Below are 72,089 nucleotides of genomic sequence, written 5' to 3'. Positions count from 1 at the left end.
CAAGCTGGAAGGAACCCAAAAGGATCATCAAGCTGCCAGAGCTATCTCTACAAAATTTCCTGATAGAGGTATCTCTAAAATTCATTCTCAGAGAAAGTCAGACCTCAGGCTTGCCTAGTTCCAGTAATATTAAACATACCTTAAGAGTGTGGGAATATACATACCTGTAAGTATATCACATCTAAATAGACACATGCGCCCCATTCTGATCCTTTGGAAGCTAAAATCTTCAATAGGTACAAGACACTACAGAGTTCAGAAGATCTAGGAAGGTCCTGACAGGGAGCTTTTCTAGCAGATTGTCTGAAATATTTGTGGAAGCTCCTCTGTAGAGGTCACACTGTCATATCCTAGGTTAAGGTGTTTGGGGCAGGATAGATTTTATATAGTTTAGATAAAATTTATATAAACTTTTTATATCTTCATCTGCTGTTCTTCTAAGTTATTGTTCATTAAAAAAAAATAATAATAATAAAAATAAATTTCTTTAGTAAAGTCCAATATAACATATACTAACAGTCTACTTTTCTGAGAAAACAGTTCCCAGCATCAAAGCCATTTAGCTTCATTAATGGGGAGGAGAAATAGCTCTCCATGGAGTATTAAAACCTTCAATTCCTCTTCTTGCAAAACTAAAATAAATGCAAAAAAAAAAAAAAAAAAAAAAAAAAAGAATGGCAGATGTTTGCAAAAATTTGAGCTCTAAACCATTTAGACTTATATTGTACTAAGAATGAAGAATATTACAGAACTCTCAGGCTATATAAAGATGAATTTTATCACATAGGAGTTCAATCTAGCTTCAAATTTACAGTATTCTCTGTAAAAGAATTGTAACATTTTCTCTTATTTTCTCTGTGTAAATAGCAAATTAGAACCCTCCTCTCTGCTTCTGGCATTAAGCATTGCCACACATCTGATGACAAATAATGAAAAAGACGTGTATCCAAGGTGACTGGCTGCAAGTGTCTGTAAATGGAGGCAGAATAAAACAGATGAATTATTTCCCTAAACAGAAGAAAAAAATGCAAATAATTTAGCAAAACTTGCTGGCTGTCAAATTCTGTGAAGTCTATTGTAGGTTCATGAGAGTGTTTAGCATACAGAAAGCGTAAAATTGAGTGATAGAGAGAGAGCGGGTATGCACACATAAAAGTGACAGATGACAGAATTTACTGGGCTTGGTAAATCACTTTTATAATTGATATAGCTTTTTTATTAATTTTTAAAGCTGTGTATTTATGCCAAAATGAATTGTCTAGGTGTTAAAATTTGTGTTTCATACTTCATTGTTACGAAATGGGAACAGGAAGAGCCAATTCAATAAAGTGAGATTTCTAATGCTATACCTCCCAGGCTTCATTTCCCATGGATGTTAGGGAATGGGACATCTTGCAGTAAAAACAAATGTTCTCAAGGTGTTTTTTATCTTTACTGTTATGTTCCGAATGCTGTTAGATTGTTCCAGGAAAGATACATTTAGTCAAAGGTCATTGAAAAAGCACAAAATAATAAAACCTCCACATTTGTGAAAATCCTCACTGCATAAAATCCTGCTTTGAGACTTACCCGTCAGTGAAATCTTTCTAGAGGAGATACTAAATGATGTTAAGCCTTGAGCTGTTTTTTGGCCCTGTAGTGGGCTTGTTTTTTGTTTTTTGTTTGTTTGTTTGTTGTTTGTTGTTTTTGTTGTTGTTGTTGTTGTTGTTTTGTGGGTTTTTTTTTCAGTATTATTTTTGGGCATTCTGTCAAAAAATGGAGATCTTCAGAGACAGAAAACATCTAATGTACATTTACTATTTCCACTGATTTAACTGTATTAGAACTGTGATTTTTATGTATATATATGTATGCAAAAAAATAATCGTGTTTTCTTGCACCATAGTTGCATCTTTTTACCTTTTATTCCCCCCAGTTTTCATATAGTCACAAAATGCTTTAGATCTGAAATGATGGCTACCTATATCTTGAAATGGGTCAAAAGAGACACTGTCAAAGTGTGTAGCTATGGCCAGTAGGTGACTAAGAGTTTAAACTGATATAAGCCTCTGCAGAGATTCAATATACTATGCCAAGGTTCATTTTATTGACATAGTTTAGCTTTTTAAATGCATCTACCAAAGACAGAGCATGCCCATGTGAGGTGGGGACAAGTGGCTCGAGAGATGTGGAGATGGCAATGAAAACACTCTTACTTACATGACTCTTTGAAGCAGACAATTCTGATTTAATAATATATGGCAGCCTCTGTGGAAAAGTGAAGTCTCTTTTCATAAACATTACTAGCATGAGCAGCACTCCCCTGTGCTTAGGTATGAAGTATATTATCTTGAAGAACACAATGAACATTTTAGTCAATATAGCGTAACTTTTATCAATCAGAAAAGGTGTCCCCTTCTGTGCTCCAAAGATACGGAGAAAATTTCTAATCCTCAGTCATAGTGAACAGCAGCAGAATTATCATGATCCTACTGCCTGTCTTTGACATTGCTGCTTGTAGGTTGAAAAAGCAAAATGTTTGTTTCAAGAAAGACCAGAATTACTGTCTTGATTTTCAGATGATCAAGTCCCTGTGACTTTTGCCTTCTGTCCTGCTGGATTTGAAGGCAAAGTTAGTTCATTAATACTTGCAAGCTTCTGGCCAGATGAAAGATCCAGGGACAGAATTAAAATCTTTATATGAAGAGAAAGTTTGCTAATGGAAATAAAGAAAATTTCCACTAGAAAAATTTTTTTCATCTCTGTGTAGACCCCAGGACTCATCTAGCTTTTGTCTGTGTGTTGCAGTCATTCTGCTGATATGTTATCCTTTCATCTGAACCTCCCAGCAATGATCCCATTCAATACAGTTAGTGACAGAAACAGTTTTGCCCACTGACCTCTGGTCAGTTCACACAGATACAGACTCCATGTCCTCATTATACCATTATGGATAGCCCCTTCAGTCCAGCATGATGTCCCTTCAGTCCATGTGACATCAAGGATTTCATAATATGCACGTGACTACTGTATCAGAAACTGTTCTGCAAAGACTCAGTACTCCTCTTATAATACATTTTATTTTCCTTTTCTTTGCTCATTTCTTCTAACTCTCACATCATTCCAGGAAATGATCATTTGTGCAGAAAAAATAAATAATTAAATCAATCAATCAATCAATCAATCAATCTTCAGAACCCCTTTTATTCCTGCTTTCATACATAAATCAGTAATTCCATTCTCTGAAGATGCCAGTCAGTATTAACCTCGCTAACCCAGTTTACTCATTTAAAAAGTTAGAAGCTGATTGTCAAGGACTAAAACAAATCCAGGCTTTTAAAAGTGAGATTAAAATTAAAAATAATATTAATATAGTAGAACATGTAAATGCTGACATATGTATTTCTCTTTTTTATTTTTTAATTTTTCCATGGCCTGTGTTTTCATTTGGAAATCTCAGTACTGATAAAAGTCACCTGGACAAAACCTGCTTAGGAAAATCCATCTCATGGAAGCTTGGATAAGAGCAGAAACTCATTATACATGGCTATATCTATTCAGTAAAAATACCATCCCAATTCTTTGGAAAATACCAGCTCAGCACCCCAGAAATCTTTTTCTCCATTTCAAGATCAGTCATGGAAGAGGGCACCTGAACTGGAAACCCTGCAATCCTTGGTCCTTGGTTAATCCATGTAACTGATTTATCTCAGAGCTGTGAACCTTACATCACAGTGTGGAAAAAACAGCAAAGTTTCCATGGAAACCCTGTCTTAATTCAGCAAAGTTCATCAAACCTAACAAGATTCAGAGGAAACATTACAGGGCTGATGAGTTGGTATTTTCCCTCAAACTTCCTGGTAGAAGCACTAGAAATCTACTTAGAGGTCTTTCTGGTATATGTAGGCCTCCTTTAAGAGTTCAGCAGAATCTTTTGCAAAACAGAAAGATGAGGTGAATTGCTCACATAAATATTGAGGTTTAACTCCACTTGTGCCTGCCAAGGCTCTGTGCCTTCTCAGCACAGTGGCCTGTTATCCTGGATGGCAATGCCAAGTACAGTTTTTTATTTAGCTCTTCCAGCAATACTGTCTTATGCTGAAACCTGTTTTTCTGTTCTTAAATATCACCACCACATTGCTGTGATTACTGGAGATGAAAGTTTATCCTGCAGGTTTATTGTGCCATGAGAAAGCAAATTACTGATTAACACATCCGTCTCTCATTTTCAATACCCTTAAATCATTCTTTCGCTGACTTCCTGATGTTCATCTTCTTGGCATCTTGCTAAAGCTGAAAGCCATCAGAAATTTAAAAAGATGCCACTTTTCCTAAAGACCGGGAGCTGGAAGCTGATACTGTAGTTCAAAGAACATGAAGAGAGGAAGTAAGTCTGCAGAAACAACTTCACCACCTGGAGCCAAACGGGAACATCTGGAAAGGACTGTCAAATGCAGCCTTTTCGCTTACCAGTTCAGAGCCAAGCGTGACATCCGGATGACAAATGCAGAGAGATGCTGAGGAAAGAAAGTAAGTACTGAGGTAAAGGTCATAAAATGCTGAGACAGACACAGAGATTAAAAATAGACCTTCAATAGTAGAAGTGCATAATTACATCATTTCAATTTTTTTTTTTTTTTAATTTTTAATTTTTTTTTTTTGTAGGGGGGATTGTTTGCTTGTTTGTCTGTTTTTTTTTTTCAGGTTGTATTGAGTGTCCATGTCCGAGCTATGGTAGCAGGGAAGATGCAGGGGCAGCCCCCATGAGAAGAGACCAGGAGTTCCCCCACATCAAACTGTGCCAGTTCCATATGGACTGGTGCTGGCTAAAGCTAAGCCAAGGAGTGATGCTGGTGGCACTTCTATGATAACATATTTAAGAAAGAGTAAAACAACTGCATGGCATCTGTGAAAGATGTGAGTGAGAAAAATGTGTGAAAAAAACGCTGCAGTCACCAAGGTCAGTGAAGAAGGAGGGGGAAGAGGTGCTCCAGGCACAGGGGCAGAGATGTCCCTGCAAATCATGCAGAAGACCATGTTAAAGCTGCCTGTGCCCCTGCAACCCATGGAGGACCACATTAGAGCAGATATGCACTCTGCGGAGCACCCCATACCTACATATAGGTGTACATAGATATATAGATATACCATACATACATAGCAGATGGTTGTGCTTGTGGAGGACCCACAGTGGAGTAGTATTTTGGCAGGAACTGATGCTCAAGGTGGACCCACACTCAAGCAGTCTATTCCCGATGGACTGCACCCCATGGATAGGATCCATGCTGCAGCAACTCTTGAGAAACTACAACCTGTGGGAGGGACCCCACGATGGGGCAGGACAGCAACATGAGGAGGAAGGAGCAGGATGGATGAAGTGCTGTGAACTGGCCCATTTCCCTTCCCTCTGTGCCGCTTCAGGTGGAGAGGGGACAAAAGAGTCAAAAACAAAGTAGTGAAGTTGAGCCTGGGAAGAAGAAGGAATATGAGGGAAAGCTGATTTCAGTTTTGTTTCTGTTTCTTAATGTACTATTCTAATTGGCAATTAATTAAATTTGTCTTCCCCGAGACAAGTTTATGTTGCCCGTGACAGTAACTGGTGACTGATCTCCCTCTCTTTATCCTAATCTGTGCTCTCTATTGACTTCTTTTCCCCCCTTGTCCTGCTGAGGAGGAGTGTGAAAGCAGCCTGGTGGGTACCAGGCAGCTGGCCAAGGTCAACCCACTGCATGGGTGATAATTGCATCCCTCTTTGCTCAGTGAGCTGAATCTATTCTAACACTTCCATGTGTTAGAGAGGTAGGTTTTGGTGGAGATGTAAAAAATGTGTTAGTAGAGATATTTAGTAACTTGTCCAAGGCCTTATGCAAAGCTTCAGATGCCAATGAGACCTCCCTTTCTCTCTCCTCTCATCTTCCTGCACCATCCTGAGTTAAATCAGTTCAAATTTACAAAGGAAGGTGTAATGCAGTGTGAGAAGAAATTAAATAATAATGATAATAATGATAATGATGATAATAATAGTAATAATAATAAAGCATCCAGCATAATTGAACAGTCAAGGAAATTCAGGTAGAGGGGAATAAGATTAAGTCATATGTAAGAAAGACTTATTACAAACTTTTGTTGGTCAAAGCAGAAGAACAAAAGTGTTAATTCAAAATTATATGAATCCCTCTGGACTTCTTCAATAGTCAGGACTTACTGATAGTACAGAAAGAAAAATATTTCCAATCCCATAAAGCAACCCAAATGAGAAACTCAAATTGTGATAATGAACTTGACCAATGCTACAAATCATAGAAAAATAGAAAATTAAGCTGGAAATAACCTTGACAGGTCATCTAACCTTCTAGCCTGTCCCATGACCCATCCAGTATCTAAAATGATTCATCCAACATGATTAAATCACTGTAATAATTTGCTTTCCTGTCTAGCAAATTCATTTGCTCTGAATCTAGAAGATGCTATCATTGCAAATAAATGTCCAAAAAAACCTTCCTCCAGATGGTCAAAGTAAATAGTTATTTTTGTTTGTTTCTTTTTCACAGTATTTAATCTAGTCCTAGTACTTAGCTGAAAAAGTAATTTTTCTAGGAGTGTTCATCACTTTGACTGTAATCAGATTCCTTGTCCTAGCAGTTGTGTTACTAATTATATGACTTTGACTGGTTTTAGGTGGTCCTTCTTGTTCTCTGAATTTCTGGTGAAGGCACTGAAGTATCACTGCTGGAAACAGCAGCCCTTCTTATGGAGTTCAACACTTTTGAAGATGATTAAGGATAGTTCAGCATGGGGGAGTGAGATGCTTTGTTGAGTTTGTTCAGATACTCTCTGGAACCTGAAAATGTGCCCTTCCCTGCCCCATGACAAGTTTTCATGATCTTCAGAAGCTCCTGGTTCTTGTATGAAGCAGTGACAGGTACAGCAAAATGAACTGGGACCAGAGGAACCCTGGTGTACCCCAGTCTTTGAGTTGCTAGACTGGAGATAATTTTCCTGATATAATAAAAGGATTAGTAGAACTATAAAAAGGATTTTTGTATCACAACAAGAATAACAACTGAGGGACCTCTTGGCTGGTGAAGGCCTCATCTGGCAAGTCTACCAAATATTTGGATTTTGCCATTCAAAGCTATCACAAGCACCAAACTATCTGTTCATGCATTACACTGTGTCCCAGATAATCAACTCTTCTCCTTGAGCATACAACCAGATTGCTGTATAAAGTGGAAGGAATCGACTTTTTATTGCCAACTTCATTTTTTTTTCCATGCCATAATCCCCATATTTCCAGTTCCCAGGTAAACACAGGCAAAGATAGCTCATGTCTGTTCACCCCATAATATACGGTTGGATACAACTGGAGTCAGGAAAAGCCTTCTCCAGTCTTCAGTTTATTTCCCATAAGCACTGTATTCTGGGAAAGGCCTGGTTGGGAAACTTGTGATAATATTAGGTTGTTAAAATAAATAAATAAATAAATAATATTTTCCAGAGAACTCTCTTCAGTAATACTCCTCCAATTTATTTTAAATGTTTCTCCTCTGTAGTGATAGGATAAGGCATAATGGCTTTAAACTAAAAGAGGGTAGGTTTAGGTAGAGATAAGTAAGAAAGTCTTTGCTATGAGTGTGGGGAGGCATTTGCACAGGCTGCCCAGAGAAGCTGTGGATGCCCCATCCCTGGAAGTGCTCAGGGCCAGGCTGGATGAGGCTTTGGGCAACTTGGTCTGGTGGGAGGTGTCCCTACCCATGGCAGGGAGGTTGGAATTAAATGATCTTCAAGGTCCCTTCCAACCCAAACTAGTGGTCCACTAGTGGTTGCTTAAAATGTTGGCTTTCAGAAATGCAGCCTTTGAAAATCCATTTCTATGTGCTTCACTATGTGCTTCACTACTGAATTCTTCCCAATCTGAGTAATTATACACAGTCAGTTTGCTTTGTATCACTTTTACCTAACTTTCCAAGGCAACATACCTGCTTTCCAGGTATTTCTGAACAGCGGATTTTTATTCCCAAGCATGGGTAACTTCAGTTTAAAAAAAATACTCTTTCCTTTCTTTGTTTCCTTTCTGCTTGAGATGAATGAATTTAATGTAGCCTCTCTCTTGCTTCTTCCTTTACAATGGGGACAGCTGCTGTCTCATGGTAAACAAGAATTCAGATGGCTTGGAGAACAACTCTTCACACAGGCAATGCTGTACAGTAATAAAAGATATACAACAACATGCAAGACACTCTTTCAGCCTCCAACCACTTCTCCCTGTTAACCAATTCAGAACATATTAAGCCATTAAAGAAGAACATTAAGCTTCAGAGGAGATGAGAAGTTTTATCACTTATTCTTTTCAGCTGCCAAAGCAGGCAAGCAAGAATGGAACAATAATAATAACAATAATATATTCAGAAAAATATATCTCCTAGGTTGTCAGGATCTTTTATGTATAATTCTCAGGGAAAATAGACAAATGAAAGCTCTGTCTTTTCTAGGTAACTTGTAGCTTAGACTGAGTGATGGGAGGACTTCACACTTTCCCTGACAAGGCAGTACAAACACTAAATATAGAAGAGTCAACAAATAATTATAATATAATATATATACAAGTATGTATGCATCTATGTATGTATTTTAAAATCCCAGAGCTTGAGCTTAAAGTGCCATGAATGGCTAGAACTTTTACGTAGTGTTTTGATGGAATTCCTTGTCTCTCAAGGGATGCAGATGGTCAAATCCCCAAGCAAGTATGAATGATAAGTTTCATTTTTAAAGCAAGAACTTGTGGAAAACATGAAGGGAAAAGTTCTTGGATTCTTGAGTGAACTAACCCAGGCACCATGCATCCTCTAATACTGCCATTCCTTGAAGAAAAATAGTTATGCCCATTGTTTCTGAGCCTCATTCATGTATCCCTAGTCTTCTCTTTGATGCTGGTGTACCTGTAGAAGTTTTTCTTGCTGCTCTTCTGCTCTTCACATCCCTCACCAGGTTGAACTACGAAAATGTGATACAAAATATAAAATATCATTCAGATGGAATTGCTGGTTTGAATCCTGTGTAGTGAACAGAGAGAGAAAAAAAAAAAAAAAAAAAAAAAAAAAAACACCACAAGAAAATTACATTGCCTCCAGGTCCCATAAAGAGTAGAGTCCCTTGTATAACAGTAACACTGTAGACATAAAATAAGAATAAAAATAACTTCAGAGAATCTGTCATCTAAATAGAGAAGGTGGGCAATTGTAAAAAGAGAAACAAGGGGCATTTGTTTCCCCAAAATCATCTGCTGAGTTTGTTTGGGTACAAGAGAGTATAGTGATACACTGATGTCTAATCACATCTCTGCTCCAAAGCTTGTTCCTGAACATTAAATGACATCACTTCTGCTTTTCCTCTGAGCAGATTCATAGTTCTTTGTCTCCCAGGCCCTGAAAAGAGTGTGGAACAGTCAGAATTAAAGAGATTTGTAATTACTATAGAGTTTTCAAGACTCTGTGAGAAGTCTCAGACCTATCTATAATCTCGTCAAGCACAAAATTCTTGGGATATAAATGGCAGGAGACAGAAATTGTGGTTATTTTTGTATAACCAGAAACTTTGCCAGTCAAAATTCTGTCTCCAAGCCCCTTAAGTTCTCCAAAGGCATAATTCAGGATGAATTGAATCTAAAAGATACAAATGCAAAAACCTAAAAATTGTGCTTGAGTCCCTGAGCCCTTTATAATTATTATTTTAAGATTACAATAATGACTACTAAAGGATTAATAAAAATCATCCAAGTGTATAATTTCTGTTTGTATTTCAAATGCCCATGTAAAAAAGCATGCCAGATGCTCAATTTACATCTAAAGTTCAGGAGTCAGGCTAGAAATTCCTATTTCCATGTAAATCTCATCTATTTCTAAAAGCATCAGGGAAGACACTTAATTTTCCATCTAGCAATTAGTGTATTATCATCTTTCTTTGATTAACCTCATTCAATCCCTTCCTAAGGCTTCAGGGTGAAATTTGACTGACAGTCATTTTTTGCAGGCAGACACCTAGCTTAACCAGGAGTAGGGCGTTTTGGAAATTCCTTAGTTTGATATTAAGGAACTTTACTACGAACATCAGAGGGATTTCTGTCAAAAACAAATATAAAAATGCAATACTATAAGAATTTATTTAAAAATAAAATGCTCATTTATTTAGTTAGTTATTTATTAATTTCAGGACCTATGAAAACAAAATAAACAACTCTTAATATTTAATAGTCTCTCTGTTCGTTATTTGACACTCTTTACGTATAGAGTTTTGAGGCTTTCTAGGAGTAAATACTATTTGGAAAGAAAATTCAAATATTATGGGTATCCAAAATTATTAATTCCATTTCTATTTCTGATCACTTTGTCACAACTAACTTTACAGCTCCTTTCAAGCAGATAAAGCTACATGAAATGAATCATTTCTGATCCAGCTTTATTATCAGGAGTTCGTCCTGTTTGAATGACTGGGGAAGCACTGTATGATATAAGGAGTGGTCCAGTCTTTCACATTATCTATAAAATTTTCAGGGTTGCTCATTTTTTGCTCATTTTTTTTTCCTTTCCTCTTTTGTGACTAGGACAGTTTTATTCAAGGCACTTTGCTACAACTACCATGTGCGCTGATGAGCTAGTGGGCAGGATTCAGTGTGATAAATGATGGCTTTGAAAGCAGGGAAACCTGGATTATACCAATACACCAAAGCTTTTCTTTTGTCCAGAATGAATGTGAATGGCACCTCGTTAGCAGCAAGGTCATGGCAAAAAGACTGAATGCAAGCGTTTCCCACCCATGCACACTTCAGTTTAAGTTAGTCTGACTCTTGGGGAACTGTAGCGATAACACGTCTCCTTCTAGAAGAGCAAAAGTTCTTTTTTGGAAAAAAATGTCAGCCGGTCACTCATTAGGACCCTTGAACCTACCTACTCTGTCACTTCAAAATCTTTCATTGGAACCAGATGTCACAAAAGAAATTATGGACATTTAAGTTAAGCGAACATTGTGAAAAACCTTCTTTGTTTCAGGATTAAGTGAAATGCTCCTTAGCATTTATAATGGACCTAAAATGGTACTTCTTCTTTGGTACGATCAAGTATATCTGTCCAGAGTTAGATAGACTTGAGCTGAACTTGAACCTGGTGAATCTCCTTCTGGGTGGGTATCTGAAACAGCAGGTGAGTCACTAAACTGGAACTAAGCACCTTCTCATACAGCATGAAGAGCTTTCATGACATTCATCTGTATCTCATTTTCCCTAAGGTCATGGTCTCCTTCAATGGAGCTCTTGTTCTGGACCTAGGAGTACTGATGAAAGGTCGCTGACTGTGTGCCAATAGCATCCATCCTTTTCTGACCAGCACTAGAGAGGCATCTGGTTTCCTACTTTTCTCCAGAGTGTGTTGGCCAAGTGACACTATATGGATTGGGGAAGGAAAAACAGACATGTTCACAATCCCAAACACTTTTGCTTACAGCTATCTTCTACTACAGCATATGTGCCTTTAAGAAATTAATTGGAGCTAAGGAGTGAGTTAAGTTATGCAGTATGGACAAACAAGGACATAGTCACCCTTATGTCCACATTTCATTTAGCAATATAAATATTCTCTGAGAATGTCAGCCAGATGGCACAACATTCTTCCTTGTAGCATGGCAAGAACAGAAATCTGAGACGTTGGATTAACCCGGCCTTATTAAAGCTTAGGAAGGCAACTGTAGATAAAAGTAATGAATGAGGAACAGATCTTCTCACTAACATAACTAACGTAACTAACATTACTATTAATATTATTAATACCCACACTAAGTGAAACCCTAAAATAAGATACTATGGAGAAGACGAGATTTGTGGGTTCTCTCTATTGCATTCTGTGTAATTAATATGACTGTATGACATCAAAACGATAATCCAGTATATGCAAATAGGAAGTTACCCACTTTATACTTGTCCACAAGTATTGGGTCACATTTGAACATGTTAACCAGCAGAACACATCCATCAGCTTAGCCTGTAGCCCAATATTCCCTAGCAAGTTTGGATTCAAACTCCTTAGCTTCAAGAGGAATTCTATTACCAGTCTCATTTGCTCAGGGAGTGTTCTAACCACCAATGTATTGTGCTAAAAGGGGTGCAGCTCCTCTTCTCACTGTGGCTGGGAAGGAAAATGTTGAGGTTCAGGGAAGTGGTATGTATCATGTCTAGTGAGCTGGACTTTCTCAGGAACTTCTAGGAACCCAGAAGTGTCCCTTACAGGGACATATCTACTTGATTTTACCTTAATTAAACTAAACTTCTCTGAGCTAGTTAAAACAGTTTTAGTCAAGATTGAAAAATCAAGCTCTTTCAGCAAAAGTGACAACATAGCTAGATATGGCAAGCAGCAGAAACTGAAAGATAGAGTAAATTTTCCAGGAGAAGAAGAAAAACCCTCACATTCCCAGATAGCTCTTCAGGCTTAGACAGGTTATTTTGGATTATCCTTTTAAATCTGTACATATAAATCCTGTGTTAAGTTGCTATAAGTGCTACCATAGATTTTCCTCAGATCTCCACAAAGCCTTCATGCCATAACGGCACAAGAAATAATTGCCTCTTTCAGTAAATTGTGCTGTCAGTCACACACACCCCTGTCCTGCCAGGCTCTCAGCTTTCCTTTGGGGTACAAAGACCTTCTGCTGATCCTGATCAGAGGCAGCTGGGACTCTGTAGCAGCCTGCATGTAGCAACCATGGAGGTTAGAGTGCATGAGAGGAGCTCCATGGTTCCCTTTTTATTCACAGGGATGCAGACTGGGAGACATTAATCTTTGAGCAGCTGCAGAACAGTGAGCTAGGATGAGTGTCTCCACAGTGAGTGCACCCACAGTAAATGGCAACTTGTTTTAAGGGAGAGAGGTGAGATATTTGTGCTGTTTTCAGGAAAGAACAACACAACCCATGTGGTAAGCTTCCTGCAGTTCAATGTGCCATTTCCTAGTAGGATGCAAAACACCTGCCTGGAGAGATCAGGATTATTTGAGCTGAGCTCATGCCTTGCATGGCTTTTTCTAATGAATCCCTCTTTAGCATACATTTATACCAGTTGACAAAGTGAAAGAAGCAATTTCCTTAAATATTGAGCATTCATACGTAAATTGCAGCCTAGTAGAATCTTCTCCTATCCAAACGGAATCCTTTATCTATTTCTGTTATATAAGAAAAGCAAATAATTTCTTATCGGTCGACTTTGAAATACAGGCAAGTGTTCACTTGGAGTGTTATGAAGAGTCAGCTTTTCTAGAGCATTTACTTTTCATGCTCTTAATTTCTCATTTCATTATCTCTCCTTATTCTCTTGCCATGTCAGTGTTTTGATTCGATGGCTTCCATGTGACAAGAGCTCTTGCTGTGTGAGCGATACAAATGTGGCTTTAAAAGTGGTACAACTTGCTATTAAGGCATCTCCCTTCCTCAGGAATTTCTTAAAGCTGCACTGACACAAGGCATACAAGAGAAACTTTGATATGCACAGCAGGCTAAGCCCTCCTGCAGTCCCTGCTACAGAGTGCTCTGCAAAATCTGTCTGTCTTTGTTCCTGATTTGCAGAGGTTTGATCTGTTATTGCCCTAGTAAAGGAGAAGTGGCACCTCACGCTTTTATCTCTGAATGTTTTCATTGCAGTCAGTGGGATGTTTGCAAAGTTCTTAAACCCCCCCCCCAAAAAAATAAAAATCTTATTATTGCTTTAATGCCCAAAGAAAGAGCTGTGATTTTACTCAGCTTTTGCTGGGGTAGGTCCCAACCCCAAATAGAGAAAGGAAGGCACAGCTGGGGCAGAGTCTGTTTCTGCCAGCAATGACCAAATTGCACCAGCTCTCAGAAGTAATCCAAAGAAGACATCAAGCTTGGTAGCTGCTGTCAGGGATCTCAAATCCATACATGATGCTGTTAAACACAGGAACAAAGCAGGTACCAGTAAGTGTCAAAAGGCACAATGGTTCAGAGTATGAGATTTATGGGTCTGATACCTCTGTGTTAGAGGGAGAGAGGAATAAGTAAAAATGTCTGGCCTTATCCTTATCCTATAAACAGAACTGGAAGAAGAAAAGTCATCTTTCCTAAGGAATTCCTCTTGCAATAACACCAGGAGTTAAGGAATACAACCCCCTGCAAAACAGGTGTGTTGTGTTAAAGGGTAAACAGTTTGGCAGGACCTAAACCCCCTTGTGTTCCACCTTGTCCTCAGACATCAGGTTCAGTCCATCCATCAATGATGTCATTCCAACTTGTCTGCGATGGTATCTTCCCTAATATTTTTCCTCTCTTGAGCCATTTTTATACAATTTTCTTACTTTTAGGTGGAGCTTAAGTGACTCTAGTTAGACATTTTATGACTGGTATAAAATTTTGCTTTTTCTTTAAAGGTACAGACTCAGAGAAACTCAGAGTACGTGCTCAGTGAGGAATGGTCACACCTTGGAGGTGGGTAGCCTTTGGGATGGAGATGTGTTTTGGCATCATAATGAGATTACAATGAGCAAAGTTCACCCAGAGGACATGATTGTGTTATCAGTTTGGCCCAGGGCTGGCCAATATTTAAGGTTGCAGGTTATGTTGCCAAGGGGTCTATGTGGAACAGACTCTTTGTGTGTCTGTCACATCTCACACTGGAATTTTCCTCAACACTGAAGCTTCTCGTAAAATATGGACATATTTTCGGTCTCAATAAGTCACCTCCAGCAATTATTCCACAGAGGTGTTTACTTATTTTCTGCTATGTAACAAAGACGTCAGCATAGAGCTCCAATCTCACTTCCTTCTTGCTTTATTTCCTCCCTGCGATGCATTTTGGAAAGGAAATGCCACAATCCTTGACTCATATGGGAAATCCCACTGCACCCATGAAGTAAAAAAGCACTGTTCCCATGAACACAGCAAGATCCTAGAAAGGGATCAGGCTGTAGTGCAAAGGAAGTGCCTGACTGAATGTGTTCAGTGGGAACTGGGAAGCCCTCATCTGCATTACTGCTCCCTTTGTAGTAATAAGGACACAAGCTTGCAGATCTTCAGATAGCAGGATTTCTTAAGATGAAGCTTTAATTAGCAGTAATGGGAAATTGCACCAGTGGAATGAGCAAAATCATTTGTATATATTACAGCTGTATTTATGCTGTGATCTAGCTCACAACTCAGAGAAATTCAGCTTGGAGATTGTCTCTCTCATTTATCAGTCTAAAGGAGGAAAAGACCAAATTCTGTATGCAGACAAGAAGACTGGAATATTTCTTCTTGTTCTGCAGAGGCATTCTTATTGACTAAATTTCAGAGCAATAATAGTCTGGACAAGGGACTGAGGAACTGTGATGGGTTTGAGAAAGACTGCAGCTCTTAACGACTTCACATGTCCTTGCAGAAATAGCTATGGGATTTGATTAGGTTCTGTGGTCTAAGTCAAGGGGCAAGCTCACCAATGAAACATTTTAACTCTTCCTTATGCTTCAGACTCTATCCCTTGTCAAATAAAGAAACTCCTGCTTACAGATCTCATTTCTATGAAAAGTGAAGTGGAAAAGTAAGCAACTCTTGAATGTCCAGCAGTTCTTGTGCCTGATCTATTGCTCACAAATGACTTCTAGTGCAAGCAACAGTCCCAGCCTTCAGAAAGCAAAAGAATAAGCATTTTGATTAGCCTCGTATAAGACACATGCAGACAAGGGACACCTGAGATGTAGTTTGCATCTCAGTCAGCATGCATATCAAGTACAGCTTGATAACTCATAGCACTGTGAACAAACCATTTCCTTGAAATATCCCCCTTGATTTACTCCTGAAAATGCACTCTGATAAAGATTGCACTAAGTACTTTTTAGCATAAAAGTTGTACTACCAAATGAAGTTCCTTCAATGATAAAATTTGGGAAAATTATAGTTACATATCTGAGAGTAGAATTATTTCTTTATTCACAAACTGTTTTTTCAAGGCTCCTTGTCATGGAGAAATCAAAATGCTATGTCATATCCACCATGAAACAGAATTGTCTTTAACAGTGGAAAGAAGAAGGAGATGAAATAAGTGAGTGAGTTTAAGCCAGATCTGTGGTACGGTAACTTTGGAAGTTAACTACCTGGATTGGAAATATAAGTAACTTGCATTTTTACTTTGTTATAATTAGTCTGTTTTCATTCTTCCAGCACTGAAATTTTTAATTAAAACAACATGCTTTCTAATTAAAAAATAAACAAATAAAAATCTGATTAAGTTAATCAGCACTTCTTCAGTTCAGGTGGCATTTTGGAAATTAACTTTGTCACTCTTCTGTCTAAATTCAGATACCAACTTGGTGTCTGTAGTTTTCTAAATCAATATGTTTGGGAGTGGATTAAGCAGATTTTTAAAGTCCGACTACTTATGATTCTGGGTTAAATTCATCCAAAATATTGGTGGAAGAAATTACATGCAGGGCTTAGTTCATATAGACAGAAAGAAAATGGTGTCCTTCAAAGCAAAAGGTAAGAGGCTGTGAAACTTTTTAAAGATGGGAAATAGGGATTAAAATCTCTTGTCTGATCCAGGTAAATTATTCTGTATGTTCATTCTGCCTTGACTTTGCTCTGACTATAAGCATATATAGACATTCCCACAGGGTTGAAAAACTGTTCATTTCTGAGCAGGATAGTGTATCTTGATTTTGACTTTTTTTGTTTGTTTGTTTGTTTTGTTTTGTTTTGTTTTCTTTCCTCAGCTGGAAAATAGAAATGCATTCTAATGCGTTCTGCAGTCTGCTGTGAACTCTGTGGCAGCTTCATTTTCTTGTGGGGCTAGAGTTTTTGTCTCTCCTTTTACTGTCTCTTGTTAGATCTCTGGAGTTCTTCCTGGAGATGAAGATGGGATAGTAATAATAACAATGATAACAATGTCACCATAGGAAATGAATGTGAAACATGCAAAGAGAAATTGCAACCTGGAGTGTTAGTTATTTTCATTATAATGTTCTCTTAAGTCACAGAATGGCTGCTTTCAAATGAAGATATGCAACATTGAATATCCTAGGAAAATTGCAATGAGAATATACACAAGACCAAACAAAGCCAAAGCACATTGTTGAAGGGCAGGATTCTTTTCCCTAACTTTAGCTGTCTGCAGTTTATAAGCGAAGGTCTAGTTAGTTATCTGGGTACAATTATAACAAGCAGATACTTAACCAATGGTTAGAGCACATAGAGGATGAGACACCACTAAGTTTAGGTAAGACAAATCACCTTCAGTGAGTCTACTGACTTGCTTTGCTCTGACTATAAAAGGAGGCTGGGGTGCTTTGCTCACATTGAGTCCTCTTCATTGTGCACAACCACACTTAGTAAATTGAATCCCTGCCAAGGTGTCAACACTACTGCAGTCCAAGGAGCACTAGATTTGTGCCCCACTTTGTGCCAATTCACAAAGCTTAAGCATGCTTGTGTTTGAATTATTGAGTATCTCCCCTCATCTCCCATCTTGCAAAAATATGGCTCTGTATCTGGTGTTTTCTCACATTCCTCCCTCCCCTTCTTTGTTTCCAAGGTGAACCAGAGTGGCATCATTTCATACACAGTTAGTGAGGGGCTCTTGAGTCCTGGAAAACAAGTAGTGGAGAGAAGATAATATGTTGAGCCATGGCTGTGCACCTCCCAGTGGGACCAACATCCCTCATGTTGACGTCCTTCTTCAGGAGCCTCAGTCATCATGTGAGATGTCCAGGGATGAACCCCATCTGCCCAAAAGGAGACACAGACTGTGCAATAAGTGTAGGAGGGTGTGTGGAAGGAGAAATAAAGACCCTCCCCTTCTCCATCTTTCTAAAATCTCCCTGATTCCCTTCTTCACCTAACCTCTTGAGCAGCTGAATCAAATTAGCGTTACTGGTATTTTCATGACTGGTTTTAGGGACTATGAAAGATTCAGCTGAAACTGCTCTGGCTTTTTTGTTGCACATTTACCAATGTTCTCACATGTGTAGATGCATGCTCTTTTATTCAAGGTGCCTGCTGAAAGAAGTCATTGACCTGATTTTCTCATCAGCACACCTTGAATGCAGGATGCAACCTTTTCCCTTTTCCTTTCTCTCCTTTCCATTCCCAGTGCCTCTGGAAACATAACAATGAAAGGGACAGGGCCACATCTTTGGTGTTATCTCTGACAGCCCATACTGGAAGCTAAGAAATTGAATTGTTTTTGAAATAAAAGGCAGTATTGATCCCTGAGTATTGCTGCTATTGGTGTCAGGCCCATGGCATCGTGGCACTAGCTCTTCTCAAGAAACACAGACAGACAATTTCCTGTTTTTCCAATTCCTGAGCTGAAAAATGCTTCCTCACCAGAATGTTTCAGGTTCTGGACATTATTATTTGGTAGTATCTGTGGCTACTTGGAAATGAAATCTGTCTTGCCTAGCTGTAACAGTAAATAGTATATACTCAACCATGAGCCTTTCTCTCCCAGATTTGTCCGTACTTAAACATAACCTACAAAAAAGGTTTGAAGAAGGCACCTCTTTTCTGTTGTTTTTGTTGTTTTGTTTTGGTTTTGCTTTTGTTTTTTAATCTTCTGGGAAAATGAGAGGCCTTGAGCTTGTCAGATTTACCTGAGATTGCTTCTGACAGCAGACAAACATAAAGAAGATAAGAGATTTATCTTTGCCAAACAAAGCTTTAAGAACATGACTGCAAAATTGGAAACAAACAGAGAAACATGAAAAACAATAAAAGGTGAGGTGAGATTGTACTGTCTCCTTTCCTAGCTGCCACTTTGGATTTCTCTGTGAGACTCCACTGCATTGGGATCCAAGGTCACAATCCAATAACGCTTCCCCCACCTGAATGCTACCATTCAGAACTGACAGCCTCCCATAACATCTTCTCTCACTCACTCACACATGAGGCTATGAATAAGACTTGCTGAAGCTTCACAGATGATTTTAAGGATTCCCAGGTCTCTCTTGTAATTTAGGAAACCTTATTTCCTAGCTGTCTCCTGTCCACCACAAATGCAGATTGAGAACCTCTGGCTTAAGCAAAGATAGTTCACTTTGATATGTGGCCAGCACTTCTGGACAGCTGACTCATCTCCCTGAAGGACTTTTATCTCCAGAAGCCAACAGAATTTTGCCTTTCTCCTCGCACATTATAAGTTATCATATCATCAAAGCTTGTTTTGTAGACACCTTCCTGGACACAGGAAGAAAAGGTGTGAGGCCTGAGAACAGGCTGTTCAGAGGAAAAAACCCCATCCTTTCATCCTTCTCCTTCAGCCTCCCTGTTGGTTTTAGGGTTTATTGAGTAGTATTTGAGTGGGGTTATCTCAAGGTTATTAAAATCCTTCCTACATATGTAATGCTCAGTGTCACTGATGCCACAAGAATATCTGAGAACTCCTGTTCCCACTTTACCAGGAAACCAGCCTGCACCCATGAAACAGCTTTCCTCCTATAGACATCTACAAAATGTCAACAGGAATGAATAGGATAGATCAACAGGAATTAATAAGAATGAGTGAACCATCCTCAGTTTTCAACCTGCTATATCCCAGAACTATCAGTGTAACCAGTAACAACCAGGTGTTGTTGTTGTTGCTTTGTTTGTTTGTTTGTTTTTTCCCAACAGGATGGGGAAAATTCTTTTGAAACAGCAAATTAATTTACTTGTTTAAAAGCAAAAGAAAGAGATAAAAGATTTTATCTGTGGAGGTAGATAACTTTGGTGGGGTAAAACAACCTAAGAATGTGTAAAAGGTTAGTGTACTTATCAATGAATGAATGAACGATGAATATGGATGTTTAGAATGGAAAATACTTGACAGCCTTTCTCCCAGATGACAATGCTCTGCTTGATACCAATGCTCTGCTGTCATGTTCACACTTTGAACATGTTAAGTAATTGAAGCACAGACACACAAAATAACCACCTTCATTAGAAGTTCGAAATTAGAAATTTACTATGACACCTCTCTAACTTTCCTTGTACACCAACAGTGATGCTTTGAAGTCCTGGAGAAAAAAGGAGAGCAATGAAGATGGATTTTGAGAGTCAGTCACTGCAGCATTTTTTTCTGTATGTCATGGATTTATCACCTGTTATTACCACAGTATGTTTCTCATAATATTTAATGAGATTAAAGACTATCATCTATCAAGGTCTTTACCTAAATATCTAAGATTCAAGGAGGGTGTGTGAGTCAGCTCAGGCAGGCGGCTGGAACAACCACAGACCCACAGCTAAAACACAAAGAGTAGATTTATTTTTGTTACCCTGCCAACCAGGGGATCCCTGAAACAATTCCCAGGCAGAGACACTGTAGAAGGGGTCTCAGACACTACTAAGTTTGGTCCATGTTAGAAGATCCTTGTTCTGCTGTTTATGCCTCTTTATCAAGGGTTCTTGCAGGTGCAGTTTCTATCACTATGCCATGATCCTCACTGTGCTGCTTTGATCTTCTCTGTTCCAAGGCCAGGATCTCAATTACAGCACCTCTGAACCTACTAGGTACCTATGTTATCTATGCATAGATGTGCTACTCACCAAACACATAGAGCATAAGCAGTAGTAAGTGTGGTAGAAGTGTGTTTCTACATTACTACTCCCCAGACTTATTGTGTTTCCAGCTGCAAGGTCACTTGAGCATATTCACAAGCCTCACCAGCCTTTTGTTCCCATCCCATCCTCCTTGCAAGTCTTCCACTTTTAACACATTCCTCACAATGGAGGAAGTTCAGCAAATCCATTACAATGTACAAGTGAACACTGTAAAATCATCCTAAAATTTCTCCAGGTAGGAATCAGACGGGTGTTTCTACCTAGGAGGAAGAGCATACAGGCAGAAATGGGCTCACTCTACCTGGGTGCTGAGCCAATAATATTAGATCCTCACCATCCATCATGGTACTTCAGAGTTGTTGGTCTTTCCTTCCCAAAAATATTGATTCTCAGCAACTACCAGGCTCTAGGAATCCAGACTGCTCTCTTGACATAAGGTGAGGTGGGGAAAGGATGAATCTGCCTTTGTCTTCTCATGTAAATACTACTAAAGGTTCCAAAGGAGGTTGTCAAAGACTGTGAAATGATCCTCACCAGGACATAAGGGTCCTCACAGGTCTTACTGGTTTCTCCAAACTCAGATCTCCTTCTGCATAAATACAGAAGAAAATCAATCACACCCACAGGAAATTCTGTGCTGTCCATACAATTTTACTTGGAAAAGAACAGTAGAAAGAAGGAAACTAACATTACAGATATTATTCATACCTAACCGTATCGTTTAATACACTGCTAGGAGTTATTCTGATGATGTAACAATATGAACGTTTAAAGAACAGAGTGAATTTCCAATGGTTAGCTTCAGGAGTCAAACCTTTTCCTAACTTCATCCTTCTCCTGGTAATTTTCTTGCTGAAAACATTGTAATCAGAATTTTAGTAGAGTTGCCATATCAGTCTCACTCCCAGTTGTTGGTGAGTTTTCTGATGGCTGTTGACATAATTTAGAGCAACTCTAAATTACAGTCTAAGTTGTTCTCACCTTCTATTGCCCTGTAATCTGTACAGGACTGAGATAGTAGGAAATTACCTTTTCTTAGTGCTGAACTTCCCCTACTCCCTAGAGAGGCAAACTAATGACCAGTAGCTTTATCGGCATCTTTAAGTCAAAGTCAAGTTCATGTGATCTTCATGATATAAAGAAAAAAATTGAGGGCCAGTGCACATTTTTTTCCCCTGGCCTCTCTTATCTCTTGTTTGATGCCAAGTTCCCCAATGCAAATAAACTGTGATTTTAAGGATAAAGTCAGAGAAGTGTTGCTGGGCTGATGGATATTTACTTTGACTTTGTGTCTGGAGGCAGCACGCAAAGCAAGGATTATCTGATCAGCCTAGAAATGCATACACAGTTGTCATCTCTCCAATCACTGGCCCAGGTGATCTCATTAACAGAAGCGCACTTTATTAGTGGAAATTGTTGCCATAATGTCTTGATCAAAGTAAACGCATCACTGGGTATACACACACAATCAGAGCCATATATTCTGAACAGCTTGGATGCATTATGGTAGAGCAGAAAGAGTTTTACCTTTCTCTGCATTATTAATATCTTTTCATCAGCTAATGCATTTTTCCTTCTGTGCTCAAACAGAGATTTCTCAGCAGGGAGCATGTGCTTGCAGAAGCCCCTTAGGATATTTAGAGCTACATAGTCAGTAGGGGAGCTTCTTAAAGACACAGATGACTTGTAGTTGTCTAGCCCTCAATGAGCTATTCATCTGACTAGCCATGAGCTCCTATAGCAAATAAGTATATGTATGAGCAAGATACCCTGGGCTCTACCTGTATTCAATAAAAAGTGAGTCAGGTGCATTAGTGAGCATCCCAGAAGAATGCCTACATTTTCCTGGGGGAAACATCATGACTCCTACAACCAACCCAGATCTCATATTGCCTTACATAAAACTAAAGTCATACCTGCTACAATATAAAGATGAATGGACCAAAATGAAGGTAACGATACAAAAGTAGAGCAGGATATAGCAATTTTGCACAGGGTCATACAGTCCTTTGCCTGCCCTAGGTTTCACCTCCAACATTAGTTCTGTTTCAACAGAAACACAATTCCTTGAAATTTTCGTCTGTTTCAGAAAGCTATGTCTTAGTGAAATATGGAAATGGGAAAGTTTTGTGGTTTTTTTTGTTTGTTTGTTTGTTTGTTTTTCATAGATTTGTGTTCTGGAAAAGAAGCCTAGAGAGACAGACAGATTGATCAGTGGCTCAGCTGTTTGGGCACTGGCTCAAATGAAAACCACTATCTCTGAGTCTTGACAGGAGACAGAAATGGGCATTTTCTTGATGAACTCTCCTTTACCTCCAGGATTTCAAATGTTCCTTTACTTTTAATATGGATCAAAACCAAACTTTGACTTCTCCAACTTTTTAGAGAAGAGATTTTTGCAGTTTTGTACAGCATCTGGGTTTGCAGAGAACAGGAGAGGCAGAGTTCATGTGGCTTTTGTGAAATGCCCTTGCACAGCCAATTTCATCTCAAGCCTTGACCAGACTAGGAGTTCTGCTCATCTCCAAATGGGTTCAGAGTTTACCCTCACCTTTTTGTACCTCGAGAAATGTCTGAGAAGTACAGAGAAGCAACCTGTAATGTTCTAAAGTGTGAACCAAAAGGATCTCAGGAGGGACTGGGAACTAAAAGGGGAAAAGCTCCTGCCAGGAAGCCTCTCTTAAATTGTATGGGTGTTATGGTATGCCATTATGGTTGTTATTTGAAGGAGCAGTGGGTGAAGAACAGACAAAAGCATGCTGTGTTCCTGTCTTCCAATAGCTTCATAGATATAGTGCACTCATACTAGATGAAGAGCAGCTTGTTTTCAAGCTCTGCATGTGTCCCATTATTTTTACACTACAATGAGGACCTTCTAGGAAGGTCCACAAGGCTGATTTATTCAAGAATTGGCATCTGGCATAGATGTAAGGGCTGCTGGGACATCATTTCCTCCCATGCCCTAGAGGTTACGTAAAAAAACATACTTCTCTGTGGGTTTATGTACAGTGACATCCAATGATCTTGAGGGTTGGGTTTTACTGAAAAGACAGTAATGAATGCACTGCTCACAGCACAAGCTTGTGAGAGCTTTTCCTTCTGACATCCACAGAATCTTGTCACCCTCAGTCTCACAGTTCATCCCTGTCTTCAGATCTCTCCACTCCTCCAAAGGTCAACTTGTAGTTCATGTGTGTGTGTTTTGTTGTTGTTGTTGTTTTGTTTTGTTTTTGTTTTTTGTTTTGTATACACAGAAACATCTCAAGTCGAGATGTCTGGGCTCTCATTGCCACTGTAGACAGGAAACTATCACTTATGATGCTGCCTATGATAAAATGCTACTTCCCTTATTCAGTGCTTTGCATTTAGTTTACCTTTTTACCTTCCTTACAACTACACATACTGCTCTGGTCAATATTTAATGAAGCCCTGCATAGAGACAGATGTTTTCTTTCTGTCTGCATCACTTATTATTCAGCACCTGAAAGCAAAATCTTGAAGGTAAGAGAATTGAGCAGGAAGAAAATATGGAGGTCATTTTGGTTTATTTCTCATCTCTAAGAAATCTCTTTAATGTTTACTTGTTTCCAGTACTCTCATCCCCAAAGGCTCTCTATTTGTCATCACTCAAATGTTAATTTTATTAGACTATGCTGCACATAGAATTACTCTCATATAAACCATTTGCTACTTGTTTACCCCGTGTATGATTAGTCTTTCTCTCCATATTATTATGTAACACTCAGTAAGGAAATATCAGGGTAATTTGTGTATTAGGGTGAATAGCCCCTAGACTCCCCCAAAGGACAAGGATACCTTGATCATTTCATTATACTAATAGAGAAATAAGACCTGCAGGTTTCATTGCCATTCTGCCAACAAATTTGATGCCCAATAGATCAAGAGACTTGTGATGGGTTTGCTGCATATGTGACCAAGATGGGAATTGAACCAACATTTCCTAGGGCTAAGTCCTGTGTTAATCCACAAGAACATTCTTTTTTCATTTCAATGATTTAATCTGAAGCAAAATGTGACATGATGGCTCTGCGGTAGAGGAAAGAAAACAACATGATGGTACAACATCAGTGATGGACTTGATGGACTTTAAGGATAAACTGAAATGTTTGGGTTGCTTGTGAAGAACTTGATAGAAAATGGTGCTTGAAATTCTGCAGACAAAACAGAGGAAAAGACCCACAGGAATAATCATGCTATGGTATGAATGTGGATGTGTAGAAGAGGGCCCGATCTTTCACTAGTTTCTCTGATGACAGAAGCGTGTTTCTAGAAGGATATGGCTTTTTTTCTTTAACAGCAAAAAATAGTTTGAATGCCTTAACTGTTCTCTACCATGTCTGACACCAGCCTACTACAAATATCTACATTCTTCATTTCTATAGAGACTAAAATCAGAAGGAATCCTTAATCACTCACATGAAGATATAGTTTTTATATGCTACCAAAGCACGGAATCAGGAAACTGCCCTGACTGACATGAGGGCAAAAAGTTGCTTCCCAGCATGTGGTATTAGCAAGATGTTTTGGCACCTGAAGCAAAAAGATAATCCTTCACACAGCTTTGGACTCTTTCTCCCCCTTTCTTCTGACTTTTACTAGCCCTCTGAATTCCTCACCGTAAGGTGATCTCCTCCCAGATGAGTCCCTCCCTTTGCCTCAGATAACTCACAACATTTCTAAAGATGAAACAGATCCAGGGGAAGAAAACATCTGAGAATAAAGCTAACTGTGCTCTACTGCTGCCACTCCGCTGTCATTAGAAGAGCTACATCATGGAATAGGGACCATGAGCAGAAAACTCTCTCTCTCAAATCAAGCCAGAAAGTAGGACACTACTAGTCTGAATGGACATGATCTACCTGGGTCCTGATACCTTTTCTTCCAGCCCAAACCCAAATGCAAAACCTGAAGATGCAGGTAGGCTGCTTCAGCCTCATCTTGCTGTCCTGGCCAACAGCCACCACTTTGAGAAGCCCCCCATCATCTGACCACATGTAGAAATATGTCAGCTTCCCACTTATGTCCTTGTGCTGTTGTTAAGACCATAAGAATACTTGAACATAAAACATACCCTCCTAGGCTGAGTCTGGCTAGACCAGTAATGTGCATGAAGAAGAGATGATATGGGAAGGTCTATGCTACACCGGGCCTGATGGCACCGGATGGGATGCGCCTCTCTCGGAGAGGGGTAAGGATCTTAGGTCAGGAGTTGGCAGGGCTGATAGATAGGGCTTTAAACTAGAGTCGAAGGGGGAAGGGGCTAAAACCAGGCGCGCCGGTGAAGACCTAAGGGATGGTACGCTGGAATCAGAGGGGCTGTGTGCCAGTGGGGTCCTTTGGTCAGATCCACAAGGTGCTGAGTGTAAGGAGACGCACCTGAAGTGCTTTTACACAAATGCACGCAGTATGAGGAATAAAATAGATGAGCTAGAAGTCCTGGCCCAGTCCCGCAACTACGACATCATCGGCATAAGCGAAACCTGGTGGGATGAGTCCTGTGACTGGGGTGTTGCGATAGATGGTTACAGGCTCTTCAGGAGGGACAGGCAGGGTAGGCGAGGTGGTGGGGTGGCGATGTATGTGAAGCAGGGGCTGGACTGTGTGGAACTTCAGGTCGGCGATGGCAAAGTTGAGAGCCTCTGGGTAAGGATCAAGGGACGAACGAATAAAGGGGATGTAGTTGTGGGAATCTATTACAGACCGCCTGGCCAGGATGATAGCACCGATAAATTATTCTTTACAGAACTAAGAGAGGCCTCGAGATTAACTCCCCTTGTCCTTATGGGGGACTTCAACTTGCCGGACGTTAACTGGGAGTGCCACACGGCTGACACGAGCAAGTCCAGGAGGTTCATGAAGCACCTAGATGATAACTTCTTGGTACAGGTGCTAACGGAGCCAACTAGGAAAGGTGCCCTCCTAGACCTGTTGCTAGAAAACAGAGAGGGTCTGGTGGGAGATGTGGTGATTGGTGGCCGCCTCGGTCATAGCGACCATGAAGTGGTTGAGTTCAAAATTTATGGTGACAGAAGGAAAAGTGCCACCAAAACCTCATCCCTAGATATGGGGAAAGCGGACTTCAGGCTGCTCAGGGAACTAGTCAGCAAGGTCCCCTGGGAAACTGCTCTTGAAGGCCTCGATGTCCACCAGTGCTGGTCACTCTTTAAGCGATGCCTCCTAGAAGCACAAGATAAGGCAATTCCAAAATATCGCAAGTCAGGCAGGCGGGGCAGGAGGCCAGCGTGGCTGACCAGGAACATTCTAATGGAGATTAGGCGGAAACAGAGAGTGTTTCGCTACTGGAAGGAGGGCCAGGTGTCATGGAAAGAATACAGGGATGCTGTTCGTGTTTGTAGGGAGAAAGTTCGAGTGGCCAAAGCACAGCTAGAGTTGAAGCTGGCTGTGTCTGTGAGAGAAAATAAAAAGGGTTTTTTTAGATATGTAAATGGAAAAAGGAGAACTAAAGAAAACATAGGGCCGCTCCTTGATAGGGAAGGTCTCCTCACAGACGATGACGTAGGCAAAGCAGAGACGCTTAACGCCTTCTTTGCCTCTGTCTTCAATGCCGATGATGGGCTTTGGGACCCAGGGTGCCCTGAGCTGGAGGACCGGGATGGTGGGGATGACAAACTCCCAACTGACCCTGAACGTGTGCGGGATTTGCTACTCCACCTGGATCCCTACAAGTCCATGGGTCCGGATGGGATTCATCCCCGGGTGCTGAAAGAGCTGGCGGATGTCATCGCGGAACCTCTATCAATTATTTTTCAACGATCCTGGGAATTTGGAGAGGTCCCGGTAGACTGGAAGCTGGCAAATGTTGTGCCAATTTTCAAGAAGGGTCAGAAAGAAGACCCTAGCAATTACAGGCCTGTCAGTCTCACGTCAGTGCCTGGTAAAATCATGGAGAAGTTGGTTCTCGGACTTATTGAGGCGCACCTGGGGGACAAAGCAGTCATTGGTCCCAGCCAGCATGGGTTTGTGAAGGGTAGGTCCTGCCTAACTAACCTGATTTCCTTTTATGATAAGATCACCCGTATGGTGGACCAAGGGAAACCAGCTGATGTGATTTTTTTGGACTTCAGCAAGGCTTTTGACACGGTTTCCCATAGGATCCTACTGGACAAAATGTCCACCATACAGCTAAATAAAAACATCATACGATGGGTGAGCAATTGGCTAACGGGCAGGGCCCAAAGGGTTATGGTAAATGGGGCTGCGTCAGGCTGGCGGGCGGTCACCAGTGGGGTCCCTCAAGGCTCCATTTTAGGGCCGGTACTTTTCAATATTTTTATAAATGATCTGGATGTAGGAATAGAGGGTATTTTGAGCAAGTTTGCTGATGACACCAAACTTGGAGGAGTTGTGGACTCAAATGAGGGCGTAAAGGCCTTGCAGAGGGATCTGGACAGGTTGGAGAGCTGGGCGATCACCAACCGCATGAAGTTCAATAAGAGCAAGTGCCGGGTCCTGCACCTGGGACGGGGAAACCCTGGCTGCATGTACAGACTGGGCGATGAGACGCTGGAGAGCAGCCTAGAAGAGAGGGATCTGGGGGTCGTGGTAGACAGCAAGTTGAATATGAGCCAGCAGTGTGCCCTGGCAGCCAGGAGGGCCAATCGTATCCTGGGGTGCATCAAGAACGACATCGCTAGTAGGTCAAGGGAGGTGATTGTCCCGCTCTACTCTGCGCTGGTGCGGCCTCACCTCGAGTACTGCGTGCAGTTCTGGGCACCACAGTATAAAAAGGACATGAAGCTGTTGGAAAGTGTCCAGAGGAGGGCTACGAAGATGGTGAAAGGCCTGGAGGGGAAGACGTACGAGGAACGGCTGAGGTCACTGGGCCTGTTCAGCCTGGAGAAGAGGAGGCTGAGGGGAGACCTCATCGCAGTCTACAACTTCCTTGTAAGGGGTTGTCAAGAGGCAGGAGACCTTTTCTCCATTAACACTAGTGACAGGACCCGCGGGAACGGGGTTAAGCTGAGGCAGGGGAAATTTAGGCTGGACGTCAGGAGGGGGTTCTTCACAGAGAGGGTGGTTGCACACTGGAACAGGCTCCCCAGGGAAGTGGTCACTGCACCGAGCCTGTCTGAATTTAAGAAGAGATTGGACTGTGAACTTAGGCACATGGTCTGAACTTTTGGGTAGACCTGTGCGGTGTCGAGAGTTGGACTTGATGATCCTTAAGGGTCCCTTCCAACTCAGGATATTCTATGATTCTATGATTCTATATTTAGGGAAGACACACAAGCCTCGTCACTGCCTGCGATCCTTTCCTCTTACAGATTACAACATCCAGAGTTTCATCAGGGATGGTAAAGAATAACTTTGGCCTATTTGCTATATTCCCTGATAACCGAACACATGATTTTGGCTGTGCTATTTTGTTATTTTCAGCCTATACAACTTCTTGAAGAGCAAAACTCCAAAAGTTCATTAATACTGTTTAAATATATGTACATGTATATATTTATTTACTTTCTGTTTTTATGTTTTAAATCAGTCTTCTATAATTACAGGGAATTTTCCCTACTAGGTGGATTAAATTCATCTCATCCACCAAGATTATTATTTGAAGAGCCTTGAGAATATCTCCCTCATCTTTCTCCTCTTCAAACTGAAGAGTCCCCAACTTTGTAGTCTCTCTTCATAATAAAGCTTCTTCTTTCCATCAGAAGTATGACTTGTCCTTCTCTGAATCTTTTTTTAGCTCTGATTTTTTTTTTCGAACTCTAGCTGGTTCACATTTCTGCGTGACAAATGTGTGTTTTCCACAGAAATGTTCAGACGATTTGACAATACCAAGGGATAGGGAACATGCAGTTTCCCTTGCTTGTTTGTTGCAGTGACTAATAGCCTCCACTGCTAAAAACATGCCAGCTATTAGAGTTTGCCTGGCTGTCACTGCCTGCTGCTGCTTCTTGCAATGTGTTTCCCTGCTAGGTTAAGGAGCCCTTTACTACCCAGTATTTTCTTTTTGCAAAAGCATATTATACACTTCAATCAAAAAAAAAATTTCTCCCCCTCCTTTTTTCCTTTTTTTTTTTTTTTTTTTTTTTTTGTAAACTAAAAAGGATAAGTTCTTTAAGTCAGATGCAAGTTTAAGTCAGAGCAAATTATGTCTGTGGGTCACTACCAGCTCTGTCTTCAGTGCCACAGCTTTGGGTAGGAAAATAAAATCAGCTGCTAGTCACAAACCCCTTTTTTGTGCAACCAAGTTCTCATTAGCACTCTTTTCCTGTTAGCAGGACAGACCTGTGAATGCTAAATGAGCAGCTCATCCATTGTACTATGTAGGTGTTTTCCTGTGCTTTTCCCTGCCTTGTAGGTCAGGCTGTGCTCCTTGTTCCTAGATGTATAATTGTGCTTTTAGCAATCATAAATGTTAGTCTTCAGAAAGGGATTCATATAAGAAGCTCTAGGCAACTCGGGAATTTTAATCCAACCAATCTAGTATCTTCCTAATCAGCTGTGTCTAAGAGGCAAATAATTAAATTTTAATGTTGAGAAGTGTTGTGGTTTAACCCAGCAGGCAGCTAAGCACCACACAGCTGTTTGCTCACTTCCCTACCAGCACCGCCACAGTGGGATGGGGGAAAAAATCAAGACATATATATAGGTGGAATTTATGTTTTGAGCTAGACAGTTTGAAAGGATGGGAAAGGAAGGGAAAATAATAATAATACAGATAAAGGAACATAAGAAGAAAGTGATGCTCAATGCAATTTCTCACCATTCACTGACCAATATCCAGCCATTCCCCATGCACTGGCCCCCTTGCCCAGCCAACTTCCCCAAGTTTTATTGCTGTGCATGATGCCACAGGGTATGAGACATCCCATTGACTAATTGCGGTAAGCTGTTGTGGTATTGTCCCCTCCCAGCCTCTTGTGCACCCCCAGCCTCCTCACTTGCAGGGTACCCCTAGCAGAAACGTCCTTGGCTCTGTGTAAGCACTGCTCTGCAACAACTAAAAAATAACATCGTGTTATCAGCATTATTCTCATCCTAAATCCAAAACACAGCACCATACCAGTTACGAGGAGGAAAATTACCTCTATCCCAGCTGAAATGAAGACCAGAAGGTACTCTCTTGGGAGGCTGGAGAGAGGGTGGAATCTGTTTTTCTGCTTTATGGCTGAGCACTCTAATAGCAGACATTTAGAAGAGCTTTCCAGACAAACCTGCTTCTTTTCTACAGTTTATTCACTGATTCCTGAAAACAGGGCAAATGCCCCACAAGATGAAAGTGTAAACCTTTTGTTCTTCAAATCCCACTTGCCTTATGTATAAGCAGATGGATTAGGCAAACTACAGTCAATACTGCAATACTACTGTTTTAGTGTATGCCCATACATTAAAATTTCAGCTGCTTATGTAGCTTTAGCGACTGTCACATAATGACAGAAAACTCTGCAGTGAAGCTGCAACTTAATGAGAGTATTAATTGCCCAAAATTTGGACTGAAATTCTATTTGTCTTTGGTTTGGGGGATCTTTTTCACCTCTTTGCCTTTCTTTTAACTTGAACATTGAAAACATATGCCCTGAATTGCTGAGAAGATGCATCCTTTCTTGTCCCTCTGTCTGTGTTATACAGAGACAAGATTGATGGTAAATTGCCAACACTACTGAGCAGAGATGTAGCTTTAGTCTTCATTTGTGTGCATGCTTTTGTACAGGCCCACGCACTACTAACATCACAGAAGATGAAAGTGTTTTTAATCGGAGCAGAAAACGTGGAGAAAAATATCACACAGTGTAGCCAAGAAGAAAGAAAAACTCTCAGTAGCACTCAGTTTGTAAGGCATTTGTTCTAGCCTCCTTTGCAGTTTGTTTCATTTTGACTCTTTTTGTTGTTGTTGCTGTTGTTCAATTTTCTGCAAGAAAGAGATTAAATTAATGGAAATTGATTGGTGTATCTACAGTTATGTGCAGGGAGGTCTGGCTACAGTGGGCACATATATCACAGAACAAACCTTCCTACTGTGTTTTTTACTGAAATCATTTACTGAAGTCCACTTTTGCTTCACTTTTATTTGATTTTTTCACCCTACCTCTCCAAAGCTCACTCTTCAGGAGATTCTTCAGCTTTTTCTTTCACTGGAAAAAGAACAATGTGCCAGGTCAAAACAGGATGGATGTAAAGTGTAGTAAATAATATTTCAGCCATTAACGATTCCACACCACTGTTTCAAGGAATTTTATAATCTGTGATTTCCATCTCACAATAACCTTGAGTAGGGAATATTATTATCCTCAGACAAATACCGTCCTGAGGACAAGTGCAAATGGCTATAACACATTTGGCGTAAACCAGCATTACCATGTGACTACACTAGCTTTTATGTGCTTAGATGTTTCTGTGGAATAAAACTCAGAAGGCAAAAACAATCTAACCAAAAAGAATGTCCTTGTAATATAGTCTCCTACAGAAGAGCACACTATCTTCATTAGGAGAGGTAGGTTGATGCCTACATCTGAGATGCCTGCCAATGAAAGCAGCCAGAACCATTTTCACGGTGTTACCTTGCTGCTCAGCTTCTTCTGTCTTTTTATTCAGACCAATCCTAGGCAGAGGGACAAGGTATCTTCCTACATGCACCCTATATTTTTAGATGTAGTTTTAGTATGTCTGTCTGATGGAACTAAATAACTCCTCAAGTAATACTTCCCCCTCTTTCAGTAGACTGCTAAAGTCACAATGAACACATGGTGTCATTTTTGTCTTTACACAAAGGTTTCACTGAGAAATTTCAATCAAAAATGTTATTTCCCAATGTGCCCTGTTTAAATCTAAGGTGACAATAAGGCTGTCCTGAGATATCCAAGGCGACCATGAGTTGAGAAGAAGAAGGAAGACAGAAAGGAGGTAGACAAGTATTCAGAGTATTTCTTCCCTTTCAGTTTTAATGACTCAGCTGGTCTATTTGTGAACCCAACTGCATAGTTGTGAACAGACCAAACTCCACCCAGCCAGTGTCCTCCTAGCCATGCTGACAAGAGGAAGTCCCTAGTGTTACCATGGAATATTGATAAGGAATATCTTGTGCTACCAGACTGAGGAAGAAAGTCGGTTATATCGTCAACACCAGAAAAAGGTTCCCCAAACTTGCAGTCAAACACACATCATGAAAACAGTATAAGCTGATCTTTGTACACCACCATAGTCATGAGAGGCATTCAGTAATCAGTGACTGGCGTTAAAGTGCTCCTGAGCTTGGCGCAGATTGAACCTAAAGCTCAGGTCCACTGTGATACTCTATCTGGTTTTCATAAGGATTGAGGAAATCCTTTCCCATACAAACAATTAGAGAAACCACATGAGTGAATCCATGAACAGCCTTTTCCCCGCCAAGGCATTAAGTCAATTGCTAGTGCCACAAATCTTAGAAATGGCAGGCTTCCTAATCCCATGGTTTAATTCTTGGCATTTTTTGATAGGTTTCTAAGCAGGAAGCAAATAAGCTTGATCAGTCTTTCAGGCTGGCTGTGCCAATATCAAATAGTCTTCATTTCAATGTTCAAAGCCTAAGGTAGCATCACAGCCATGAAAAGCAGACCATGTCCTGAAGCCTGAAAAGAAAGTGAGTACATTTTAAATCTTTATGTTTACACTCTTCCAGTGCTTACAAAAAAATTCTTCCCATAGTTTTCAAATAGGATAAATGTGCCCAGTGCTTTCCAGATAGGGATCTCAGAGAGCCAATGTACAACGCAGTTATTAGAACTACAGAACTTTCAACTGGCCCAAATTTCTTGTTGTTGATGATCTAAGAACTGCATAGATATGAAGGATAGACCAATGGTTGCCTCTGCCAAGGGACAGCTTCCTCAACCGGTACAGTTGGAGCCGGAGAACAACACTGCAGTCTAAGTAAAAGCCTTTGTAACCCTAACACTGACAAACTGTTCAAGATCAAGAGATATTGAGGAAACTATATATTTAATGAAACTAGAAGCTTCATTCAAAGGAATTGACAATGAAATGTCCATTGTGTGCTTACATTTTTCTCATGTCCCATAAGATGAGCAAATGAGTTAGGAATGTCTCTCACGTTGATTCTATGCTAATTTATGCATATTGAATTCACTCTGCAGTTTTCTTTGGGAAGCATTAACAGGGTTCCTCTTTTTTATACTTAGCCATCTGTACACATGAAATTAGCAAACATGTAATGTGAGAATTATGACACCTTATGCTAAATACATGATACTTGATGATTCTGCACATGGTACATGTCACTTCATGGGTCTGCATGGGGAAATTTATAGAAGAAGAATAAAGGTTAAGGAGGACAGTCAAGGTATCTGGCACAGGATATGTGAAAGAGTGAAAGTAAAAAAATTTCTCTAGAGAGCAGGGAATTTTTAAATTAAACTTACAACATGGCTACACACGTATAGCAGTGAAATAGATTAATAGAAAAAAGAGTTCCCGTTCTTTACCAATAGCAGGGTATGCAAGGTAAAGTCTTGACCCCAAAGGGATCAAAGACATCTTTAATGGAGTCTGGAGTTCCTCAAGGATGATGTAACACAATAGAAGAAACAGCTCAGATGTGAGACCAGAATTGAGAAAGAAAGAAAAATAAAATAAAATAAATAAAATAAAATAAAATAAAATAAAATAAAATAAAATAAAATAAATAAAAACAACAACAACAACAACAACAACAAAAAAGATTAAACACAGACAATTAATAAGATGTAAATGAGGGAAATTCAGAGCTATGGATTTACTTTGGAAAAGACTAGAGTCTTAAAATATGTATTAAAAAGAAAGGAAATAATTTTAACACCAAGAGACATCTTAGCTTCCATTGTACAAAACTGTAGGTGCAAGAAATGGTCTAAGATCCCCAGTTATCAGTGTCAAAGAAATGGCATGATAAATTTCAGTGAATTATTGCTACAGCTCTGTCATTTCAACCATTTTCAGAGATACTACCAGCGAAAAAATAAATATTACGATTCAATAGTAAATTCAATTATATTCGCTATTGCTTCTTCATAGACTAAGATCTAAAAACACAAAAAAAAAAAATACAAGAGCACATTTATAGCAGGGATTATAACTCTTTCACTAGAAGTGCTTGAAGATGAATAAGGAAAGTCAGTCAGGGATGGATTTATTGACCATATTAAAGATGACCCTAGACTTCAATTCTTCATATTGCTTTTCACAAGGAAATGTTCTCCTGTCAGCGGGGTCAGCAGATTTGTGGCTGAACGGTGCAGTCTATAGAGCAGTGACTGGCTCCACACAGACATCAGGATGCCGAGAAGAAGAAGGATTCCCAAAAGGGTGAACCTCAAGCTGCCATCAGCGTTTCAAAGTCGTATTTCATAGAGAAGACAGGTCTGATAGCTCGCAGAGTTGCAAAAATATGCAATAGGTATTCTGGTAAAAGAGAAGTTCTCCTGAGCCCAGACTCATCACCATCCAGCACACATTGTCAACAAGAGGAAAAAGAAGCAGGTCCACACATTGTCACTCTCATCCCTCTGGTTTTGATGTAGTTCTATATTGAATCAAACACTTTGGCAGGTGAATTGGCTGTGATCACAAAAGTCCCAAAAAGCCATTGCATAGGCATAAAAATGTGTGTAAGGCAGGAGAGACTGTGAAGCTGTAAAAGCACAGGAAGAAGTAAAGACCTTGTTATGTACATTGTGGTGACTTAAAGGTCTTCAGCAGCTTTTACTGCACTCAGCTATTTTCCCTTATTATCTGGTTCTTTTTGAGATCTTCTTTGTGGTACCCTACATAAGAATTTTGTTGTTTTTACCCTACACACAAGCTTTTGGAAGGTTTGCTGCCTTCTAGAAATCTCTACATACTGCAGATACTTGTTCATCCAAAATTTCCCTCCTTCTTCCTGCAATACAAAGGCATGGATTATTTCCTCAAGAATAGGAAAGGACGAATAAGGCTGCTTCACCCTGTCTGAGGTGAGGTAGTTTCCACACATAGGAAAATTGCAGCTAAATGAAGGGCATTTTATCTAAGTGTAGGAACCAGGGGTGAAAATGTTCATTTGCTCTTCTTTGAACAGAGCAGAGCCAGACATCCCCACCTGCAGAGTGCACAGCTTTTCCTTCCTTCTTTATTTTTAAGTAAAATCATATGAAAACTGTTGAACAACCAACTGTGCAGAAGTGGCACAATTTCCTGAAAAGTCAGTTAGAGAGCGAGATCTGCTAACCTTGAAAAAAAATAATTTTCTATTTACTCAACTGTCTTCCCATCTACAGAGACCCTGTGATCTATTCCATTTTATCTGCATGCATCAACAGATTTACAAAAATAAACAAGTCAACAAATGTCTAATTATTCAAGGTGTTGAAAGTATCACACAGTTGGGAGTTCAGAAAGCAAACTGTTTCCTCTAGAGTTTCTTGGAGGACTCTCAGGAAACAGGATCCAGTTGGAGTTGGTCTGGGGCAGAGGCTCTATTTCACTCAACTTCTAAGGAGTAGTACATCAATGAAGCACTAAGCTTCATAAGATTGAAGCTTTCTCAACCTAAGAAAAATCTACTTTTGGTACTTGTCAGACCAGGTAACTATGTTTTACAAACCTGAGTCAAGATTCAAATACAAGTTTTTAGAAGGAAAGTTTCTATTTCCTTGCTCTGTAACAACAGGACTATCTTCCTTGTGTTAGCTGTGTTAGCAGAAAAAGAGAAAGAAATGGGAAAAAAAAAAAAAAAAAAAAAAAAAAAGCAGACTTTAGAAATTCATTTTGCATATAGCTTCTCCAATGGGACTTCCTCAATTGGTCAAACCTTTAGACAATTTATATAAAATATATCAGGCAATCAGCAAGCAGTTCCCCTTTCCCTAAGGGAGCTTTTTGAGCATATTTGGGAACTCCTTGTAGTTAAGAAAAGATTCATACAGCTTTAGTAGCTATTCCAGCTCAGTAGAGACAACCATTGTTGGTGAATTTTTATTTGGCTTTGGCTTATTATTTTCATAAATCTCCAGTTCCTAGAACCAAGTTGTCATGCAAAAATCTCAAGTTTCTTTCAAGAATGGAGAAAACTATTTCTAGGTCTCATAATTAGAAATAAAGCTGCAAATTAAATTCATAATGGTTTAAATAGACAACAGATGGAAAGAACAAATGATTTTAATAGCTTCCTAGTATATTGAGAAGGAAGAGCTGAGATAAATTTCTGATGCTTAGATCTGGAAGTGTCACTAGATGTGTCCGCCTATTAATTGAAAATTTTGTTGTTATTGAGGAAGAACTAGTAGATGGATATATGAAGAGCATCATTGGAACAGACAATACGTGGGATAATATCAGATATAAGAATCTGTGTAATGTTCTAACTTAAATATCAGGTATTTCTTTTGGGAAAAAAAAATAAAAAAATAAAAACAAAAATGGTGCTGAGGAAACAGCTATAGCAAGTGGAATGGAAAATTCGTTTGTGCAGATCCTGTTAATCCTCTTCCTGTTTTTCTTTGTGTTTGAGCTTCTGCATAGGTGGATTTAATGAGTTTCAGACCTTGGTTTAGAAACTAGAGCAAAGTTCAGATGGGAACTTATGGGGTGTCCAGCAACCTGAGATAGTTCTTATTTTTCTATTCATTTTTAATGAAGGCAGAAATTTTATTGGTACTGGATAAAGAAAAGGGGGATAGAGTTGGCCAAGTTTGTCTTTTGATTTATTTATTTATTTATTGTTATTATTGATGAAACATAAGGGGAGATCTATATTATCATGCCAATTCATCAAAACAGATTCCTCCAGTCAGAAAATGCCAGTATTGAAATATTAAACTGTATATGACAACATTCTGTTAAACTTTTCTCAAGAAAGGTTTCTCACATATAGGAAGGAATTTAAATAGAGATGAATGTCAACTGAGAAAAAAAAAAAAAAAAAAAAAAAAAACAAATCAATAGCATTTTAAAAAATAGAAGGTACAGCAGAAAGAGACACACATCTGCCTTATTTGATTCAAAGCAGGAATTTGAACTTCAGTCTTGCCCATAAGAGGTAAATGCCCTAACAACTGGAGAATCAATCAGTCTGTTGTAATGAAAAATTATAACAGCAGAAGTTGCCATTCTGTTCAGATGCAAAATGAAAAAAAAAAAAAAAAAACTTCAACAGGTTTCACAAAAAGAGGAATTTGTGTTTTCCTGTCTACCTGCTACTGACTTTGTACTTTCAAATATTATGTGGTATTTACTATGATGAATTCTAAGTGAAATATATGTTATTGCAATATTTTACTAGTATCCAGCAAATTTAACACAATCAATACATTATCATGAAGCATTCTCAGTTTTCTAGAAACTGAAAGTAAACTGCTGCTTTGTGACTTTTTTTTTTTCTGTATTCATCAGGAGCATGACCAAAGTTGATAATCTTTCTGTTCTGCCTTGTAGAAAGAAAATCAGAGGCCTGAAGGGTCATTGGTACTCACATAATATTTACAAAGAGTCATAAGACCTGAATGGACTTCATCAGGGATTATTCCACTGAGTGCTGGATTCCTTTTGATTTATCTGTACTTCAGACTCACCTCTGTAGCCACTCTATGGAAATTAAGAATGGTTTCACCTTCACTGAGAAACATCAGATTTAAAATGGTGAAAGAAATAAGATGTGTATAGGCCTCTTGAGTCTATTAGCTGTTGTTGGCTTACAAGTTGCATCTGGCAAGATGCTTCAAGTCCCTAGAAGAGTTAACTTTGTTCTAACTGGAAACATTCGGTAGAGTGGAATTTCATTCTCTGTGAAATGGGAGCCTTCTAAATCAGATACATGATTTCCTGATGTTGTTGCACCTCATGACCATTCTCAATCAAATAAAAGTTACCCTTGTACTGCCTTGCCCTCTGCAGGGCGTTGGCTTTCTCCATCACCTAATCAGGGACCATGGGTTTCTTTCTTCCTTTGCCTAAAAAGAGCCTTACTATCCATCATCTTTCAAATCATCACATAGGTCCCCACTTAGCGAAAGGCTAAAGCACTGTTTGCTGTTATAGATGCATTAAATTCAGCAGGATTCAGGCTGAACTGAAGATATATTGCCTCAAAAAGAATTGCTGTAGTATGCTCTGCTGTAGAACACTACTGTATTAACTATTAAAGGCTAATTGTAAATAAAACTCAAAAGGATCGATGTAGCTTAGCTCAATCAGCTTATTGATTTAAGCTATAAAAAGAAAATAGCCCATGAACAGCACTCTTACATATGACCCCACCACCAGTCCTCAGTGACTGACAATTCACTGGCATAAACTGTACATGAACTTTTAGCAGCTGCTTATTGCAGTTGGGAGTTTACAAGTAACCTCAGATTTTCCTTTAAATTACATAATCTTTCTTTGCTTGTCCTGAAAGGCATGGCAGTTTATCCACATACAGGTCATGCAGACAGCTTACTGCAGCCATTTTGCCTGTCTGTCTGGTATTGCGGAAAATGGAAAATAGGAAATACAGGTATCACAGAAATCATTGATATTGACTATAAAAACAAAGATTCATCAATGACTGAAGAAATCTTTCCAAACCAAGCAAAAAGTTACAACAAAAGCTAATGAGCAGATTAGTAATGCCTCGAATGCAAGCACCAATAAATAAATAAATAAATAAAATCATAGAAATTTTGTTCATTGCTTACAGTATAAACCTTAATCATAATCAGCGTCCCACGCCAAAGCAATATTTCAAGAATATCCAAGAACAGCAGCTGTGTTAAAGCTACATGCATGACAGACAGCTGGATCCAGTCCTGAATTATTTAGCACAGATCTAATCCTGTCCTTGTACATTTTGCAGTTTTGCCAGGGGCAAGGGTTTAGATTTTTATTCCCCACCATCACCCCACAATGTGGCTGGCTCCTCTCTGTGACCTTGATCACCATAAGAGGCACTGCCAGGCTGGGGCTCCAGCTGTGATGCCAAGCACTCCTTTAGGTCTTCCTTTTCCACCACCTCCACAAGCAGCCATCTCATCCCATGCCAGACCAGGCACCAGGATAAGTTATGAAGAATATCTCCAGGGAGAGAGAAGTTACCCTGGGGGGGAGTATCCCAGCCTTAATAAAATTGGAAACAGAAAACTGAAAAAAGACAGCCCTGTGGAAACCGTTAGAAAAGTTCATCAACTCTGGTGCACACGAATTCTTCCTGCTCATCTCAAAATATAGATTTCTAATACTTACTCTTCAGTAGGAGACATTTCTTGACCCAAGAGAAAATCTAAATAAGCAGCAGGAACAAAACAGTAGTCTAAACCCTGAAAAAGAGAATTGAGAGACTAGAGATATCTTCAGAAGATAGCATCTAAACATCATCCTAAATACCAGCCCCTCACAATTAGGAGCCTTTAGAACTATGCTTTTAGCACATATCTAACCCTGTAATTCCCTGAAGTTATCCTCAGCTTCTGCTACACTGAGAAAAATTGATGTTTCCAGAGGGAATTTTATTCCATCCTAAGATCTTTATCAGTCTTTGGGTGAATTCATTCCTTTTATCTTTTTTTAATTTATTGATTTTTAACTTTCCCTGTTAACTACAGAGGTTAAATAGACTGTAGAGGCAAATTAATTCTCTATTTGATATTAAGTGGGGAAGATCTCAACAACAGTGTCTAATTTTCCACCAATGACCACAAATATTTGTGTCCAACATCTCCAAAGTGGCTGGTATGAGTGTTCAATCCTATACCTACGTTGTCTTCTTAAGTGAAGCATGACCCTCCCTTTTCCACATCCTGGCTGAAGGCAGAAGTTATTCACAGAGAACTTCTGTTCTGTAAGAAGGACAGAAACAAAGCTCTTCTCCAGGTCACTGATAGATCTGTGGGTAAGCCTAGGGACAGCTTTATAGGCAAATATCTGCAACTGAGGTCCCAGCACTGCTCATTTGTCAAAAAAGTTAGTGACCATCATGTTAGCAGGGTGAGGGATGAGCATAAAGCTCTACATCTACCTGGTGTTCTGTACCATCCTAAGAAACTGTTCACAGAGATATCCATTACAAAGTTTTCTCAATGAAATTTCTGGGGCAGTCATCTGTGCTGGAGTTGTTCCAATTTACAGTCTTTTTACCATCAATCTAGAAAGGGTATCACTATTTCTTAGGATTAGCACTGTCATATAGGATGTGGGGCATTTGAACTGAATGCCAGTTGCCTCTTGCCCTGAATTTTCCAATACCCATGCAAATAGGAGACACTGACTCTTAGATAACTCTTCTCCAATATCCTGGTTATCAGCCCCGCAGTGAAACTTCCAACCTGGTCCACCTACAGAGGCCTTTAGCATCACGTAAGTACGCAGAGAAAGAGCTGAGGCAGGAGAAATCACAACGTTCTGAGCCCCTTCACTCTGCCACGAGCCAGCAGCAGCTGACAATGACAGTAATGAAAAGTAAAATGGTTTTCTTGCTCAGCCAGGAGCTCTCTATCTAGGAGACAAAGTCCTGGCTGCAATCAAAGTCAAGATGGATAGAAGTGTCACAAAGAGTACTAGGAGCTGTTGAGACATCTCTTGTATTGGGTAGGTTCAGAAATCAGAGGCTGTCTGCAAAAGCAAAAGGTGTTAATGTCACCAGAACATGCATGGGAAGAGAAAGGTTGGTTCTTCCCCATGCCGGGTAAAACATGATAAACTTGAACGACATTCGGTGCTGTTAATCTTGAAATGCCAGCCAAGCAAAGGATGCTGCTTTTGCCTCCAGGCCTTGGGCTGGTGTCAGCCAGCACAGCTCTGCTGAACACACTGTTGTTGGAGCTGAGCAGACACAAGTTGAGCAGCTGAGCCCAGGCTCCTCTCACCCAAAAAGCATAAACCATAGGTACAAACCTTCTCCTGATACTTTTATTCCCAGGTGTCTGGAAGGACTTGTCATCTTCCTTCTGAAGACACAGCAGTGGGGGAAATAATATAATAAAGAAGCCAGTGTGTGAAGCAACAGTCTTTCAAGTCAGGGAAAGTCTTCCATGTAACGGATGATTGGTATTCTCAGCAGTTCCCTTGCACATCAGCTGGTTTCTTCCCTGACTCAGAAATATCAAAGGTGAATTAACTGATTTAATGGATTATAATTAGATAGTAATAGGTGTATATGTATATACAATGAGTGTAGTAGACCAAACATAAAAGTAAAATTAAACCTCACTGAGTTTTCTTTGCTGATCACTAAACAGAGGTAATATTTAATACTTCATTTTATTTCATTTTACTTATTATTTTCACAGATGCTAACATTTATCTTTTGCTTTTTGAGTGGGCAGATCAAATACAAGTCCTAAAATTTAAATTTTAGAAGCTGCTGAGTTCACTTTATGCATATTCATGCTTGTACACAAGGTATACAATGTGTACAAGCACATACAAGTGTAGACTTTTGAACTAGGTAGAATGTGGTTGATGATATTCATAAACACTTTCTTTTAGGTTGAAAACATTTGTAAACACATAAACACATAAATGCTTCCTTACAATCCACCCTAGAAAATATTTTATCAGGTTTTAATAGAAAATGATAATACTTCTGTGAATGTTTTCTCAAAAGCATACTTGAAAAATATCTTGATATATAATCGTACCCTTTTTGAAATCTTCTGATTATTTTAAAGTGAACCCAAAAGAAAACAACGATTATTCTTTAAATAATGTACAAATCTAGCATGCAAAGTTCAGACAATTCCATTCCTGCTTGGTACTACAACAGGTTTCTCTTAGAGAGCTTTCCTGTTTGATTTGTTAGAGTTTGGAAAAATGAATGATAAATTGTGAAAATGTTGGTAACCATATATGTGAAAATCCATTTGTGCAAATACAGGAGAACTACTAAAGGAAGAAGGGCTGGGAATCAACTAAAGGCTCCGAAGATCAATTCTTTGATCCTTTTGTTTAATGGAGGTTGATTGCTGGTGGTCCTCATCAGCCAAATTTCACAGAATCACAGAATTATTGAGGTTGGAAGAGACCTCAAGATCATCAAGTTCAACCTCTGACCTAACACTAACAAGTCCTCCAATAAACCATATCACTAAGATCAACAATTTTTTTCCATAACTCTGCCCCATCTGCCCATGCATGGATACTCAATGGAAATGATGCTGTCTTCTGTTGTGGCTACAGAGAATAACTCAGAAGAGCCTTCATTTCACACTGGCCCATCTGCTCTGATAGCCGTTTATGGCCAGGAATTTCATTTACACTGGCCTGCTCCCTAAAGGCTTTCATGCAAGTTTCTGAACATCAGGTTTTGCAAATGCTACAGATGTCTAGAACCATGTCTTTATTAACTTTATCAAGGTGCTTACGAAAGGGCATTTTATTATTAGAAGCAAAATGTAGTACAAATTCATAACTGGATTACACCTTTCTTATCAAGCTTCAGTAAGTAGCAGAAGAAAATTGATAATGGAAGGGGTCAGAGCTGAATGTGAGCATCACATTTGTTTGCAGTGATTTCACTTACACAGCAATCATTATTAAGCATCTTATTTAGAAAACAAAATCAACAAACTGAGACAGATGTTTATCAAATAAGGACTCTGATCATAAGTTTACCAGATGTTTGGGTGAGTCAGTTACATAAATTTGGACACAGACTGAACATCCAGAAATAGGAGGATGTGATGGCCTTCCATAGAGTATAATTAGATGGTTTTTGGCTTATCATGCTAGCTATAAGAATATGAAATATTCATCAAGAAATGATGAGTACAGAATGACTACAAGCAAATACATAAACAAATAAATAAAATTATAACACGCAAAACCATTGGTTTGCTTACCAAACCAAACAATGAGATCTCAATTAAGCATGTTCAGAAAATGAATAGCAGTTTCTAGATTGCTACTGTTAAAGCAAAGATAAAAGGTGGAACAATTCCCTTGGTCACACGGCTTGTATCACCAAACGTTTCTCTACCAGTTGCCTTAGTGGTGATGTCAAATTATTCTAATTCTCACTTCTTTAGAGTATGGAAATACATTGTATTAAGCCAGCATTTAACTGAGCTGTTTACCCAATTTTGGATAGAAGACCAACAGTAATAGTAAATATAATGCAATCACCTTAGCATCCTTCCTTAATATTTCTAGGAACAGATCGGTGTCCTTTTTGTACAAAGCTGGGTACAAAAACTTGTAAAACAGATGTTCAAGAACTCTGAGTGCCCCCAAGGAGACACCCACAGGGCAACAGGAGTAGGGAAGTCAACTTCCTTTTAAGCCTTCCTGTTCTGTTCTACTTGGCTGCCTCTCCCAGCAAAAAGCACACATTCCTGCTGCTCAGACAGTGTGGTGGCTATTTCAGGAAGCATAGTTTTGTGAATTGGGGCAAGGTTTTGGCTCCATTTTCCTAGAAAATTGTGCCATGGACCAAATTTCCTTTTCCTAGAAAGGATGTTTTCCCTTCTTCCTTTGCTGTTGTTTGTTGTTTTTGCTTTTTTTTTGTTTATTTTTTCTTTTTTTCCTTTTTTTTCTTTTTCTTTTTTTTTTTTTTTTTCTAGCAAAAAGAGCATTTCTTTCCTGCTACATACATCGGGGTATGTACACATGATCCCTCCACCTCCATGAACAGCTCTGTCTAACTTTATTTATTCTGATGATGAATTTAAATCAAGTTTGGCACAGGGATGGAGACTTCAAAGATATTGTCTTACAAGATTCATGAAAATAAGCAGGCAGATGGAGGAAAAAAAATATATTAACTCCTGTGTTGTAAGAAAAGGTAAACTGTGAACTCAAATCTTACCGTATATCACAGAGTCTACACAAGAACTAGTCCTCAAGTCAGAAATCTATAGGAGACCAAGCTCATGTGAAAAATGAAGCAACAGTAATAATAAAATTAAATAGTGTTGCAATGTTTATATGCCCTACCTTGCTTACATAGTCATATTAGCTTCAGCAAGCTTTTCATTTATCTAAATGGCCAACACTTGCAGAGGGTCCAATGAAAACATACAATTTCAAGACTACCTTTCGTAGCTAAGATGAATTAAATATAACATGATACTTTTCTCAGAATGGGGTTTCATGTGAAATTCCTATTTCTGCAACCAAAAAATAATACAGAGCAAACAAAGCCCCTAATCACTAATAGCTCTGAAAATAATGCACAGTATAATCTTAATAATGCAGAGGAAAATCTTATACTCTGAACGTATTTTAAAAGCATGGGTGATGTTACCCAAGTACAGGGGCTGCTATTCTGCCTTTTTTTTTTTTTTTCAGAAGAGAAACTGAGGTTCTTGACTTTATCAAGTTCACATGAGGATTTTGTAGGAGAGCCAAGAATGTGGAGAGCTCAGCCCACATACAAACAGCATAGTAACCATCCATTGATCAAATAAACTCCCTATTGCCATTAACCTTGGCCACATGCAGTGTGGCAACTGCCAAGAGCATCACAAGGCAGCCCAGGACCTGTCTGCCTGTTGCCCTAAGGCACAGCCTCTGCAACCCATGGAGAAGGAAGTCTGCCTGATATGGTAGTCTGCAGGGATTTATTCACATTGCTGCTGCCACAAAGTGAGGAATAACAGGCACTTGAGGAAGATAATATTTTGATTCTGTTATTCTAGCAATTGTAACCCTTAATGGGCAGTTTGCTTCATTTCTGCCACTGTAAATCATCTGGAGTACATAATAATACCCATTTGCTGGAGCTCCAAGGTTCCAGCAGAAGAAAGTGAAAAGGAAGAGAGCAAGGAAAAAAAAGTATGATCAGCCTTTCATTTCTGCAACAGCTCAGCTGGGCACTCACAAAGTCACTGGGTTTCCTGCTGTTCCCTCATTGCTCACCATCCAGTTCTGCAAAAGGCCTTTCTCAACACCCAGCGAGGCCATACAGAGCTGTTGCCCTGTTTCTTTGCAAAAGAAAAGCCAAGGGGATGCTGAGCAGCAGTTTGGAAGCTTTGATTTTGAGCTCTGCTCAGAGCTGTTTCCATGCTGCATAAACATAGGAGACGGGCAGAGACAGTCACTGGATAATAAGAGCTTCTCCCCAGGGAGCAATAAAATTAAAATACAACAACAACAACAACAACAAAGTAAAAATGATTCCTTGGCTCCCACCATGTCTTACTCATGTATTTGGGCAGCCAGAGGTGTGTCAAAGAAACAGAGGTAGCAGATAAGATTATTGGGCTAGGGTGTGTTAAACTTGTTGGTTTGAATTCTGCCCTCATTGTGGTGTTCATCCTCAAGGGAAGATGCAGGAGCCAGAAACAGGAGATGCAAAAGGCAAGGGGATCTTGACAAAGGAGCTAGTGTTTGGGGTTATGGTGTGTCCAAGGAGGGAGTGGCAACACAGACCTGGGAGACAGTCCCTGAGTTTCAGTGCATCCACTCTGTAGACAGGTTCCAAGCCAAAATGTTGTAGGTTTAAAGCCTCAGCTCAGAAGGAGTGAAGAATTAAAGGAATAAAAGGAGAGAGAAAAAAATATAGTTTTTTTAATTATTATTATTATTATGATAAATAATGGAGGCAAAAACCTCAGACAGTGTAGTTTTATTCTGTCCTACTCGAGGCATTTACAGAAAATGATCTCCTACTTGAGGCCTTTACAGTAAGGAAAATTGAGACATAGAAATGAGATGACAACTGGCCAACCTGACCCAGCTGGTGACAAATACACGGCAGGAGCCAAGCCCCTGGGCTGAGCCATGGGTCATTAACATGGCCGGTCCTGCAACGTAACAGGCTGAAGGGAACTCTGTGTCCCCTTTGCACACCACATAACTCTCCTAGTGAGAAACACTCTATGCTTCACTGCAGATCCCAAATCCCTAAGTCCTAATCATTCCCCTAGTATCAATTATGCTCTATTAAGATATCTCCTAAGGCAGATAGTGAGGGCCTGTTTCCTTCCTGCAGGCATTCCTCTTTCTTATTAATTGACAGTGGCTGAAGGGGTAGAGTTAGGTCTGAGGATTTGTAGACATCAATTTTTCATCTGATTATTAATATGCTTGCAGCAGCTGTTGGAAGCTTCCTATTTTAGTGGTCTCAGAGAAAGGAAAAGGACATAAGAACCACTTATCTTTCTTTAAACTGATGGTGTTAGTAGGACAAGAGGAGAGGATAGAGATAACCCTGTAGTATATTCATAATGCAGTTTGCTTCTAATTCTGTACATGTGAAGTCTTTATCTCATTTGGGTATCTCTATTTGAATCTGAATTTCTTCCTTTCTTTATTATCTCCACCTCTTTTTTTTTTTTTTTTTTTTTTTTTTTCCACAGGGTAAATGGGAAAAGCTGTGAAATTATCCCCCAAGACCTCAACATGGGAAACCTGAGTGGTATTTTTAGTGCATCTTGGGGAACCTGACAGTTTAGGATACATGATGTTGGTACAAAAGCTGTTGACCCTCAGCTGGTGTCACCTGCAAAAAGCAGCTTGCTGGAATGTGGGAAGAAATGAGAGTCTGCCAAGAGATCTGCTACATTGGGAACATATCCATTGACCCCAGTAACCCCGCACCGAGGACCATCCAGCTCCATACCTGCTCAGGATCATTTGAAAGGGACAGAGCCATTCTTCAGCCATTGCATTTCAGGTTCATTTGGTCTTCTGTCAGCAAGAATGCTGTTGTTCAGGTATCTTACCGTGCCCTGAAGTCTGCTCCAGGTCATTTGAGAAGCAGCCTGTGAAGGAGATTGCTAGCGAGACCCCTTCTTCACAATGACAGTCCCTTGCCTGCCAGCATAAATACAGCCACAGTAGATATCTTCAGTATATTGTATATACTTAGTAAATACCTTTATATAGATATTGGTTATGTAATATCTCCTTATTAACTAATTTTCTGCTAAAACAAACAAACAAACAAAAAAATCCCATTGCAGAGCAGAAGCTGTATGTAATTTAGCAGCCACCATGGCAGGAATTAGGCTTTTAAACCATCAGCAAATGTTTGGGAAAAACAAAGGGGAAAAAATATGTTTAGCTGCTCCTCAGTGGGAAGATTAAGTCAGTTGAACTTGCAGTGAACAATTCTGCTTATTTCAGTCAAATACCCCAAAAGTTGAGGTTAATCTGTCAACAGCTTCTCAGTAACGAAAAGCTGAGCTTGGGTCAATTGTTTTAAATTGGTTTTAACATAAGATTAGATTCCATGCTTTGATTTTGACTAATTGCTCTTATTTTCACCCTGATCTACATGCTTCTGGGAGTGTTTACTTTTCTAGGTATCTGCACAGGGCTTAACACTGCTGTGGCACATGGGATTGACACTTGCAGGAAGGTGCTAACATATCTCATGTATCTTGAACAGCTCAGTGACTACATGGTATTTCCTTCTGAACTGTGAGGCTGTTCCTAGGCCATTTGGATCTCCTGCATTCCATCATTAGAAAGGTCACACAGAGTTAAACCTAGCACTGTACTCACTAGAGCATATTCCTGACAGAAGTGAGGAAAAACTCCTTTTTTTTTTTTCTTTTTTTTTTTTCTTTTTTTTTTTTTCTTTTTTTTTTGCCTGGAAAAATTTTTTGTCTAGAAAATCTGCTGCACACAAATGACAACCTTCCTGTACATTTTGTTGTTTCTTTGTACACACTGGACCCAAATATCTGCACTTCAGGGATATCTGACAGATCTCAGCACTGAGCTTCACAAAACAGGTGAAGTCCAGAAGTAGGTCAGCATGGATCAGCAATGCAGAGCTTCGGTATCTCTGGCAAATGCTTTAAACGTCTTGCTTTGTGTCCGTAAAATTTGTATATATTTAGTATCTACTTAAAAAACGTTAGTTCTAGAGTAGGGTGGGACTGATGCCTTTAGTTAAAGGCAGCTAGTGAATATGCTGTGTTAAGACTACCACCAAGAGGCCAGTAAGGAAATGGCTGAGGAGTTTTAATTGTATTATTTCACCAAGAACAGAGAGGCCTCTTAGCAGTAAAGGCAAAGGCTGGAAAAACAAAGCTGGGAAGTAAATGCTTAATAACCAGCTGAGTCCCTCTCTGGCATCATTTCGTGGCAGCAGGATGGAAAGGTATCAGGGAGATGGGGATACACCAGCTGTATAAATAGCAATGCATCAGGCACAGAGAAATATTTCAGCATGCACTCTGCATGGCAGTGCTTGACTGCTGTTGCAGCAGCATGATGGATACAGCCTGGATGTCTCTGTCTCTTAACATCCCAGACCCACTGCCATGTCAGCAGAAAGCAATATTCCCTAGCAATGCTAGGACCCCCAACTATGGCATCACTGTGCATGGCACAGGCAGACTCACCAGTCCCTAAAAACACCATTTTAAACAACATAATTTCTTTCTGAGCAGTGAACACCTCTCCTTTATTCCACAGCAAACTCAGATCAGCTAAATGTGATCAGAACTGGAAAGAAAAAAAAACACTTTGCATCTTAAATTAGCTGAGAAATGACCAAACCCAAGGATTTCCTAGCCCCAGGCTGGCTTAATATGAGTGTGCACAGTACTGTTTAGTATATGACACGTGGACTGAGACTAGGTTGCTCAACATATAGGGAAGGAAGACTCCAAAGCTGGGCCTTTAGTAAGTATCACTGTTGTTGGCCCCATATAATGAAATTCTCTAAGAAATTCCCATAATAGATTGGTGATTGATATATAAAGATAGTCTACCCTGTGCTAGGACAGGCAGGTGGAGTAGATAACCTCAGCAGGAGCATTTTGACCCTTTTGACTGCTTGCATAAGACTTTGTGAGAGTGAAGTGCATAGGAAATTAAAGGGAATAGTCCCCCCCAAAAAAATTTTTAAAACATTTCCGCTGCTGAACAGTGTGGAAGTTTCACATTTAAATCGAAGAAAGTGTTACAAAATAGTCCTTGTGAAGGGCTATCATGCCAGATCTGGAGAATATACATAACTGCTGTTACAATGAAATGTAATAACTGGGGAACAGACTGATGAAGCAAAGGGATTTGAATTCTGTTTTAAATTGACATTGCAATGCAGCCCTAAGTCCACTGGCTATGATGCCTGCATTATTTTTGATTGTGCACATAGTGCACAAAAAAGATCTGATTCATCACAGCATGACTCCAGCATTACATTAGGATAACTCCAGGAGAAAAATCAGATCCCAGAATGTTAATCTAGAACTGCAGAATCCCAAAATGACCAATCACATGTACACACACTTGCATGCATCTATGCACTTGAGACATGTGGGTACTCCTAATTTTATTAGTCTTCAAAGTAACAGGCAATTTATTTATTTTTTTTCAAATGGCAGCAGCTCTTGTAGTTTATCCAGTCAGAATCAGTGATTGGTTCTCTCCCTTTGCTCTTTGCAATGTTTAAATGAATTAGGGACATCTTATGGCTGCAATTCTACAAGCAGTTCTGGTCCCAGCACCTGTGACTGATGGTGCTCAGTATCATTCTGGATTTGTTCTGCCCTCCACTGTTTGAGAATTACTCCATATGCTTCCTTCATGACTTTCTAAGCTTATGTCCACTCATTATATCTCCAAATTATATTACCATATAATTTGGCATACATATAGCTTGACTGTCCCCCACCTGGAAGCCACCCAGGGAACTCATCTGGAGGGATGGGTGTTAGGAGCACGGGTTTCCTGTCTACTACATGGCAACTTGGCTGTGTCTTCAGCATCACAGAGGGGTGCCAACAGCAAAAATTCCTATCAACTTCAACAAACAGTGAACTCTGCTCTGGTGGCACAGTCAAGATTAAGGAAATCCTATGCCTTCTGGCCCACCCCAAGAATCAGATATCGGTATTTGGGATACAGCAGACAAGACATGTTTGCTGATCTGACTGCTTAGAGAAGTAGATGATGGAGTTCCTCTGTCTGCATTGAGGAAAAATTCCTGTGCTGGTGAATAATAAAGAGCCAGAGGAGCCCTGGGGACAACAACTCTCTTTTCCCTGCCCAGCTTGCCATTTCACAGACCTTGGAATTCCTTGAGAGCTAAAGAAATTAAAGTAGGAGAACTGATATATGCCTCTGTAGGGCTCTGAGACATGAAACGTTTTTGCTGGCTTCTATTTTTCATCCTCTGTGGCTGTTTCAAAAATCTTTTTAAATATTAAAAGCAACAATATTTATTTTTGTGAAATAATGTCTATGGCGCAATGAGATTTCCATATGTGTGTTTAGCACAAAAAGCAGTTTGAAGTCTCTTCTATAAAAGCATTTTCAGACCTGAAAAACAAAGAATGCAGGAGATTTTGAATAACTTAGTATTCTCTTTTCTTCAGGGACGCTGTCATGTGGACCTCTCTGAGACCTAAACAGAGAACTGTGCCAAGTTTCCAGACATAGGGTGGGTAAAAATTGAGTCTATTAGCTTGGCTCAGATCCACAATCCTGATCCAATGCCTTGTCTCTAGGAGTGATCTGAACTAAAATATTGCTATATGAGTGGTGTAAGATCTCCATGGTTCACAGATTACAAATCAAGTGACATTCTCATAAGTCCTATTCTGATCTCTACCTTGTCTGGCTTTAAATTTAATACTTAGCTGAAAATGTCCTTATATTTTGGAGAGGGCAAGAACTTTCTTCCACATGTTGCCAAGATGTTAGATACATGTTTCTATTTTAAATCCTAGATTATAATAATAGATTACCCAGGTCCAATATTCAAATGCAGGCCAGTTCCCAGTCATAAAATGTGTTGAGATCCCAATTAATTAAATATATTTCACAACAGTGAGTGCAGATTTACACAACAAATCAGATCTATACAGGCCAAGCAGCACTTCTAGGTAATGATGGCGGGTGAATATAAATACAAAATTAGTGGAAGGACACATTAGCAGCTTTTTCATTTCAAAAATTCATAGTGAAGCCTTTTAAAGATGAATTCATGATGATGTATTCAGAATTTCAGTCTGAAAGTGAAGTGATTATTGATATTGTCTGTCTCACTATCTGTTGAGGCACTTTCTCATGCATTAGAAAGCAAATACCTAGAAGATCGGCTTTGTAATTAATACTTTTCCTTTTTCTCCAGAAACCATTTGTTTCTTTGCCTCCATCTGGCTATGAATGTCCTCATTGTCACAGTAAGTAAATTATAAAAAGGGTTGGATACAGAATACTTTTCCTCAGCACAAACATTCTTTTCTGGAACTGCCTCAACAGGTGTTGACCTGTTCCCAAGGAAGTTCTCTTTTGTCAGAAGGGACATACAGCAAGCAAAAGCAGTCACGATGCATACAATCCCATGTCCCTCATCCTTCCTTGTTCTTACAGTAGATCAACGGAACTGGGCAAGGACATTTTATTGTATGTTGAAATGACAAGTTTCATATTCTACCCATTTTTCACCTATAACTATCAAACTATTTTATTTTCCTTCTCCCTCCACACGCTCAAAATAAAGAAAGCTGTTTCATTGTCTGAGTCTTCATATACCAGCCTATTTAAGCCTAGAACTCCAGAAAACTGGGGCCAATAGGATCCTATTTCTAGGGGAGACCTTGGTTCCTGGAGAAGTAAATGGATAATGAAGCAGCAGAGAGTTCCTCCTTGTTTTTATTTTGCCTTTTACCCAGCCAAAGGAATATCTGCTCATTCATTACAGCTGCTGAAGAAGTCAAAAAAGTGAATGTTCTTTTTCCCTTTGAGGACTGAAGATAAAGATCTGATGCAGAGTGCTGTCCTATGGTAAAATGGACAAGGGTTTTGTTGACAGAAAATGTCTAGAGAGGGGAAAAGTAAATGTACTTAATATATGTATATTTCTGTGATGAAATATCCTATGGAAGCATGGAGGGTTTAACCACACCAGTGAGCTATTGCAGGACAAAAAGTTTCTGTGCATCAACAGACCTGAGAGGTACCTGCCTCTGCAAGTATTTTTGTCCTGCAGTAAATCTGAGTTAATTCAAGTTACAATACTCCTCTTTCTTTAAAATAATCAAAATGATTCAAATAACTTCACACTTGCTACAGGCAAGAAGCTTGAGAACGGTCTGTTGCCACGGAAACCTGCTCACACACTTTAGCACAAAGGAAATATCACTACTGTTTCATTAATTACAGTATTAAAGCAAAATGCCATCTGACATCAATGCCTGTTGTGCTAGGTGCTGTACAAATATGCAAAGTATGCACTGAGAAATACTTTGTCCCAAAAGCTTCTGACTGAAACAGGGAGCTTCTTTCCAGCCTTGCACACAAAATGTTTATTTTACAAAGTTAAGAACTGAACCAGAATCAAAGAAATCAAAGCCAACTCACTGCTTCCACATCAGCCAAGTTATTGCAAAGGAAGTCCAAGCCCAGAGGTCCACTGTCCACTGACAATTACATGGGCAACATGGACTGCCAACCTGCCTCTGAAATTTGAGCCACTAACTGTGTTTCTGATTTTGATTTTTTTTTTTTTTTTTTTTTTTCTGTACAGATTGGACCTCTGTAACTGCACTAGCAAGTACAGGCTAATAATAACCAATTTCTTGTAATGGCACTTCATATCTCAGCCTCTGTTCATTTTCTCCTTATTGTTACCCAGGAAGTGATGGCACAGTTTGCTCTTCACAGCAGAGATGCACCCTGATACATAGTGTATCTGAGAACAAGGCACAAAATTGAAGTTGGTAGAGTGTAATGAGCAGCATTTTCATGGCAAAAAGGGTTTTGCCATTTTCTTGATAGTCACAGAGCTGTCATGTCAATCAATGCAGAGGAATGGGGTGTGGGGATGAAAAGCTGCCTTCTCCACCTGGCAGACTAGGTTCAAATGACTGATTTCACCTTATCCATGCTGCTGGGAAGCAAGCTGGTGCTTTCCCAACTGTGACTGTTAATTAAAGTTAGCATTTCATGGAAATCCTCAAGGCATAGAGTTACAGAATTGGGAATAGAATCCTGAATTGGAAAGGACCCAAAAGAATCATCCAGTCCAACTCCTGGGTCCACACAGAACCTCCCAAAAATCAGACCCTGTGTCTGAGTGTGTTGTCCAAATGCTTCTTAAATTCTGGCAAGCTCGGTGCCATGACCACTGCCTTGGATAGATTCAGAGTGGGACTTTGCCATGGTGGGACTTTGCCACAAAATTTGCTTTCTTTTCAACAGATTGATGAAGATTTTTTCCTGAGCTGGGCCCTTCCTCTAACACCGCACAAGGCTGATCCGCAAAGACTCATGGTGTGAAAGGAGATCTCACTGAAAGTTTGTTAAAACTGAGAAATTCAGATCCAAACCCAATCTAGCTTTACAGCCTGTAATTATTCTCCTTTTGCTTATACAGGGCAACATCTTGCAAGTGCACATGAAAGGATTTTCCTACCATATCTTAGAGAATTTTTTTTTTTTTACCTCCAGCTACTTCCAGTTTTAGCTTTGGCAACATCTTTACATTGTCATTCTTAACTGTACAGGTGACAAAGCACTGAAACAGGTTGCCCAGGGAGGTTGTGGAGTCTCCTTCTTGGAGACCTTCAAAAGCCACCAGGACATGGTCCTGGGAACCATGCTGGATCAGGGGCTGAGCAGGGGTTGGGCCAGATGGACCCAGAGGTCCCTTCCAACCCCAACTAGTTTGTGATTTATGATTCTGTAACATCCATTTCTATCCATTGGACTGACAGCCAGAGCCTTCCCCAGTGTCCTTTTCTCCTTAACCAACTCAGGAACTGGATCCAAGGCCGACACAGATGATGCAAGATTCACCTTACCTGGTGTTTCCCAGGTGGGGAATGAGCATGACCCAGAGAGGTAGAGACCAGATTCAGCCTTCCATGAGTCCTCAGGAAATGATGTCCAACTGGGGAAGGGGCACCAATACACTGAAGATGAATTGCTGAGCAGAAGAATCTCAACTGCTTCTCTCTGTAGCATCTTAAAGTTTCTTTCAACCTTTCATTCTTCTAGGCTCTGAGGATGCTTCCTTTGAGCCTGTCTTCTGTTTCTCCTAGGCCACTCTCTTGGCATAGGGACTAGGAGGAAATTTGTATCTCTGATTCTTGCATCTTATATTTTCCTCTGAAAGATTCAAAAATTCTCACTAATATAAGAGAAAGAGCATAACACAAAACTATCTTTGTCTCCTATGAAGGAGAAGAAAATAATTTTAAAAAAATGGATAGAAGAGATCTTTACCATGCAACAGTTTTAAATGAAGACCCAATGTGTAATCTAGAGGACACTGAGAAAAATTTTGAGGCAATTAACTGCAAGAAGCAAAGCTGTGTCAGCACACCACTGCACCTGAGCTAATAAACTCGGCTATCAGCTAATTACCCCTGTGAGTAAGACTTGCCAAGTTCCTGGAGGTGGTGTTGTGCTCACAGCATCTCTGCATCTACTGCAAAGACATGCATTGTGTCTGAGTCCAGTTCTTACGTCTATAAAGACTCATCCCCAAAGTCTGGATGGAACTAAAGTTTTGCAGCATGTCTTGAAGGCCAAAAGATTCAGGCTTTAGGGGAGCACCAGGGAGGAAGTGAAATCCTAACAAATATTATTTTTTTTATTCGGGGTTGGGGGAGAGAGGACGACTTTGATGTGTGAAAATATCTCAGGCAAGGGGTCCAAGAAAACATTATTTCCCTAGAAAAATGATCAGCTTGGGGCATTTCTTTTTTAATATGATTATTGCTTATGCTCAGCTTTAAGCCAATGGCTTCAAAATCCTTTCCTATATTTTCTGCAAAGATCCATACATTTGCTTTCCTTATCCAGTATCACATCATGGTGTCCTGGGGTTTTCCTATCTGTTCTGACATTATTGTCTTTAGATTCCATTAATAATTCTGATTATCTTATTCACAGTATCATGTTTTAATACTCAAAACTTATGTGAATTACTGTAACAACCTTGAACAAAATAATCTGTTAGCACAAAAGAATTTCCCCTGGACAATTTATACAAAAGTAAATTAAAATAATAACTCTAATCTTGCTGTTATGCAGTTGTATTCTAGAGGACAGCAAAGATTTTGTGTTGTGTCATCTTTGCACTGCAATTTTAGTTTAGTCTCCTCCTTTGTTGGAGGCTTTCTCCAGGCACTTTTCCTTTCTGAACACCTCAAGTCATAATACACCCATTTTCGCAGTTCTCTCATGCACTCTGCCTGTTTTCTAAGATCCATAATATCTTGTTCCTTGCAAGTCTGTGGAGCATCATTTCAGTGGCAAGAGGAACAGAGCGATATATTTATTACCTGTTGTGTCCAACCTTGGAACACCATTTAGGTAAAAATATCAAGAGAAAATGTGTAGTTCTCAATACCGATAATTTATAAGTGAGTCAATCTGGTGTCTGCACATTTCCTATCTCTGTACTACAGACAACAAGTAACCTCTAAGGCTAGTGGCAATTTAGGCATTCCTTTACCAGCTGCTGCATCTGGAGGACGAAGAAAAAAAAAAAAAAGAAAAAAAAGGCAGCTAGCCCATAAAGGGCTGGCAAAATTGAAGAAAGGTAGTTTTTCTCAGAGCACTAAAAGGATTTCTGCTTCCTCCAGGGATTTCACAGCAGGCACAGAGCTTCTTGGCCTTCCAGCACAAGTTGGCAATAAAGGGAAGAAAAGCCTTCCCATGAGGGTTTAGTCAGGCATCAAGAAAATGAATTTGGATGTGCAGGGTCAATTCATATCTTCCTTGCCTTCTAAAGTAGCTTTCTAAAGCAACCCCCAAGAGTATTTGTTATGAAAGGTATGACTGAGCTAATTAAATGCAGCGGTCTGCAATGTCTGCATCTACATCCGAGGAAGTCAGATAGAAAATCAAGAGACTCAACAGTGGGTGAGATCACAGCCCATGTTAATATGACATGTTTTTTGGAAAGCTGCATTGAGCCTAATTCAGTATTTCAGCTTGTTCTTAATTGATCATAAGTGGAGCGTGGGCAACTCAGTCAGAGGTAGATGTACACATTGTAGACACCTAAATTTAGGGAATATAAATGCTTTTCACACAAATCTTTGTGTCTGTGTAGATGGCATAATGCAGCACCATTCAAATACAGATGGGTTTGCTCTAATAGTCTTGCCTTATAAGCAGACGCAATATAATCACAGCAGTCAGAAACACAAAACTATCCAGCTGGGCAAAACCAGCTTTAGAGTCAACCTAGAATTTCAGCAAGATGCCAAGTGGATTCTCAACACAGAACTAGCACAAAACTTTGCATCCATCCATATATTGTAGGGATGGACCACTGTGTTTGTCCATTGCATCAAGTGAGAAACAATCATGCAGAAGTGACAAAACACCTGGACTTCACAGATATCTTGTGAAAAATGTTTGCAAGTAGTGGCTAAAACAAATGTTTCTTTCATCCATGCATCTATACTAAGCTGGACCTGCAAAGAATGATGACTTGATCCAAAGGGAGAGGTTCCTGCAAAGTCACACAGAGATTATTCTACCATTATTACAGCTCCAGTCCCATGGCATCTATTTTTCATCTTCTTCTCTACATTTCTCCTGTTAATTCATCTGCAAGTCCTTGCAGTCAGATTCTCTCCGTAGCCTGCTGGATGAGGTCCTCAGGGCTCATGGGAAAGATTTTTTTTTAATTGACCCAGAGAAGGAGAAAAGGTAAAACTAATTTGCTGTGAAAATCTATTTTTAATTCAATAGCACCTTGTTGTCCCCAAGGTATACAAGTCAAGTCTTGTTTCATAAGCTTCTCATTGTAAAAGGAGGAGCTTGCACTAAAAGAAAGAGGACAGACAAATGGTAGAAGAAAGACTGTATTGGGAAGGCATGTCTCTATTATGGTAAGGCCAGCTTAAGTCAGGATTCTGTTCACAAAATCATAGAATTATAGAATCATAGAATCACAGAATATACTGAGTGGGAAGGACCTTAAAGATCATTTAGTTCCAACCCCTCTACCACACCCAGGGATGCCACCCACTAGATCAAGTTGCCCAGGGCCTCATCTAACCCCATCTTGAACAATTCCAGGGATGGAGTATCCGCAACTTCCCTGGGCAGCCTGTTCCACTGCCTCACCACCCTCTGAGCAAAGAATTTGCTCCTAACCTTAGATCTAAATCTCTCTTCTTTTAGTTTGAAATCATTTCCCCTTTTCCTGTCATTATCTGACTGAGCAAAGAGTTGTTCTCTGTCTTTTTTACAAGCCCCCTTCAGGTATTGAAAAGCTGCAGTGAGGTCACCCCAGAGCCTTCCCTTCTTTAGGCTCATTTCCAGCCATCTCAGCTTTCCTTCATAGGAGAGGTGCTCCAGGCCCTTGATCAACTTCAACTCCAGGCCCTCCTCTGGGCCCACTCCAACATCCCCACATCCTTCTTGTGCTGGGGGCCCCAGATCTCAACTCAGCACTCCAGCTGGGGCCTCACAAGGGCAGAGAAGAGGGGGACAATCACCTCCCTCACCTCCTGCCCACCCCTCTGGTGATGCAGCCTAGGATGCAGTTGGCCTTCTAGGCTGCAAGCACACACTTCTTGCTCATGTCAAGCTTTTCGTCCAGTAGAACTCCTAAATCCTTCTCTGCAGGATTTCTCTCAATGACATTTTCTCCCAGTCTGCACTTCTGTCTGGCATTGCCCCAGCTCGGGTGCAGCGCCCTGCACTTGGACTTGATGAACCTCATGTGTTTCACATGGGCCCACTTCTAAAATAACTGGATGTGTGGATAAGAGGAGAAGGGGGGTGCCATTTACTCTAAGACTTTCAATATGGTCCTTCAATACCCTGCTAGCCTGGATAATAAGTCTAAACAACAGGTACAACCTGGACCTACCTATAAGATAGGTAAAAAAAATGGAACACCAGGCTCACACCAGGCCCTCTATGATGTTTGGGTGCTGCACAAGACATGTAAGCTGAGGCTGGGGAGTTGGGTTTCTGCAGTTTGGAGTTGAGCATAAGGGTACTCAAGAGAAGACCAACCTATTTTACATCTTTAAGACCACTAAGGGCAGACTCTCAGAAGAACTGGGACTCTGAAAAGCTCAATGCTTGGCCCCATTTTACCAGCCATGGGGTCCCATGTCCCCATCTGAAAGGAATGACACAATTATAAATACATCCGATATAGTGAGGTCACTTGGTAGCCTAAAAGGTTATGTCCTAACCTCTCTCATGCCTCAGGACCTCTTGGCATTCATTCCCAACAAGCTTTGTTGAATGAAACAAATCTAGTTCTAGAACAAATAAAAATAAGATGTTTTTTTTCCCTGATGTCTGGATGTCTTCCCAAGGGTTTTGCTGTTTTGAGTAGCTGCCCTTGCCTTTTGCCTCTATAGCAAGAGCACAAGCTGTCAACAGACCTTGGCAGATTCACACATGTTGCATGGTGCCAGAACAGACCCGCTTAAGAATAATTGTTCCTGATAGACTATTGACTTTGATTAGGAAATACACATTAACATCTTTCTTCATTTAGGCCCCACTTGTAGAAGGTAGCCTCCTTAAGTGTTCTGTTGTCTAGAATATTAGATCTGGAATTAAAAATGACAGGATGGACAATTTGGCAGCAAGTGTTTAATTAGGTAATAAATTAAAGTCCCTGAGAGCACAAGGATCTGTGGCATCTCTCTCCTTTTGTATATAAATCATATTGTTTGTCCAATGTACAACACTCCCTTATTATAGAGTACAGATGGAGGTCCACACCCCTTGCTGGTGGAGATCCACTCCCCTTGCTGTTGGTTTTAGCAAAGCTACATTGACAAGGAGAAAACAGAACAGTATTCACATTTTAAGTGCTTTCCTGCTGATGTCATCTTGGGGATCTTCCAAAATGCTATATGCATCCTGTCTTTAGGATTAAGTTTTAGGATTAAGTCCTCCAGATTTCCATACCTAAAACCAGCCATTTCATGGTCTATTTCCTTTGATTTTGCAATATCCTGATTAGGATTTTAGCACATCTTTTTGAAAATGAAAAATAATGTCAGCTTCCTGAAATCCCAGTGAGTGGGATACCAAATGTCAGATCATATGCTGATATTGGAAATCAAATGCTTTAATGGTTCATTCAGTTACACTGGGGAGAAAAGTTGATGCTGGGCTGGAGCCAGAAGTTTGTATCCCAAAATCATGCACAGGTTCTTGCTAAGTAACAGGCTGTCTTTTTTATCCTAATCTGGGTCCTTACATTACCATGCTGCAATGTGAACAGTGTCATGGTATTGGCTTCTTGGCCAAGAACATAGGCTAATGGAGACATGGTAGCAAGAGAGCTGAAACAGTTCCCTGAATGAAGAATAAATGATACTGGACAGCTTTACTACCTGATTTTTTTTTATTTTTTTTTTTTTCACACACAGCTAAACTTTCCTTTTTGGGTTATTCAATCTTTTTTTTTTTTTATCTTTTTTTTTTTTTTTTCCTCTTCTGCATTCACACTTTTCTTTCTCTTTCATTTAATTTGTACATAAAAAAAAATGTTTTGGAATGAAACACTATAAAAACTTGTTTCCACAATATAGAGATAAACCTTCTCATTGTTTTGGAAAATGATACCTAACTCCAATCAAATTCCTGGCTGAAATTCCCCCATTTTGGAAATAAATTTTTTCTAATCCAAAACTCTGTATAACAAGGTCTAATTCAAAAGTTTGTCCCTCAGATATATGCATATTCAACATGAAGGTTCCACATTGTCTATTCTCCCACCACACAGCATATAATAAATACTGCCTTATTCCATCTCCCAGTGGAAACTGCAGGCAAGGGATATATAAAACCAGAGTGGCACTGAAACTGTTTTGATTAATGCTCCTGGAAAACAAGAAGGGCCTATAAGGACAACAAAAGTGATTTAAAGTCATCCCAAAATCTAAGAAAGGAGTAAATGACAATCAGAACTGTCTTTTGTATTGTAGGACTGGGCAAATACACCAAGATCTCCTGTCCACTGGTAAACCCGTAGAATCATCGTTAATCTTTTATAGTGTTTTTTTCCCTTTGTGAATGAGCTCTATTCTGCTTGGCTACGGATATGTTGTTATTACTGCTGACCACACAAAGCCACTGTTCTTCTGTGGACCATTTTTCTCATCTTGCAACTTCTTATGCATGTCTTGAGTGTGTGGACTCACGGTACTGCCTCTGTGCAGAGCAGTCTGTAATTGATGGGTTTGAAGTATGAGTCAGAAAAATAGTGGCTGCGAATAAGTCTGTCAGAATGAACAACTCTCACTCCATTGCTCCAGCATCCATCAGTCTATGGGATTAGTTCTACATCTATCATGTTGGAGAATGGGGAAAAAATGTGAAAATAAACACATTAAAAAACCTCATGCCTCCAAAATCATTGCAGATTAATAAGGCTGGCAGAGAACCAGCAGAGCTCCCTGCCACAGCTGCACACATCTGGTAATTCCCATACAAAAAAAAGCTACTGTCAAGAACAATATCAGTAATATGGTTCAGTAATTAATAAACTTTCTGTGTCTCTTGTGCTATTCCTTTAGAAAGCTGAAGTTTCTGTGGGTTTTGATTATTTATTATAATAGTTAAAAGGATGCTTGCAGTGCACAATGAACACCAATGAGATGAACTGTCTATTATATTGCCAGTTGTGTGTGCAAAAGTGCAGACTCAATATGCAAGTACCTCCTTTTTTTATATTATTTTCCTAATCAGTTAATTTGCTTATAGTCTAATAGATAGAAATGTAAACCAGGGAATTTAGAAAGGAATAGTTCTTGAGATGAAGTGTACTGGGATTCTTCAGTTAACAAGGCACAGACCACCCATACTTATATGCACAGAGGTCACAAAGCAGAGGCCTGTGAAATCAGAAATAGCATGGAAACAGGGGATAATTATCAGGTGTTTCCTTTTTTTCCTTTACAAGCAAGAGGAAATATCACTATAACATAGTGCGAGGCACAGTTAAAACAAAGATGTAGTTCATCACATGGGGTCTAATTAATCTGTGAATTTCTTGCCATAGGCAAGAAATATATATCGAAAACACAATTCTTTTCTATTAACCTCCTACAGAAAAGATATCACCTTGCAGTCACTTTCCAGTGAACCAAGGAGGTGAGATAAGAAAAGGTGAAAATCTGATGGAACAATATTTTCTCCAGGTCAATACCCAAGAATTGACCCAATGTTCACACAGAAAAGAGCTAAAGCACAAAGTCAAGGCAGGTGAACTCACAATTATTAAGGCATCTGGCCATGCAAATAATATGAACCCTTAATGCTCTGTGAACCAGAAAAAAAAAAAAAAAAAAAAAAAAAAAAGCAGCAGACTAGACAGATGATTTATGTAACATCTATTAAAAAAAAAAAAAAAAGTGTCAGGTGTCTAGGCCCATCTGCACAGTTGGTCAATGCCAAGATAAATAGCTGCCCAGTTGCTCTTTCATAGGTATTGACCTTGAGCTAACCACCTTTAAATATAAATTACAAACTTTGCTGTGTACCAAGGCAGGAGTAGGGTTAGTGAGGACATTATATAAAAAATGCCTGGCTTGCACTTATCAAATCAGCAAGCAAAGAGGAAATTACCCCACTCTATAGACTCTTACCTGGACAGGACAGAGTTGAACATAATTTGCACACATCTGAATTTCAGAATGGGAAAGGCAAGAAAAACTTCATTCAGATGCAGGAAGAATCATAGAATCATTAAGGTTGGAAAAGACCTCCAAGATCAGCTGGTCCAACAACCCCTCTACCACCAATATCACCCACTGAACCATGTCCCTAAGCACCACATCCAACCTTTCCTTGAACACCCCCAGGGACGGTGACTCCACAACCTCCCTGGGCAACCCGTCCCAGTGCCTGACTGCTCCTGCTGAGCAGAAACGTCTCCTCATGTCCAACTTGAACCTCCCCTGGCACAACTTGAGGCCATTCCCTCCAGTCCTATTGCTAGTTACCTGTGAGAAGAGGCCAACCCCCAGCTCCCCACAGCTTCCTTTCAGGTAGCTGCAGAGAGCAATGAGGTCTCCCCTGAGCCTCCTCTTCTCCAAACTGAACAAACCCAGCTCCCTCTTCCACTCCTCATAGGAAGAAAATCTCAGTAGAAATAAATAGAATCAAATAAACAAACAAACAACAAAATGAACACTTGTCTCTTTTTTCAGTTGTGAGTGGCAAACATTAAACCTGATGTTCAGCAATCCTTAGAATAGAACAAAAGTTGTTGAAAACAGAAAATTAATCAATTCTTATTTCAGAGGCCAACTGGTGTTCAGGGATAAGAAACGTTTTGTTCTGCTCCAAAATGTTTTGTTTGTTAATGAAATCAAAATGAAATGATATGTTCTTATGCTAGATTGAACAGAATGTTCTTTTTGATCAAAATCGGGACATGGTATTTTGTGTTCAGAGTATTTTTAACCATTTTTATTTTTTTTCTAAAAGAAAATAATCAATTCCTAAATGAAAATAATATTTTTGGCATAAAAGTTTTTAAAAGTTATTTTAAGAACCACAGAGATGTGTATTTTCTTTTTTGTTCCTTGTACGTTTTTTAAGTGGCAGTATTTCCTGAAGTAAATCCATTTGCTAATAATTCTGGATACTGTGAACTATTTTTTTTTTTTTTTTTTTTGAGATTTTACTTTTTAGCAAGAAAAAGCAAGTGCTTGTTCTCTCCTGCTTAACTGGTGGACAGCTTTACAGTCCTTGCTTTACCTTCCAAACCTTAGTTCATCTGTAAAAGAGTTGGCATTTATGATATCTGCCCATTTTTTTCTAGGAGGTTTCAGAGATGATAAATTGTGCATGACAGGTATTTAGTTGTCTAAAATGCCAAATAAATAACTACTTATACATTCTGTAGATTCTTAAGGAAGATTTCTGTCCAGTCTTAATGTAGAGCAACCAGATAAATCATAGAATAACCTGCATTGGAAGGGACCTTAAAGAGCATTTGGCTCCAGATGTGGACACAGAGCTCCAGGTGGGGACTCACAAGGGCACAGCAGAGGGGAACAATCCCCTCACTCCCCTGCTGCCCACCCCTCTGGTGATGCAGCCCAAGATGCATTTGGCCTTCTGGGCTGCAAGCACACACTTCTGGATCATGTCAAGCCTTTTTTCCACCAGAACCCCTAAGCCCTTCTCTGCAGGGCTGCTCTCCGTGAGTTCTTCTCCCAGCCTGTACTCCTGTCTGGGATTGCCCCAGCCCAGGTGCAGCACCTTACACTTGGACTTATTGAATTCATGTGTTTCACATGGGCCCAATAAAGCCAGACCACCCTCTCCTGACAAAAAAAAAAACAATTGCAGGTGTCAGTAGTTGCATGGTGTCATTTGTTAAATAAAGAATGCAGTTGATCAATAAGTTAAAATAAGACCCTGGCCAACAATTACTTTCAACTAGACCAAATGGAATCCAGAATTTTTTTTAGGCAGATTCAGTGCCTGGAAACAGAATTTACTGGGATTTTAAGAAATGCTGCATTTCTGCTGAAATATTTCTCAATAAATCTAGTATAAAAATAATTTCACCTCTGCACATGCTGAGGAAAACAATTATATCTTTTCAATGATTTATTAACCCAACAAGCAGAAGTAACACAGCAAGCCTGAGTATCTATCACCATGTATCTGGGAATTATGTTTTAATTAACCAATTTCTCTAATATGTTGTCTAAGCTTCCTGCCAGGGAATTGAAAAACCCCAAACAGCTGCAAGGCTGAAAGACTCTCTAGACAGTTAGTGTCCTCATTGTGTTTTGGTCTAGCTTAGTGAATGCCTCTGGTGACAAGTGCATGTTGATGAAGCAAAGAATTGACTAATTGACACATTTAATGAAAACTCTTTATTCTGGTAGTGGCAGAGGGAAAAATTTAATTTGTCCTCAGTCTTTTTTTTTTTTTAAATATTAAACACACACATGGAAACAAAAGGATGGTAGAAGAAAGATAATACTAAAATGGATACCATGTAGATCTCTGGAATGGATCTGAATGGCAATTCAGAGCCTGAGAGCTCTGAAAGACCTTATAAAATAGGTATACCAAAGAACTTTCCACATATGATTGCCAGTTTTCTTCATGTAAACTCTACTTCTTTCCTGTAACTACAGACATCTTTAACAACATTAATTTGCATGTCTTCCTATCCATTTACCTGCCACAGCTCAGTGATATATTATTTATTCTGTGTACCATGTTTAACTGTTGATTTACTTTGGCTATCAATTAAGCTTTATCATTTCAATACAAAATTCCTTTGACAGCATAGTATGCTTGTGTATCTGTTTCTACAATAAGTCCCAAATGGGACATCCCCTTTGTTTATACTGCAGTAGAATTACTCTATAATATTAAAACAGCCAGATGTCTTTTCTAGTTTCTAAATATTTAAATTTTATTGAGAAACAAGTCCTCCATCTCCCCTTCATTTTTCAGACACTTTCTCCTGCAACATAGAAAGGATTTTCAAAATGCCATTTAAAGTTTCACTTGAGTTTGAGCTCCTAGAATTTTGACCCCAAGAGTGAATAGCATTGGTATCTCTGAGAGTTAGAGTTGCTTCAATCACAGAAACTGAAACAGCCTCTGCAATGGTTAGGGACTCTCAGCAAAGCCTTAAATATTAGGATCCAACATTATTTTAAAGCATTGAGTCATTAGCAGTTTTCCTTTCTCATGGCACATTTGAGTGCAAGTTGGAATATTATTCTGGTCTTTGTTTGATGTCCGAGGCAAAGACTTTAATTATATGTTTATTTGCAGTATGTAGTCCAGACACCAGATGTCACTGCATGATGCAAAGTACTGCAGAGATGGTCTAGGGTATGGTAAACAAATGGAGAGAAGGTGGAGAAAGATCTGTGTGGACCCATTTCCTGCTCTTTACCTACAGTTCCCTTCCTTAAGAAACATATTTTATTCAATAAGAAACATGAATCCTTACCAATGATCCAAAGAATGACCAGTAACCTATTCTTCAAATAGCTCACTTAATTATTCTTGTGTATTTATGACAATAAAAAGGAGGCTTATGCTTCTCAATATCCTGGAATATAGATTCTTTACTTTACTTTGAAATATCACTTTTTGAGTTCATTGCAAAGATGTCCCCATAAATTATATAAATTGATGAAGCTGGTATTTTTAGCTTAATAATTTTCCATTGGGAAATTGCATTTACCTCTAATCACAATCATCATGCTCAAATAACAATATCATTATTAATAATTACAAAAAAATACAATATCCATTTAAAATATTATCCAGGAAGCAAATACAGATCACCACATGAAAATGAAGATTGATTAACAATTATAGCACTCACAGCCAGAGGAAGAATAATTACAAATGATTTTTCAAGCAAAGCAGATGCAAGTTATTTATGGACAAGAACAGATATGAAGGTAGGGATAATTGTGCATGTCTCACTGTAGGCATCATCCCAGTGACAACTGCCCTTTCTATTCCAGGACTGGACTGAGCACAGTTTACTTCCACATATGTCTGCAGAGGGACCTGACACAGGATGAATTATGGAGCCTAAAAGGACATCTGCAGCTGAAATAGTCCTTTGAGACATCTACAAGGGAGAAAAGGGGAGAGATTTAACTTTCACTGCAATTCTGAGAATGTTTTCTCAAAGCAGTTTGAGGTTTTCATGTGATTCCATACATGGTCCTGATCCCAAAATTTAGACATCTAAATCATAGTTCCTGACTTTTTTTCTAACTGTCTTGATGTGTTGGTAATGGGATAATTCTCATTTTTTTTTTTTTTTCTGTCTTTTTCCAGTCCCACGTTCACCCTAAACACGCTATGGGAGCTCAGAACAGGTCCTTGTGGTTGGCCTCTTTGGAGAACAAAGATCAATTCAAAGGATTAATACAATGATAGAAACACGTAAGTGGGAAAAATATGAGTTGTCCCCACAATATGCTAGAATTAAATTTATTTAGGAATAGACACTCAGCCACACTGTTTAGCAATATTTATCCAGTCAATAAGAATTAGTTATACTACCTCCTGTAAGTGTGAATAAGTTTTTTTTTGTTAGCAATGTGAAAGATAAAAGATAATTTTCCACCCCTTTTCAAAACAGACAGAGCAGCGTCTGTCAGAAGAAAATATTAGAAACCTTCTGAAGAGCAGCAGTACCCTTCTTTCCTGCTCAGAAAGGATCTGTGCAGGGCAGAGGGAGGCAGTGCACCAGCTGGGGAGCTCAGTGTGCCAAGGGAGCTCTTCTGAGAGAGGAAAAGCTCTTACACTGAGCGACAGAAACCTAAAACCTGTATCCTTGGGTAAGAAAAGTGAGTTTCCTCTCTGTACAAATGGAGGGTGTAATTATGCCTCACTGCAGGGCTTCAGCTAGATGATCTTTAAGTTCCTTTCCAACTCAATCCATTCTGTGATTCTATGAACATTTCACAAGTGTTGGGAAAAATGTAGCTTTAACTCTTATTTCTTCCCATCCTCCACTCATACTATGCTGCTGCACCTTTTCTCCTTGCTCATCCCACACTGTCCAAGTAACCTCTCTCCTTTTGATCACCACATTTTTAACCAAAAAAGCAGATTAGTTAAAAAGTGGAGCTTCAGTGGTGCTCAGTGCCAAGTCTAGGGTGACATTTTGGTCCCATGGAATCAACAGAGTTGAACCATCAGCCTCAGTGGGCAGCATATAGGTTATGGGAGCTCATCACACCTCATGCATGAAGCCATGTGTATCTTTTTGGTGATGGCAAGGGAAAGCCTGTCCCACTTTTTAGATGGTAGCCAACCACAAGAAGAGAAACAGCACACTCTCACAGAAAAAAAAAAAAAAAAAATATATATATATATATATATATATATATATTGTTTCCCTTTTTTTTGCTCATTTTCTTCAGACTCTACGTACAAGTCATTCCGTGTGAGGATGATGCTCTGACGTGACAATGCCATCCTGGAAGTGACTCAGTTTGAAAATGCTTGTGAATTACTTGAAAGCTCTGAATTTGTAAGGCTGATGCTTAAGCAATGGTAAATGAGAACTCCACTAAGCAGCAATCTTTGCAGAACAGTTACACACTAAATTTCCTAAATATCCTTACAGTCTTGACGTGCACATGTATTGATTCCGTCATTATCTTTATTTGAAAGAAGAGAGGAAGAAAATATTGGAAAAAAATGCATATAGATGTAGTATGGACACAAATGTTTTATTTAAACAGTGAGTGGTCTTTGGATAAGTTTTAGTACTTCTGACATTCAGGTCCTTCCTCACTATATGTCTGTGTGTCTAGATACCTTTATGCCTATCATCACAAGCACTCTGAGCAATTAGTACCAAGATGAGGCCCTTGATACTCTAAAACACTTTTCAAAGCATTTTTTGAGTGATTTCCCTGGCAAGTGATAAGTAATTCAGGAATTCAGAAACCTTGCCTATGTCACTGCAATGAATTTCTTCAGAGACTGCAGCTGAAAATCTGGCATCACATTCAAACAAATGTGTGTGAAAAGGGAAGAGAAACTTAACAGTGAAGATACCTTCCAGATGTACTTGTAGGGGCCAGGAAAGTGAGTTAGTATGTTGATGGATGAGCGCTTGCTTTAAGATGCAAGCAAAATCATTTTAGCCTACATTGCGTTATAAACAAGCTGCCACCAAGCTACTGTATAAATCACCTCAGAAACTGGGTGTCAGCTCAGGCTGTGGAAGCAATCCAAGATCAACCTGTCAGAGGGATTCCTCCCTCCTCCATCCAGAGATGGATGTGAAACGAAGCAGGACTGATGAGTACAAATCCCTGCATAAGTCACTGCAAGGCAAGAGGCAAATGGTGTTTCAGCAGGAAACAACTGAGCTCATAACCTCTCATTGGGAAGCTTGTTGCATCCCAACCATTTCTGGAAGACACTGGGCCTATCAGCACTGAAACCTTATGGAGAAACACTTTTGTGATGAGAAAAAATAAATTACTGTGGTCACAAAATGCAACTTGGCCTTGATTTTCTAGGCAGATATGGCATGTTCTCACTCTGTTGCTTCTGATTGCTTCTGGAGTGGTTTAACTGTGTAATTCATTGAAAAGCAGATGAAATCTTAAAATCAGTCCAGAATATAACCAGGCTGCTCCATATTCACTCCACGTTTATTGCTGGCTTATTCTTTTTGCTTCTCATTCTTCAAAATATTATGTCTATTTCATGTCTGCAGTCTTGGGACTGGTATAAAGCTGGTCCTACCAGACTGGGACAGACTGTGCTGTATATCCACAAATGTTAATTACAATTTGGTTCATCTACCACAGACTTTTCCTCCTGATTACTTAAATTTTAATTATATAATCAAATGAGTTATATAATAGACTAAGGTGAATCTATTGGCTGCAAATATCTTTGGGGTTAAAATCCACCCTTCCCCTATTTCCTGACCGTAACTGTAGTAAGAAATAGTGCTTGTCCAGAAGAGTTTATAGACGAACTATATCAAATAGGAAAAGCTATATATTTTTGCCTGATTTAATACAGGGTAAAATGATGCCTAGAAGTGTTAAAGGATAAGTCAAAATATGTATGAAACAGAACTGAGCTCAGTCTTGATGAGCTATGTTTTCCATACCACCCAACCAAATAAATAAATAAATAAATAAAATAAAATCTGAATTTAATCATTTCTCTTCTTCATGCCAATTAATATATTTAAGCTCTAATAAATAAATAAATAAACAGATATTTTAAATGAAGAAATAACTGCACTATTCCCTACTTCTTTGCTAAAAAATAACCCTACACAACTGTTTGTTTGTTTGTTTGTTTGTCTCCTAAAATTTCAGCTGTCTTTCTAAATTTAGTAAGGTATATGAAAAATTAGACAGCAGTGAATACCTAGCTTTCACAATGCTCTCAGTATCTTTTGTATTTTACGAATAGAGAAACCGGAGTGCCAATGATTAGGTACTGCTCTTGATTATTCTGCAAATTACTGAAATGGAAGGAAACATGCACAGAAACAGGAACCATTCCAAAGAGAAAAGCTCTTCTTGCCCACTGAATCTGTCACCAGGTCATATCATCCTACTCATAAATGTATCAGTTTCCACCTTGCAAACAAGAAGGTTTTTTCTCATAATATTCCTACAGTCTGGCCCAGAAAGAAATACTTTTTGCACTTGAACTCTGAAATTATGTCCATTATGGAATACTTTTTTTCTGGGTACTTATTAAATACCTATATTTACAAAGAATCTGAGTACCTGAAGTTTACATTAACTCTATACCTTCAGACATGCATATCTTAATGTGAAAGACACTTTAGTTATTATCCACAGTTCTCTTTTTCAAGCAGCATTTCAGTACAAGGCTGAAATATGTTAAGCCTTACAGCCTTGAGAACTGATACTACAGAGGGTGGCTAAAAGAAAAACATTTCAAAGCGATGCAAAAAGATCATGTTCTATTTCTGGGCTTGGCATCAATAGATTTTGTAACCTCAGGTAAATCTCCCCATCACAAAATGCCTCTCTTGATGCATCTACTAAATAGGGATAGCAACGTACACCACAACCTTCAGTAGAAGGTTGTGAGGACAAATCCATGAATCTCTTTGAGATGAGAGTGATGAGAGTGATGAGAGCAACTAAAAGACACTGTAAAATCACAGGCTTGTAAGTCAGCATATTCCCAAACATTTGTTTAGTTCTGCAGAGCTGACCTGCTCACAGCAACTGCTAAACAACCTTTCATCCACTGTCTTGCTCCTGTGAGCTTTAATCAGTGTCTGCACTTTGCTTTGATGAATATTTTCTGGCTGGTACCATAGCCAAGCTTAGTTTCTCTCCAAACTCTACTGCTCACAGCAGTCAGCAGAAACAGTTCAACATTTCTCAGAAGAGCAAGCAAAACTGAATCCAAATTTGCTGCCAAGGGCTGCAGCCATACCCCAGGAGAGAAGTAGAAAGGGTCGAAACTGATGGCAGGTCCAAAATGGTCACCAAAAGTTGCCTTGTACCAAGGCAACTTGCCCTGCAAGACTTCCAAATTCCCCTCTTAGCCTTTGTCTCCACTGGAAATCTTAACATGTGGCTGCACAACTCCAGAAGCCTGCAAAGTAGAAAGCACCCAATGCAGCCTCCCAAGACATGACACAATATTCAATGATTAGTTTTGTGTCTGTTGTGCTTTCAGAGATCTCTGAGGAGCAGACATCATGTATTCTGGTTTCTGACCCTTGACTGCAACCTGCTTTACCAGAAGACAAAACACATTACATGCGTTGAAAGACGTCACTTGGTGCTCTGTTTTCAAACAGAAAATCACTCTGCACACTGTGACTGGGAGACAAGTTCATAACCAATGACAGCTCCAATTGGCAACAGTGGCAACATTAAAACAATGCCATTCACTTTTCAAGACTGTAGCAAAGCCATATGTGTGTAGTGCTTTATCCACATTCTTGTATTCCATTTCTCTTTCCCGCTACAGCAAAGGGTACCTCCAGCTCTCTTCAGTCTGCAAAGTGAGTCATGGACAATTCTCTGTGTCTTTGTCTGAATTAAGACTAATGCACTTTTTAGATAAACTCATGGCCAGTTCCCCTGAGGGATGTCAAGTACAGAAGCTTTCTCACAAAGTGAAGATAGTTGTACAGTATCTGATCTTCAGAAGACCAGCAGTAAATTGAAATAAAGAGGATCTCAGCTAACTAAGTAATGGTGGAATTTGTCATACTCTGAGAAGCCCAGTGGTACTCTCTGAAGGTTATCTATGAAGGACCAGGCCATGATATCTTGGCTTAGAGTGAAACATTCTTGATTACGTTTTCTGTGATGGTAATACTGAAATAACTCAGCTGAGATCAAGGCTCAGGAGCCACAAAGACAAGTAATGTGGAAGCAATTTTAAGGAGAAATTGTCTAAAGCATCATGTAGATTTGGGAGTTTAATCATCAAAAGAAAGAGAAAATAATAATAATAATAATAATGATGATGATGATGATGATGATGATGATAATAATAATAATAATAATAATAATAATAATAATAATAATAAGGCTAGATCTAGAGAACTGCAATGCCCTAAAATACTCGGTCTTCATTGTCTATAATGAGCTCCAGTTTGGGTTCCTGGACTTTCTACATGCAAATTGCTTAAGTAGCTGAGATTATCACAAGTGCAATTTAGTCCTTGTAATCCAAGCACTGATGGTTTTTGGGATGCAACAGTCCACATATTTGTTATTTTTCCATGTGCATTGAACAAAGAAAGCATTTGGCTTCATCCCTGATGTTTGGAGTGCTGCTGGTCTCCACCTCTTGCCCACCTGAGTGAAGGAACATCCTGAGGAAGGACTCAGAAGAGGGGTTAAATAGGACAAAGGGAGGGAAAATATGCAGACATGGGTTGGAACCCACATGGGATGCATGTTTCTCTGTTTTTTACCTGTCATCAGTAGAAATATGACTCCTGGTGTGTAATGCAGTCTTTTCACATGTCCCAGGGAAAAAAAAAATAAAATAAAAAAATCTTTCTCTTAATCAGCTACAAAGCTGACTTCCATACTGCTGAGTTTCCTTTTAACTAATTGTGTATCTTCCACATATGTTGGGAAATATGGTCAAGGCTGATAGAAACCAATGATTTTTGTTAATTGTGCTAACTGAGAGGAAAGGACAGATTGTTA

This window comes from Aythya ferina, assembly GCF_964211825.1.
Source record: "Aythya ferina genome assembly, chromosome: 2".
Classification (NCBI taxonomy): Eukaryota; Metazoa; Chordata; class Aves; order Anseriformes; family Anatidae; genus Aythya; species Aythya ferina.
The sequence above is the reverse complement of the archived record's forward strand: the minus strand, read 5'-3'. Positions refer to the sequence as shown.